At 53.0% G+C, this 70,005-nt stretch overlaps 1 protein-coding gene across 2 annotated transcripts; it reads left to right on the top strand.

Annotated features, from left to right (window-relative positions):
• Positions 1-17,254: 17,254 nt before the first annotated feature.
• ATOH8 (atonal bHLH transcription factor 8) lies at positions 17,255-46,676 on the top strand. 2 transcript variants are annotated; one of them, XM_053664692.1, is made up of 3 exons: positions 17,255-18,134; positions 25,301-25,511; positions 45,678-46,676. In XM_053664692.1, exons 1-3 carry the CDS (start codon positions 17,379-17,381, stop codon positions 45,749-45,751), a joined length of 1,041 nt encoding a protein of 346 aa, XP_053520667.1. In that variant the 5' UTR covers positions 17,255-17,378; the 3' UTR covers positions 45,752-46,676. The 2 variants fall into 2 exon arrangements, with proteins under 2 accessions (XP_053520667.1, XP_037015630.2); XM_037159735.2 differs by having other exon boundaries at positions 25,301-25,492; positions 45,678-46,675.
• Positions 46,677-70,005: the final 23,329 nt, after the last annotated feature.

Here is a 70,005-nt window from a genome sequence, read left to right as displayed (position 1 = left end):
TGGTTCCGTTTTTCAGAAGTCCTCATAGCTTTTCCTTTTGGTTGTAAGATGGTAGCTGGTCCTCCTAAAGTTGCCTAAAGGAAGGAAGTCATCTTGTCACCAGTGCCATTTACCTGGGAGGAAAACCTTTCCCAGAACCTGTCCCTCAGAATTCCTTTTCTCTTGGCTAGACTGGGTTGTGGCTCCATCTCTCAACCAACCACAGGCAAGGAGGAATGGGACTGCCCCTCCTTGGGGTGGCTGGTCTGAGCCAATGATGATTCATCATCTGGGACCACCTTCTCTGAGCACACTGCAGCTGCATCCCGAACAAAGACAAATTCTGTTTGTAGATAAACGGAGCCCTGGCTGTGGTTTGGGCTAGGACAGACATCAATAATCAGTTATAGCTCTCTTTCTCACAGGGTCTTCACTAACCAAACAATGTTGGCACAGGACATGAAGCATGTGTTATCTTGGCCTTGGATAATGGGAAGTAAGAAGTCATAATTCAGGGCACCTTTAGTGACCCAGTCATCTTGTCATTGCTTCATGTGGTGCCTTTAAATATGTCTACAAATTCTTTGACAATCCTTCCTTTAAGCATCGCAGCTAATTCTTCTCCCTTGCAGTACGGTCCAGACCTAGCGATTCCTTTCTGGTTAATAGAAAATGTCAGGGATGATGGTGAGCAAACTTTGAGACTCGGTTATAAATGGCAGTGTCGATTTGCCTTGTTCTCTCCTGGATCATTTGCTCTGGGGGAGTCCAGCCCCAGCAGCCCTGCAAAGACGTCCCATGTGAGGAGGAGCTGAGATCTTCTGCCAACAGCCCCGTGAGGGAGCCACTTCTAAAGTGGACCTTTCAGCCCCAGCCACGCCTTTGGATGACTGCAGTCCTGGCCGACACCTTGGCTGCTGCCCCGTGAGAGACCCCAAGCCAGAACCCCCCAGCTAAGCCACTTTCAGATTCCTGACTCACAGAAATCATGACTTAATAAATGTTTATTTTTGGTAGCCACCAGGGTGGTTTGTTATGCAGCCAGGGCCGGGACTAGGGTGGGACAAGAGAGGAACCTGGGGCACGACATTTGAGGCCCACCCCTGAGAGTGGGCACCTCCTTACGTTATGAGCCCTGGGTTCCTCACTTGCCTCACGCCAGTCCCAGCCCTGTGTCTAGCAGCTCATAGTCTCTGTCCACTCTCTGTCCCCCAACGCACTCTAGTTCACACGTAGGGATCTGTGGGGCTCTGGGGAAGCTGGCTCCATCTCTGGTTCCAAGGGGGGAATGTATGACAAAGCCTGTCAGCACATTCCAGTACCCTTAAGTCACAGTGATGGGATCAGCTGTGGCATGTGGCTCCGTCCTGTCCAATCAGGGTAGATGTCAAGCCTTTTGCTAGGGATGCTGGTTGAACAAGGTAAGTGTAACTCCGAGGACTTCTGGCAGCATTTGGGGCCCTCTGAGGGGAGCCAGTCTGGGGATGAAGGCGCCTGCAGGGTACAAAGAAACTGGGTGCTTGGTGATACTGCTCAGCTGCTAGATTAACGCCTACTCGAAGCCAGCCTCATCTCTGGACTTTTCAGCCTGGTGAGCTAAGAATTTCCCTTTTAAGCATTTAAACCAGTTTGAGTCTGGTTTTCTGTTACAGGCAAAGCACAACTGTGATGTTAAACACACAGAGGAGACCCCACATCGCTGACTCACACAGATGCTGCCAAGGGTCCAGCTGCTTCACACTGTGCAGAGTATCCAGATGTTTCCATTAAAGCGTTCTTGTTTCAGCCAGATGTTGAGTACCTTGTACGTGGAAGGTTAACATGATTTAAGGTTGAAAAGCAAACATCCTTCTCTCCCCCTCCTCCTGTCTGGTGCCTGCCCACTTCCAGGTGGCCATGTACCACCTGAGTCCTTGGGCAAGTGCCATGATTCCTATTAAGATACCATGTTCTCCGCCCCCTTCACCAACTCCCACTTGCCCCCTTCCTTCACTGTTTGGGACGAGGATTGGCATCTATCTTAGAGAGCCAGTCTAGAGGCTGGGCAGCAACCCGTGAGTGGCCTGGGCCGAAGAGAAGATCTGGGACAAGCAGAGCCTGTCTTTGTCTTTCTGAACTAAGACATCCCAAAGGAAGCAGTTAGAGACAGAGCCACAAAGCAGAGATAGGGCCATGGGAGAATGTTAAGCCAGCAAAAGTTACGTAGGAACAGAAATGAGGAACAGGCGAAGCTACAAGGAAAGAACCATCCGAGAGTCCAGGGAAAGAATAAGCTGGTTGCTAGTGAGAAGGGATGGAGTTGATTCATAGAACAGGCTTCCTGAGATGGGGAGAGCACCAATGAGGAGATGGAGATCAGTTGGTCAGGATAGGCCAGATTTTGCTGTGGAAAACACCGACCCTTGAATCTTAGTGGCTGAACCCAACAAGTTTACTCTTGACCACCCAGGACCTGTCCGATGGAGGCTCCTCCTAGACACGTGCCTCCACAATCACAGAGCAGGGGAAGGAAATTCAGCTAATGCTCATCAGCTCTTAAGGCTTCTGTCCACAGGTGACACACGCCTCTTCTGTATGCAGTTTACTGGCAAAAGTAAGCCTTATGGCCATGCCTAATTTTAAAGGGAGGAAAGTCGTGTGAGACTACTGTGTGCACAAAGAGGAGAAGCACGAATACTTGTGACCGCCTTGCTGATGTCCACGGAGAGCGGAGCTAGTCCTGAGAGCTGCTGCAGGTGCTGCAAGTCCAGATTTCATGAGGCCCTGCCACACTGTGGCCCTGGTTTACATGCACACAACGTCTTCATCACCCTCATTGCTCCGTGCAGGCCTTGCGAGGCCCATCACCCTCTACACACACACTTGCTTATTTCTTGCAACTTAAGACGTCCCTCCATGGTCTCTTATGTCCTCTGAATCCCAAAGCTAGCACAAATCATCTGAGTGTCTCTCTTTTACAGCAAGGTGGGGATCAGCAGGCCCTCCTGCCTTGGGAATCTCAGAGAAGGCTGCTGGGAACTCTGTTTGTACACACTGAGACTCACCTGCCAGGTGAGAATCAAGTCCATAAAGTTTTTTAGTGCATTCGGATTTTATTTGACCCAATGCTGTGCTAAGAGTTTTGTCTGAAGTCCCCCATTTAAAATACTTACAACCTGCCCTGGCCGAGCGGCACAGTTGGTTGGAGTGTCGTCAGGTTGTGGGTTCTATTCCCAGTCAGGGCACAGACCTGGGTTGCAGGTTCAGTCCCTGGTCAGGATGCGTACAGGAAGCAACGGATGGATGTTTCTCTCTCACATGGGTGTCCCCGTCTTCCTCTCCCTTCCTCTCTCACTAAAATCAGTAAGAACATATTCTCGGGTGAGGATTAAAAAATAACAAAATACAATAAAATCTCTGAACCTCACTTCGCAGATGAAGAAACTATGGCACAGAGAGGTAAGCAGCTCCCTCGGGGTCCGATCTCACGTCTGTGCTCTCGCATGGCAGTGTCTGCCAAGAGAGGTGGCGAGGGGGGCTGGGGGTGGAGGGGCCTTCCCCAGCGGAGGGTGGTTGATTTGGGGCGAGGAGAGAGGAAGGGTGGAGGTCGCCTCAGGCCCGTAGGGAGTTTTCCTCCAGGGAGGAAGTGGCCTGGGATCCAGGAGCAACACAGTTAAGGGGGCAGGGTGCGGCATCCTTCGTTCAGATGGTCTTGGGCCCAGACTCGAGCTCTTTTTGGAGAAGACTGAGAAATTGAAAGAAAATAAGCTGTCTTTGCTTGAGCACACGTAATGACCAAACTGTGGTCTCTAAACATCTTTTCTCACTGAAAGGAACCAAGGCTTCTTGGAAACTTGGCTCTTTCCAGTTTCAGAGCACAAATGTACAAGATGGGCCCAGAGCATCTTACCTCAGGAGGCAAGAAAGCTCCCAACCGCCCAGGGGTCATGATGAAAGGACTTGGGAGCCAACCTGAAGGAGCTCGTGCTGGACCAAAAGGGGTCATTTGTGCATCCAAAACAAAACTAAACAAACAAACATGCTGCAGGGTATTGAGACACATCAAATACTTTAAAAATACATAGGTTCAAATGATAATAACAATGGAAAGACATTTGGAGAGTACTCTAAGTAGAATACATGTACCCCCATGTTCCTAGCAGCATTATTTACAATAGCCGAGATCTGGAAACAGGCCAAGTGCCCATCAGTAGTTGAGTGGATAAAAAGCTGAGATACATTTACACAGAGAAATACTACGCGGCCATTACAAGAAGGAAATCTTGCCTTTTTCAACAGTATGGATGGACCTGGACATCATTATGCTAAATGAAATAGGCCAGTCAGAGAGACAAATACCATATGATCTCACTTATATGTGGAATCTAGTGAACACAATAAACTGACGAGCTAAACAGAAACAGAGGCATGGACACAGGGAGCAGACTGACAGCTGTCAGAGGGGAAGGGGGACCAGATGAAAGAAGGTGAAGGGATTAGCCAAAGAACCTGCATGCACGACCCAAAAACGCGGGGATGGCCAGAGGGAAGGGGGTGGGGCTGGGTAGAGGGGCCCAAAGGGGGGAAATGGGGACATCTGTAAGAGTGTCAACAATAAAAAAGTTTAAATAAATAAAAGCAAGAAGTTTTTTAAAAGCTAACTTTGGGGTCTTCCAATGATACAGTGAATTTGAGGGATTCCCATGTACTCCCCAAACTCTCTTTCTGGCTTTGTTTAGGCTTCAATTCCACCATTATGGACTCATTTCTCTGGGTTAAGAAAGGTTCTGAACCAAAGTAAAAATACCCTTGGGAAAGACTTGTTAATTACTTTTCTCCTGAATTGTGACAGAGGAAAATCGGAAAGTCCTATGGTTCCTGGGGTCTGGACAGACAGGGGTGCAGCCGGAGAAGATGGGTGCAGAGAGGCAAACAGCGTGACAGCGTCTCGGAGGGCAGGCCACCTGGAGTTCAGGTCTCCATCGTCCAGTCAGATGGAGTCTGATCCAGCAGGTGGAATGAACGACAGAAGTGTGTGTTTTGTTACAGCTGGGGGGATTCAGACACATGTTGTCCTGCCACTGTCTTCTGGGGGGCATTGGATGGGGCTCCTGGACCTCTCTATTGGCCTGCGTGACTTTCTGTTCCAGCAGAGCGGCGCCGTCACAGCCAAGCCCTTCCAGCCTCTGCAAACTCCACCAGGCTCTTCATCCTGGGACCTTTAAAGCTACCAGGCCCTTTTAAAATACCGGCTCTTCCCTGCATGGAGAAGCTGGCGCCATGGAGAAGGGACCCGCCACGGGTCCCAGGGTGAGCTCTGAGCTGCCCGCCCTCCCCTCTCTCACGGCTCCCCACACTGTCCTGACACATCCAGGTTCTCGAGTGACAGCCCGCTCACTCCTGGCTCCTGATGTTTGACTGCACTTCAGGCTCCTTGAAGCCTGGGACCCTCCATCTCAGCCCAGGCCCTGAGGTGTCCTCGGTCCTGGAATCCTTTTTTCTTTGCTGGTCCCCTCAGGGGACCCTTGTCCCCCCAGGCTGGAGGTTCTTTGCAGCCCTGTTGGTTGGCTCTGTGGCTCAACCAGATTTGTGGCAGGTCTGCCTTCACTCTGGGGTCTGCTAACTGCCCTCACTGTCCTTTCCCACCCTACCACCTCACTTAGCCCGTTCTGTCCCTTAGGCCTTTCTGTCCCTGTCACTCCCTTCCTGCCTCAAGGCCTTCTTCTGCCTAGAAGAGCACCCGTATTCCAGGTCTGAGCCCGGGCTCGGGGCTGACCCTTGGAGCCCCATCCCCACTCTCTCAACCCGTGACTAAGAGCCCTGGCTGAGCTCCCCTGGCCTGAGACCTGGCCTTTGCCTGACCCCATGGGCAGGCCTGGGCACCAGCCTTGGCCCTCCCCAGCTGACCTGTCCCCGCTGCCGCCCGAGCTTGGGTTATGACATCTTTCCACTGTGCGACTCTAATTTTGAGAAGGCAAACACAGCGGCGCCCACAGGCATCTGCACACGCTAGCACACACACACACATACACACGCACCCCTCTTTGCCCCGACGCCTCACACCCTGGCGTGAAAATCCGGCTGGCCGTGTTTGTTTTCCTTCCTCTCGTTTCCCCTCTAGAACAAACAGCAGGGCTGTAACCCCGACCACCCTCTCCCCTGTCCTCCCCGGCAGCTGTGAATGAGAACAGAGTGTGTTTTTTAGCAGGAGGCAGCAGCCCGCCTGAATCGATTGGAGCCTCAGCGCCGGCGTGAGCATGTGCGTTTGCTTCTTAGAAACTCATCGCATATCCCGGAGCTATTTTTCCATGTGCCTTGGAGCGAATGCCTCCCCACCTCACCCCCTCCTTTCAAATTTTATTTTAGTTCATTTTTGGTCCCAAGCATTTTGTTTTCTGTTTTCTAAAAGGGAGCCCGAGTCTGGGCCTCAGAAAAACAAGGCCAAGCTGCCAACTGGAAATGTTTGCTCTGGGGGCGAGTTCGGAGGCTGGCGTCAGGCGGGGCAAGATCCGTGCCAGTGGAATGCGATTTGGGGGGGAAGCTGCAGGTCACTCAATCGCTGGCAGCCTGCCCGGGAGCAACTGGATGCTTTCTGGGCTGTGTGTGTGTGTGCAGGCTTTTTTCCCTCATGCAAACAGAGCTCCGGAGACGTGGAGACAGAAGCATTAGGAAGAAACTAGACAGGGGGTTGGAAAATCAGGGGAACTGGTGAGATTACGTGGGCGGGGGTGAGGAGAGGGTGCCAGGATCAGAGCAGCCACTTCATCCAGCATCCATTGTGTTCTCTGTCCAGAGCTGGGGGCTCCTGGGAGCGAGGAAAGATGCAAACCACCTGGGCCCCCAGAGGAACAAGGCCCCCAGTACAGAATGCGGGCAGGCCAGCCTGGAAGTTCTCCAGAGCTGCATAAATGGCTGAGGGTGTTCAGGGAAGGCTTCCTGGAAGAGGTTCAGGGTCCGAACCCTGAAGCATGAAGTGCTGTCTTGAAAGGAGTTGTTCCGGATACTGTTGGTAGCTACTATGTGCCAAGCCCTGTGCTAAGCCCTTTATACTGACGAGCCCCTTTAATCCTCCCAATAACCCTACAAGGGTCAATAACCTTTCTATCTTTTGAAACTGAAAATGAGGAAACTGAGGTCCAGGCAGCTGAGGAGATTTGGCCAAGTTCCCAGCTCGTAAGTGGTAAACCCGGGGTTCAGCTCAGGTTGGGCCACTCTAACCCCGACTTTTCTGACCACACTGAGGGTCCTCTTCCATTTAGCCAAGTCCCCTGGATAAAGGCCTGTTTTGGCTTTTTAGGTTTTTTTTTTTTTTAGTTTTTTGTCCCTGGGAAGAGAACTGTTCAAGGTGGGCTCTGAGATTTGAGGGTTGCTGCCCACAGGGCCGTGTGGAAAGTGCTTGGAGATCAGAGAGGAGCCGTTCCGCACCCAGCCAGGCCCTGCTACAGCCTGGCTCGCCTCACCCTCACGGGGGTCCACGTCGCCTCCCGCACTCCCTGGCATACGCCCTTCACACGCAGAGTTCTTTCCCACCCCAGATGTTCACTCTGGGACTGCCCGTTTTGGGGGTCCTCAGAAGTTGTCTGTGCCACTCTGAGTAATGCCCAGAAGCCGGGTGAGCCGGACAGAGCGGGTTTATTCAGGGCAGCCAGCATGGCCCCAGATTCAGTCAGGAGACCGAGAGCCGCCACTGCCTCCCAGTGATGATGAGTGAATTGTTTCCCTGGTCAGGTTCCCATTTCCTCAGTGTGCTATGATGAGGAGTAGCCGGGTGACCTTTGAGCTGCCACAGGTGGAGGGGAAGAGCCACGATGGCAGAACTGATATGCAGGTGTGGGCGGGCAGTCAGAGGAACTTGTCTAAGGTGTCCAGACCGTTGCAGGAGGGCCCTTGGCCCTGGGAAGCACGGTCTGTTGCCAGCCCAGGAGACGAGAGGGAAACTAGCCGGGAGAAGATGGGAGCAGGGCGAGGGAGTGACAGCCAGGACAGCCAGAGCCGGACTTGTTTGGCAGGGATCAGACGGATAGCGGTCTGTCTGATTAGAACAACTGCATGGGCCACTTGGGGTTTTGTTGTCCTGAGGCTGAATCGTTGGTCATCCTCCCCCACGGATGCTTTTTTTACCTAACTGACCACTAGTGTCAGGTAAACACTGGCTTGGGTCACCTGCTGGATCATCTGCTTTGGTTGAACTGACTCATCGATTCCATGAGACCACCGATTTCTACCAATTATTTCCAGGAAACAGGGAGTTTACTGAAATGAAACAAACCCAATAATGGTTTTGGTTTTTGCTTTTCAGAGAGAGACTCTGGATCTGACGCCTTTGGTTCTCAAGAAACAGGCCACCTGCCACTTACCCATCACAGCCAGATCCCCCAGAAGTCTGGGAAAAGCCCCTCGAGCGATGGGATTTGGGACTCAGTCTCCCCCTCAGTAAAATGGGGAAGTTGGACGAGACCCGCAGTAGCAAACACGTGGCGTGAACACCTCAGCCCTTACTCTTCCCTCTGTAGCAGACATCGCTAATCAATTACAGCACTCACCCCCTGGGGACCCAGTCACTGCCTCAGAATTCTTTTCAACACCCGGCTTCAGACAGCCCCTACCAATCAATTAGATTTGGCCTGTGTGATAAAAAGCGTTTGTCCTCTCAGCACTAGATGATCCCCAAGCCTCCCTCCAGCTGTGCTGATCTAGCATTGCAGCTGATTAGGTGTCTGAGGCCTCAGCCTGGAGACCACCAGATCGCCAGCTGTCCCTGAGGCTCCCCAGGTCTGCGGAGCTGCCCTTGAGCGAGGCCATGGCTGAGCTGGTGCCTTATTAATTTTCCTCACTGCTAATAAATGTGCATTGCGTCAGCTCCGTCCTGCCCCCTCCTGTTCTCCGGCTGCCGCCATCAGCAGGGACTTTTTCAAGGGCTGTAAAAATAGTTTTTTTTGAAGAGTCTGCACAGAAGAAGCAGCCAAGCCTTTTTGTTTCCTTTCTTTTCGGAGGGAATGGGGGAGATGGGTAGGGAATACTTCACAGTGAAGGAATGTGCTCCTTGGAGATTTTAAAGTTGTTTTTCTTAAAATAAGAAAAAGGAGTTATCACTCTCTGGTTTCACATCGAGCCGCAGAGCGCGTCTGTGGGGATTGGTAACAGCTCCCAGGAGACCGCCGGCTTAAGCCGGGCCTCGTCAGGCTGTTGGTGGACCACTGGGTCCTGATGAACAAAGCCCTGATGAGCCTCCTGCTCCCCGCCTGCCCCTGGCCGTTCAGCTTCCGTGGTCCAGTGGGCCGGGTGGCTCCCTGAGAGGGCTTGTCTTGCCTGCAGTGGAGGTTAGACGTAGAGGAGAGCTTCCTTTCTAACAAGCGAATGCTTCACTTTCCCCATCGGTGCTCTGGATTATGAAGAAACTCGAGACCGATGCTAAAACGCCAGGGATGAGAGGGCCCTGAGGTATGTGGGCTTCGCTTCCACCCTACGCTCCCCATTTTACAGATGAGGAAACAGGCTTGCAGGGGACTGGGGACAGGGCAGCAGATGCCAGAGGAAGGGCACATGACTGATCCCGGAAGAAGATGCATCTCTTGACTCCCAGACCAGCAAGTCAGCGCTGCAGAAGAACCCTGGCAGCGTTATAACCCAGAGCTTCTCAAACCAGAGTGATATGGACCCCAGTCTTAAAGGGCAACTCATTATTATCACAGAGCCCTGGGAGATAATTATGCTCTTATGCTTTACACTTTTAAATTTTATGTTACTACAAACCCAAACAAATCATTAAATGAATAAACAAAACCACAAAGATGATAAAATTCACATTAACCACGTTAAGTTAATATTATGGATAATAATGGTTTTGCTGAAACAGAACCTGTAGGGCGCAGAAGAGGATAGGAGAGCAATAGGAGACTCGGGGCCTTCCCATCAGAAGCACTACAGCGAAGGCTCCTGGGGGAAAGTCAGTGTCGGGAGAGAAGGTGGGCCAGGTCAGAGGCTGGTCAGAGGGAGCTGAGAGACGCAGCTGCTTCTGGGCAGCCTGCACGTCTTCTTAGGGGATTATGTGCCAAGCACAACCTGGCTGGCAGTGTTCCTTCCACGGGCACTTCTCCCTGAAGCCCAGATCATCCCATGACTTCTTAGCAAATCCTTCACAGTGAGGGCGGTGCAATGTGATCATCCCCTCTCTCCTCTGCCCTCTTACCTGCCAGTGGGAAGAACCCTCACTGGGCTTCGTGAAGGCGCGGATGCCCCCTCCACTCCCCACCTCCTCCGGGGGACAGCACAGACCAAAAGCACTACGTGTGAGTAGATCATGCAGCATGGTTGTAAATGCCTGTGGAGGGGAGGTCTCAGGGAGGAGGTGACACACAGCACAGGCTTGGAGGAGGTGAGGGGACAAGCCATGGCATTTGTCAGGCGGGTGGTCTGCCTGTCCTCCTAGCCTGGTTCACGTGCCCCGTCTTCCAGGAGGTCTCCCACACTTCGGCTTCCCACAGCTTCTCCTGTGGCGCGTGTCACTTTGCACCGTGCCTCACAGCTCTCTTCAGACTTGGACTCTCTTTCTCCTGGACCTGGAGCCAGAGCACCACGTCTCCTCCACCTGCAGGGCAGCTCCTGAGGGCAGGGGCTTCTGCACACTCTCTGCTGTGCCCCCAGCCTCAGCAGGGGGTCCGTAGATGCACAGACTCGTTGGAGGTGGACCGGGTTGGGATGGGAACCGTCTGTCCTCAGCACTTGAGCTTCTGACAGCAGACACCTCATTTTTCTGCCTCGGGGCCACCTTAGGCTCAGCATAAGATTCACTGAGTGAATGAATGGCTATTGATTAGGACTTATTGCCCCTCACTCAACTGATCAGACCACAAGTCAGAGATAAGAGAGCGAGTTCAGCTCTACCACCAGTTCTCAGCAGTCAGCAGCTGTTCTTGTGACACGATTGACTGTCTCTGGATCCCCTGGTTTCTCCTGTCGGAGTGGCTGGTTGCACCGCTGAGCAAGCCCTGGTCTAAGCTGAGCTGTGAGTGGGCTTTCCTTCATTCAGTAAGTATTTACTGAGTGCCTACTGTGTACCAGGAACTGCTCTAGAGGCTAGGGCCCAGCAAGGAAGAAGGCAGGCAAAAATCCCCGCTCTTACAGAACTAACCTTCTAGTGGAGGAGACAAGCAAATAAAACACCCACATGTACAGTGTCAGATGACAGTGGTAAGTGCTTGAACAATTAATGCAGGGAAGAGGTAGAAATACTAAACAGGGAGGGTACACATTTTATATGGGGTGCTCAGGGACAGCCTCACCGAGGTGACATAAAAATGCCAGAAATGGGTGAGGGAATGAGTCATCGGGCTACCTGGTGCTAAGCATTCCAGGCAAAGAGAACTGCCAGTGCAAAGGTCCTGAGGCAGGAGGAGTTGCTGGATAGGTGTGAGGAGTGAAAAGGAGCCCAGCGTGGTTGGAGCGGAGTGACGGGTGCAGGTGGGGGTCGGAAAGGGTAGAGGGGATGGGGTTAGAGAAGAATGCAGAAACAGATGGGCTCCTATTCTATTTTTTTTATTTATTCGTTTTAGTTAGAAAGGGAGAGAAACATTGATTTGTTGTCCCACTTTTTTATGCATTCATTGGTTGATTCTTGTATATATGTGCTCTGACTGGGGATCAAACCTGCAACCTTGGCATATCAGGACAATGCTCTAACCAACTGAACTATCCACCCAGGGCTTGGCTCCTATTCTAACGTTCCAGTTTGCCACTGCTGCATAACAAACTGCTGCATCACAAACTACCCCATACTACAATGGCTTAACACACAATGTAGTATTTTGTTCCCATGATTCTGTGGGTTGACTGGCCTCAGCTCGGTGGTTCTTGCTCTAGTTCTCCCGTGTGGTTGCAGCCAGAATAGAGAGGCTGGCGCTGCAGGCACCTGAAGACTCCACTCACAGGTCTGGCACGTGGAGCTCTCCAGGTGGCCTCTCTTTTCAGCACAATAACTTGGACTTCTCATAGTGTAACTAAGGGCTCCAATCGGCAGGACTCAGAAATAGCAGGTCCCCTTAAAGGACAGCATCACTTCCACTTTCACAGGGCTCCATTAACCAAAGCAGTTGCTAGCTAGCCCAGATTCACAGGGGTGGAGAATTAAGTGACACCTCTTCATGCATGCAGAGAGAGAAGAAATTCATGGCACCCCTAACACATCTGAGAAAAAGTAGGAAGTCACTGGGAGCCTGGGAGCAGAGGAAAGACATGACATGTCCTATGTTTTAACAGGATAACTGTGTGGAAACCTGACACCTGCCTGCCCATCATGCCAGGCTCCTCCTGTTGCCTATTGAGCACCTTCTTTCCCCCTGACCCACTGCAGCCATGCCCTCTGCAGGGGAACCTGCTTCATTCACAGAAGAGCACAGCTCACTGCTGAGAAGCTGCGCCCTAGCTAGGTCTCAGAGGAGTGCTGAAGGCCCCCTTCTCTCCCTCCTGCAGTACCCTCATCTGGCCCATGTCCTGGACCCAAAGACTCCCAATGTTCCATAATTGGAATGGTCACACAGAGAGAGAGGGGTAGAGAGAGAGAAGACTGGAGAGTAAGTCCCGAAGAGCTACCTGCCTGGCTGTCTCTTTGCTGACGCCTGGATCCAACGTCCTGATGTTTAATGGTGGCAGCGTGGGCACTATCACTTGCGGGCCACCAGGCCGACAGTGTTCCACTTTCTGCTCATGGCTGTGGGTGGTCCCATCCATAGCTGCTGTGAGTACGACTCCAGGGGGCACCAAATCACCTGCGTTCTGCTTCCTCCTGGCAGTTGAATTTCCATTCTTTCCCCCTTTCTCTAATGGGTGACACACCCACTTTGGAACAATACAAACATTCAGAAACGAGGACTCTAGATTCAGAAACACAGGGCTTTGTGGAACAAGTATCCAAGGTTCCATCTCACCTGCCCAAGAAGATAGCAATCACTGGCTGCCACCCCGCACAGCTGTCCTGTCCTCACCCGTGGAATGGCACCAGAGTCTAGATACCAAGACATGGGATCCATTTGCCTGAGACTCTTGAATGTCCAAAGGTGGTGCCCCTGCCATCTGACCCCTACCTGGAAGGAGCTGGAAGGGCACTGGGCTGGTCCAAGGGAGGCCAGCAGCTCCTACTGAGAGGTGGAAATCAGGAAGCTCACCCAGGCTGGCAGCACATGCAAGGACACCCAGGCTGCCAAACTAGCCAGGCCTGCAGGTGGCCCAGTTACTCACCTCCCACCCCCATGCTGGTCACGGGACTCTTTGGGGGCAGGAAAGCACGTGGTTCAAAGCTTGGGTTTTGGGGTCAGCTGGCCTGGGTTCAAGTCCCACTTCTGCTATTTCCAGTGTGTTGGCAAGTCTTTTCCTCCAGGAGCCTCATTTCCTACCTGCAGAGTGGCCTTGCCTCCTTGGGCTGCTATAAGGATTTAGTGAAATCACTCCCTGTGTGGCAATAATTATTACTGCATGGCTTTCTAGCATTTGTTCCCAGTGCTTTAGCCATAAGCTCTTGCCTTCCCTTCCTGTTCTAGTTTCCTTTTTGTCTTCTGGGCCAGTGGTCCAGGGGATGTGGGACCTCGCAGTGGCACCACTACGCTAGCCTCAGACAGTTGATTTAGTGGAGGGTGATTTAAAGAATGCAGGGTATAAGTTTTCTTGGGGATGTCTGCATTGTCCCGTCCAAGGTAAGCAGTGAGACTGCCTGGAGCCTCGAGTGTCTTTCATCCTGGCGACTCTATGAATTCATGAAATCCACGTACTGTCATTGCAGGGCCAGGAACCTAGCTGCACCATCAGCGAGAAGTTTCTTGCGGGAGAGTGATGCTGTGTGCAAGCCAGGCAGTGTTACACCACCAGGGGGCGCTCCTGGCTGGGATCTCTTCCCACTTCTCAAGGAGGCAGAATCCAAGTCCTAGGTTTGAAGCTTAGGCTGGAGGTTGTAGACAGGCAGGTAGATGGACAATGAAAGTCTGCCACTTGACGGGCTGGAAATGACAACAGGGAACCTTCACATCACTTGGGCCCATTACAGTTGGCCTGCTGTTCCTCTAAAGACCATTCCATCTTATGACTCAGGGGACAATGCCCAGATAACAAGCTGGGACTCAGAGAGGTAAAAGGGTGTTGAAGGCCACACAACAGGCTTGCCTGATGTCAACCCTGGGGTTCTGCCATTTGACCAGCGGGAGAGGCTGAGTGGTGAGGGGTAGGGAGTGTGTCGTGGGAGACTGGAGGCAGGTCGCCATCCCATTCCACCTCCACCCAGTACAGTATCCACTCCCTTGCCCTGCTGAGGTGCCATGGACGGGATCTCAGGGAGCTTCTCTATTTGGGGGAGTTGGTGAGGGACTCAGGATCAACATGAGTGACAACCTCCATGCTTGACCAAGACATGTGATTTTCCTGGCTCACAGCCTAGCCTCTTTAGGAATGATTTTCAGTCATGCCAGAGACTTCCACATACCCCAACTAGCCATGGACACCCAGTTTGCAATTGCAGCCCCAGTCTGGGGCAGGAGCTGGGCTAGGTGGAGCCTGGGCATCTGTGTTGACCCACGGTGCTGAAGGCAGCCATCCACTCTGTGTTGTGCCCATGCTGAACGCTGTACGTGCAGCCTCATTTAATCCTCATGCCAGCCCTGTGAGGCACACACTTATGATCCACACTTTACAGAGGGGAAACTGAGGCCCAGAGCATACTTTAGCAGCTGTGGAGAGGAGGCTTTCCCCCATTTCTGTCACTGACTGGCTAGATGCATGGAGAGCGGGCAAGTTGGGGTCTTAGGGTCTGGCCAGGATCTGGAGAATGAGAAGGGCATGTGGGCTGGCTGTTCTTCAGCAGAGGTTTCCCGGGCATGGACCCTTGGAGACAGAGAAGAAGGAAACAGCAGCCTTCCAGGAGCTCACAAGCCCAAGAGCTCAGACAGGTCCCCAGTGGAGGACGAGTGGTGGCAATACCTCTGAGTGAGCATGTGCAGAGGCCACCAAGGGTGACAGGGGGCTGTGGTGGTCAACCATGGCTGACAGGAAAAGGAGAGGATGGAAACAGCCACCAAAGGGTAAGGAAAACAGTACTCTGCAGAGGAGAGCTGCAGGAGACCTTTGAGCAAAGGCCGGCACTTTAGGGTCTCTGGCTGGGTGGGGAAACAGCAAGAGGATGAGGGCTCCTTGCTGAGGCACTCCCTTGGCCTTCAGGGCATAGCTAAACTGCAGGAAGACATCCGGTGTCCAGGGAAGGGTGGGGGGCCTTGAGAAGTAAATGTGCTGTGACTCTGGAACCCATCTCAGTGGAAAAAATGAGGTTTTGCATTTACTATAATCAGAAAACTGCATGCCTCCTCCATGTGTGTCCCCGTGGGACAGTGGACGTGTGAGTGTATGTTTGAAGCCTTATGCCAAAGTCCTTTTACATCATGATTTCTTTTTACTTGTCCAACTACTCTGAGAGGTTAGCTGAACAGAAATATCCTCAAGGACAGGTGAGAAAACAGAGCCCCAGTGGGATAAACTGTCTTTCCCAGGGTCATGGGACTCAACAGTTGAAAAGCCAAGATTAATCTCAGGCCCAGCTCTACGCTCCTGCCCCGGAATCGTCTGCCCAGACCCCATCTTACCTCCAGGATTTGGGATGCCATAGGCCACCCCCACTCCCAGGGCATTCTCCCCTGGACTCTGGACTGTGTGTGAGCCCTGCATTTTCCCAGGAAAGGCCCCAGCAGGCCTGGTGGGTCTGGGGGCGAGAGTGCAGGACTGAAACCACAAAGAGGAAGATCCCAGCGGCTGCAGAGGCCAGAGCCCAAGGCCAGGTCAAGGGTCCATCTCCTCTTTCCAAACTGCTTGGAGCAACCACCACTTTAGAAGGAGCTGCCACAGAAGGAACCTGCGAGGAGTGCAGTCCTGTGTTGGTCTTCCAGGGCAGCCTTGGGATGTGGGGCTTGGATGAGGGCCTGCTTTCCAGAGTCTCCAGAGGCATGGTAGAGAACTGAGGGCCTGTGGAGCTGGGCTCCGACCCAATAACGCGGGCACTGCAAAGATCTCGCTTTATACCAGGCACTGCTCTGTGTGGTTTGCACACATGTGTACAATGAATCTTCACAAGCCCCTTGGGAGGAAGGTACCCTTTATTACCTCCATTTTCAGACAAGAGGGAGGCACAGAGGTTCAGTAACTTAATGCAAGGTCACTCACTTTGTAAGTGGCAGAGCTGCGGTTTAAACCCAGAGAACCTGCCTCTGAGGGCTATTCTGCCTCTGTTATTAGTAATAATAACCAAAGCTACCATTCGGCTCCTGCCTGCTATGTGCCTGGTACTTCCTCACAGCAAGGCAGTGACTGAGGCGTTGATGTTCTCGGCATTTCACAGGTGAGCAAATCTGGGCTTAGCGGGCAGCCTGGGGTGAGGTGTCTTGGAATTCTCACAGTTGCTAAGTCTGGCTAAATCGGAAGCGTGCACCCCACTCGACCTCTTGAGGGCCCATTTGACTTGCTGTGTGACTATGGAAAAGCACACTCCTTTCAGAGCCTCAGTTTCCCTGTCACTGAGGTCTTCTGCCCCTGTCCTCTTCGCTTCCCCAAGTGGCAGAAAGGGGCTGCGGTACCAGACACTCCAGAGCCTTTCTCTCTTCCCGTTGAACCGCCCCGCCCCCGAAGTTGCTGCTCCGTTTTTTCCCCTCCATCGCTTCGAGGTAGTTAGGGTGGAGGGGTGAACCGTGAGTCGCTCGGTGCGGACTGTCCACGCTGCATCCCGGGAGGTCAGCAAGGCCCCGCTCGGCTGTGGGGAAGGGCCCCGGAGCCACGTGCTCGGGCAGTCCCGCGCAGAGCTGACAGTCCTCGGGAACAGAGCAGCGCTCCCAGCTGGAGGAGGGGCTGGGGAGGGAGAGCCCGCGGAGGCCGATTCTGGGCAGGAGGGGTGGGGGTGGGGGGAAGGTAGCGAGGACGCGGACAAAGAAGGCGGCCGGCAGCCCAGCTGTTTTGAAAAATGCTTCCTGTTTCTTTAAAGGCGCTCGCGGCTCGGGCGGCCGGGCTGGGAGGCGGTGGCGGCGGGAGCTGCTTGCTCTCCGGGCGGCGGCGCTGACTGATCTCGCGAACTGGGCTTCTGTGTAAACTGAGGCTAAACAAACACAGATGGAGCGCAGCGGGCGTGCTCCAGAAATGCTGGCACGGCGGCCGTGACTTCAGATGACACTCTGAGCGCTCGGGAAGGGATTGCCCCGCGGCTTCGCGGAGCCCGCGGCACAGCTGCCCGGGGCGCGGGGGAGAGAGGGAGGGAGGGCGGGCGGGGGAGAGCAGGCGAGAGCTCGAGCCTCCGAGGCGCCGACTGCGACGGCCACCGGGCAGAACGCGGCGCCGCGTGCAGAGCGAGCGCGGTGGGCGCGCGTTCCGGGCAGCCCCACGCCCCTGCCTCGCGCGCTGCCCGCGCCATGAAGCACATCCCAGTTCTCGAGGACGGGCCGTGGAAGACCGTGTGCGTGAAGGAGCTGAACGGCCTCAAGAAGCTCAAGAGGAAAGGCAAGGAGCCGGCGCGGCGTGCGAATGGTTATAAAACTTTCCGATTGGACTTGGAAGGGCCGGAGCAAGGCGCCAGTGCCACCAACGGGCTGCGGGACAGGACCCAGCGGCTGCAGCCGGTCTCGGCCCCGGTGCCAGTCCCCGTGGCCCCGGCCATTCCCTCAGGTGCGGGCCCGGACACCGCTGGGGATCGCGGGGGCACCCGGGCGCCGGAGGTCTTGGAGGCGCGGAAACGCGGCTTCGCCCTGAGCGCTGTGGGACCCGGACTCTCCACGCCGCCGCCGCCGGCGGCACCCCAGGGCCAGGTACCTGGAGGTCCCGAGGTGCAGCCTTTCCGGGAACCCGGCCTGCGTCCCCGCATCTTGCTGTGCGCACCGCCTGCCCGCCCCGTGCCTTCCGCGCCCCCAGCGCCGCCGGAGACCTCGGTGCGCCCTGCGCCCCCTGCGCCCCCCACGCGCCCCGGGGAAAGTTCCTACTCATCAATTTCACACGTAATTTACAATAACCACCCGGATTCCTCCGCGTCGCCTAGGAAACGGCCGGGCGAAGCGACCGCCGCCTCCTCCGAGATCAAAGCCCTGCAGCAGACCCGGAGGCTCCTGGCTAACGCCCGGGAGCGGACGCGGGTGCACACCATCAGCGCAGCCTTTGAGGCGCTGAGGAAGCAGGTACCGGCTCCCCGCCGCACACGCTCACTGCGCCCTGGGGAAAATTGCCAGAGTGGGTGGTGAGTGCCCCGGGGAATTTAGGGAGACTGAGAGTGTGTGCCAGAGGCAAGCTGTCCCCGCCCGGTGGACCCCAGGACCTGACAGGTTTGGGGCCTCCTGGAGTAGTGACCGTTGCCTAGCGTTGGTAAGTATCTTAGTTTGTAAAGTGAGGGTGAAGGTTCCCCCAAGGCATGCCCCGGTCCGCCCCGCCCCTCACCACGGGGTGACCCTGTCTGTGTCCGACTTGAGCTCTCCTAGTTAACTTTCATGGCATTGAGTATTTGTCTCCTGGTGTGCCTTGGGAGCGGCGGGGGATAGAAAGGGAGAATGTGGAGATCTGTCTCTAGCGAGGAAGGGGAGAAGACTTTCCCTTCAGGCATTTGGCACGGTCCGGGTTCTGGGGTTGCCAGAACATAAGGGTCCCGCATCCCCTCTTTAGCCCCCAGCTCCCAGTAGGGATGCCACACACTCAGGGTCCTTCTGTGCTCTACGCCCCTTCCCTTGGTGTCCTGAATGACCCGGGCTGCAAGCCTACTGCTCCTCCCCAGGGATGGCCTCAGGAATTGGCTGGTGAGAGCCCTCCCAGGAGATCCCTTCACCGCTGCCCTTCTTTTCGTGGTGAAGCAGGCAGGTCTGCTGAGGGCACTGGTTAGTTGGGGGATCTTTCAGAATCTAGCTCTGGGGTGGGTCAGGAACTACTCAGTTTGGGGCACAGTGTCTTGGGCAGAGGAGGGGGGGAATGGGTGGGGAGGGGCAATTTTACAATACCACTTTAGATAAGATTGCCCTGGGGTTCTAGGCTTCTCATTTTCTCAGAGGGAGGGGAGATCTAAGAAGGGCTGGTAAGTGTCCCTTGCTCCCACCCACACGGGGAATGGAGAATGACAGGGGGTGGATGCTACTGTAGTGAGATTTTTTTTTTGCTCAGCCTCTGACTTCCTGTGTGACTCTGGGGAAGTTACTCACCCTCTCTGGGCTTTAGCCAGCAACAAAACAGTTCAGAAAACATGATCTTCTTTTTGGATCACGCTCTGCTCTTCCTGTGGGTGGGGTGGGCAGCAGTGCCTGTGTCCATCCATGGGAAGGGAATCGAACTGGGGAAAAGAACTCCTATGACTTTTGAGCCAGTGTCTTGCTTGGGTTTTGGTAAGATGTTTGCTCAGTGAGTTGGAGTGGAGGGGTCAAGTAGCTGATCCAGACCAGGCTGGGCACTGACCTTAGCAATGCCAGTTGGGACAGTGGGCCGTGGGCCCAGTGGAGCACTCAGCGTCTCGATGCCTGCAGAGGGCGACAGCCTATGGAGTGGGCTGCAACCCACCCCTCAGGAAAGGAGGATCGCAGAAGGCCTGTCCACCTGCTCGCTCTGCAGCTAGGGAGACTCTTGCCGAACTGGGGAGGCCACATACTCAGGGCATCACAGCTGACGAATAGCAGGGCGAGGCTGGCACCCAGGTCCTCCGAGTGCCAGTTCAAGACCTTTTTGACCCCTCTGGCTTCCTCTTCCAGTGTGGAGAAAATACTTCACAGGTGGTGAGACAGGTTCAGAGAGCTTATGTCAGGTGATCGAAGCCTTGCAGCTTTTGCACCACACACCTCCTTGGCATGCTACTCACTAGTCTCCAGGGTACTGGTGCCTTCTTGGCATGGTGCAGGCACAGCCTGCATGGCTGTGTACCACTGTCATTGCCCAGCCCAGCTTTGAATCGGTGTCAGTGAGTCACTTCAATGCCCAGGCTCTCGATAGCTCTGTTACTTGGCCTGTTGAACACCCCAGAGCTGCCCACCCTCAGCGTTAAGGAAGCTGGGCAGCCTCCGGTGTTGTGCATCCTACTATCCCCTCAAGCAGGGAGGGAGTTTGTGGGGAGGGGCTGCTTAGCCACAGAGATGCATATCGGGGACAGGCCATCTGGGCTGGGGTGCGTGATAGTAAGGCCAGGTTGGTGGGTGTGTGGGGCAGATGGTCAGGCCTCAGCACATGCCACCAGCCCAGCTGCATGGGGCCGTCCCCGCCCCCTCATGTGAAGGCCATGTGTGCACAGCTGGGCCTGGCCCATGTGCGAGGCTGCTCCAGGACCAGGTGGGAGGGGTTTGAGGGGGAAGCCTGGCCTTGCTGGGTGGGTGAGGGGGGGGGCCAGAGAGCTCTGGGCCTCGGGCTTCTGGCAGAACCTTCTGGCTCCCAGACCGTGCTCACTCTTGGGGCATCTGTTGTATATGCAGATTGCCTTTCTACCCTGAAAGTGGGAAGCCCCTTAGCCTTGATGAAGGAATGGCAACCTTGCAGGCAGAGGCTGGAGGGATCAGTGGGGAGCACTCAGGATCTGCTGAGGTGCCTCTTCATGAAGGAGGTGCCAAGTAGGTGAGGCCTGGGTACCTCCTCAGCTGTCCCTGGAATCTCCCAGGGGATCTTCACCACAGGGGCAAACGGTGGCCCAGGATGGCTGCGGGGGTAGTGCCACTACCCTCTCTCCTCTCTCAGTCTCAGACTCCTCTATCCTGCTCCCTCATGTCCACAGTCACCAGGGAGGCTGCTAAGGAGCTGCCCTGAGCAGGCCTATAGTCTGCCTCCCGTGTTACAGGTGAGGGCACTCACAGAGAGATTAAGCAAGTGACCAGGATTTGTACCCAGGCCTATCCGACCCGGGTGCATGGCTCCTACTTATTAAAACTCAGGTTCTCAGGGTCTAGCCTGTTGCTGTGTAGAACTTGACAAGGACCTTGAACAGCTCTGCACAGAGTCTTTGTCTCAGGAAATCTGTGCTCGCTGACATAGTAATTTTAACAGTCATTTCAAGTGGAATCAAGTGCTGAGCTGTGTTTCATGGGAAGTGTTGGAGCTCTGGGGGTGCAGGAGTCTCAGTGGGCTTCAAGGAGGGTGCCTTGGGCTCGGTGTGAAGGGTGGGTAGGAGCTGGTACAGAGGCCAGAGGGGAGGGGGCTTCCAGGCTTCTCCTGCATTGGCTGGTAGGTTCTTGGCTTGGTTTCTCTGTAGCACCTTTTTGTATTTTCCCACAGTGATCCCATTCTGAGGTAGCAGGTATTCTGATGCCCATTTTATCGGTGAGAAAACTGAGGCCCCCTAAGGTTATGAACCTCCCTGGGTCATGTGGATGGCCAGGGGTAGAGCCAGGTCCTCGGGCTCCCAGGCCAGTGCCTTTTTTTTTTATTTTCCTGCTTCCTGGAGCCTGGAGAGGGTCCAACTTTGGGTGGATGGGATGGATATTCTGGGGGCATATGGGACCTCATGGCAATCCCCAAATTTGCTCTTCTGAAGCTGAAAAATCTTCATGGGGTGAGCACAAGGCAGGTCCTTTTACTTTCCCAGAAGGTGGGCAGTGTCTCAGGAGTTGGAGCCAAGTGACCCTGCTGCCTCCTTGGGCCTGTGTCCTCTGACCAGGGTGAGCAGACAGCTGCTGCGGGGTCTGGTGCGGGCAGTGCAGTGGCCGGGCTCGGGGTCTCCCTATGCACGCTCAAAGAGGTAATGCACAAAAGCTGGGATCCCATGGGACCAGTCTAGAACTCTCCGTCTGCAGTTTGGAAGGGTAGCCTGTCCACCTCCTCCTCTTAGGCGATACAGGCCCATGTGAATCCCCAAGCAGTTGCTTTTGGCTAACTGGGAAAAGCCCAGCTAAGGTGAGAGTTCAAAACCCCAAACATCTCCCACCAGCTGAGAGTCATGGGAAGTTCTTACACACCCACTATCAGATGTTCCTGTCAAGTACAAGTGATGCTTTCTGCCTCTTGGAGCTGTTTGAGGGTGAAGGCAGGCACAGTGTGCAAAATACTCAGCGCCCTGCCTGCCTGGGCAGACCACAATAAACAGTAAGGGGGGGCCTGGCCCAAGTGGTCGTGGAGGGTGGTCAGGGATTGTTGGCCCCATTCTCCGGATGAGGAAACTGAGGCTCAGAGGTGAAAGGCACTTGCCCAAAGTTGCACTGCTGGTAAGTGGCTGGGATTCAGACCAGCTCTTTCCTCCACCCCTTGGCCTCCCAGAATTAGAACCTGCCATTGGAGTCTAACTTTGCAGTAGTGGCCCAGGCTGGGATGCCTCTTAGCTGGGCTGTGGAGGCCCAGGTGCTCCATCCTGCAGCTTGGGGACCAGGAGGATCTGGAGTCAGCCAGGTGGGCTGAGGAGCACCCCCCCTGCGGGGCTGGGGTGAGGAGGAAGAGTGATATGATCAAAAGTTGCCCTCGGTGTCCCATATATGGCCACTTCTGGTGGTGGGAGCGGGGAGAGTCCAGTGGCCGCGTGCCTTCCTTGGGCACTAGACAAACTTCTGGTCCCAGACAGGTCTTAGCCGTGTGACCTGGGGCCCAGTGTGTCACCTCTCTGTTTCCGTATGTACAGATGGGGTGATAATCTTTTTGGGGGGAAGATTTTTATGGGATAAAACTAATTGAAATACCTTGTACACACAGCACTCAATAGAGAGTGTTCCTGTGAGACCTGGACTTTGACAGGAGCAGTGACACAGTGACAAATCTGGGGCAGAACTGGCCCAGAACCTGGCCCAGGAGCCCCTGGGTTGGCCTTGACCTCATCTGTTCCTGTGTATTCCTGCAGCCATCCTGGCTCCCCAGGAGCCGCACCCTCCTGAGAGCCCAGCTCCCCACGGCAGGGCAGCCAGCTGTTCAGGGGCCAAGGGCTCCCAGAGCTGAGCCTCCCAGCGTGGCCTCTGGATGAAAACAACACTAGGGCCCGTGTCACAGAGCTGTGTCCCGTGTCCAGGGCCTTCACCAGGCAGGCGCTCCCTTCCTGGGACCCTCTGTCCTGGGATTCTCAGGAGCCTTTTGGTCCCACAGACCTTGTTTATTTGTTCGTGCTGATAAAGCAGGCTCCTCTGGCCTCTGGTTGGAAACAGGCAAAGTGCATTGTTCTGCCGGCTTTTCTTGGATGGGTCTGGAGCGGTGGCCAGGCTGGGAGTGGGAGGTAGGAAGGGGAAATGCACTGAAGGTTGGCGTTCTCTCCGTCGTCTCCCTGCCCCTCCCTGGGTTTCCTAGCCTGGTGAGGGACAACTCCTTGGCTCCTGGCGCATTTTAAAAAGTGACAGCAAACCTTGCTGCTGGTGTGGGTGTGTCTCAGGAACCCCTTGGGGTAGGGGCTCAGCAGTCACTGTCTGGGCTCCAGATTTCCCGCTCTCGCCCTCTCTGGACCTGCCCCTCGGAGATCTGCAGCACCAGCTGTACCCTTTTGCTGACTTGTGTAGGCCTCACTCCGAGCAGGGCCTATGTCATCTCATTTAATCCTTACCACGCCGTGAGGTCAGTCCTGTTAGCAATGTGACGAGACCGCCAAAGCTCAAAAAAATGATGTCACTTGCCCAAGGTGTCGTAGCTAGGAAAGGCTAGAGCCAGGTAACGGTCGAACCAGGTAACCAAAAGGTTTGTGTGCTTACGTTCCAGGCCAAATAGCTAAATCTTCATCCTTAGGAGGAGGAGAGGTTTTGAACCCAGTTCTAAACATTCTGGAGTCACGCAGTGAATGTGGAGGGAGAGCATTCATCTTATTCTACAAACCCTTTTAAGTGCCTGTTACGAGCAGGACCTGTGCTGGGCTCTGCAGACAGGGGCCTCTCCCTGCAGCGCACAGGGAGACTGGCCATGAAATGAGTCTCAGCAGGAGTTAAGGTCCGATGGGTGGGTGCTGATGGAGCACCACCAAGCACAGGCACTTCCCACCTTTCCTTCAGCCTCCTGGTCTAGGGTTGGGGCGGGGCAGTCAGAGAAAGCTTATGGGCAAAGTGAGGTTCAAAGTGAGATCAAAGTGGCCGTTACATTTAGGGTCCTGGTCTGAGATGATCACGCTGTTCGCGCTTTATTTCCAGGGCCTAGAATAGCTCTTCTTAACCTCAGCATCTTTGACATTTTGCGGTGGGGGCATCGTAGGATCCTGCTCGTGGTAGGATATTCAGCAGCGTCCTTGGTCTCTACCTACAACAGGCATGCCCGCCCCCTGCTCTCAGCAGTGACAATCAAGAATGTCTGAGGACATTGCTAACTGTCCCCAGAGCAACAAAATTGTCCCTGGTAGAGAGTCACTGACCTAGAATAGTACCTGGCATATGGGCGGGGGGAGGGCGGTTATTGCTCATTAGATACTTGTTGAACGGATGCACCCTGGGGGTCCCACCCTGTGGGATGAGGGTAATTAGTACCAGCTACTGGCGGCAGATCTGCTGTGTATAGATCCTGGGAAGCCAGAGAGAGGAAGCAACCTGGAGCCTCGGTGGCTGGTGGAGCGCGCTTCGGCCATGTGGTTGAAGGATGCCTCGTGGCGGCAACGGCTCTGGCCATGAGCCCCTCTCAGAGGGACCTGGTGGCGTCCTCTCCACGTCACAACACATAACTGTGCCACAGGCTTTTTAGGCTTTTGCTTGTGCGGCGCCAACATTGGTGGACAAGGTTCAAAAATTAGAGCCTCCATCTCTTTGCCTGGTACAAATCCTGGTGCAGTTAGCGAGTGCAAGTTGGTGACGAACCACCGACAGATGTGTTAGGTCTGCTTGGGGCTGTAAACATTTGGAATGCATGCGTTGTCTGCCCGGCAGCAGCCCAGGTTCAGAAGGAGCATAAAGAAAAGGAGGAAAAGAAAGGAAAACCAACCATGTGTGTGCCCTGCCCGCTGAGCGCTGGCACCTTTCCTTCTGCTATGCTCCCAGGGTCCCTGACTCTGTTATGAGGGTAAGAATCACATTATTCATTGTCAGAACCTCAAGGGCCCAGCAAAACCAGCCTTACTGAATGAATGAGTGAATGAATAGAGTATCAGAGCTGCTAAAATTGTTTGCAGGGCAGGTTGGGGAGAGGATGGGGGCTCACCGTGCTCTGTTCAGACCAACTTGCAGGCATGAACTGAGTCTTGGCTTCTTCCTCTACCATGTGGAAATTTGTATAGCTCCCCGGGTTTGTGAGTGCATGAGCCGAGATGTGTGTGAGGAAACAGCGGGTGTCTAGAACAGACAATAAAATTTGGTCATGGGCTTAGACAGGCCACCTCTGCTGCCCAGCAGCCCCTCTCAGGTGGTGCGATGTCACCGTGAGCAGCTCCATACCTGCCTGGCCAGGGCACCCGTAGGGTCATGCTCGGCACAGAGACCCCGGCAGCTCCTCCTGACGCCTTCTCACCCACCAGGTGCCGTGTTACTCCTATGGGCAGAAGCTATCCAAATTGGCCATCCTGAGGATTGCCTGCAACTACATCCTGTCCCTGGCGCGGCTGGCTGACCTCGACTACAGCGCCGACCGCAGCAACCTCAGCTTCTCCGAGTGCGTGCAGCGCTGCACCCGCACCCTGCAGGCCGAGGGACGTGCCAAGAAGCGCAAGGTATGTGCCAGCGTCTCAGGTAGCAGCCTCTGGGAGAGGATGGGGAGGTGGGGACAGGAACTTGGGGTGTCCTACACTCACCCAGGCTTCCAAAGGGCCAGCAAAGTCAGCCTCTTGGAGCTTTGCTGGGGTGGTCCCAGCTTGAGAGCCCCTCACAGTTCTGGGATCATGGATGTAACCCTACATCTGGTGATGGGGCTGCTGGTCACCTTCGACAGTCACCCAGGGCCTCTGGACCTGGGTTTGCTTATCACTGGAATGAGAACAGCTTGTCTCTGAAGCTCTTTCCAGTCTTCCGGTGCTCTGGTGCTGAATTCCCCATGTGGGCCCTCATACATGACATATCAGGATGGGATCCCCTGAGCAGATGAAAGCCCAGAGAACCCTTGGGCAAGTTTTGGGAGTGTGACTTGGCCTGTGGGTTGTCTGAGGCCGTGCATTAAGGTGGATGATATTCATTCATTCACTCACTCATTCATTCTGGGAGGGATTTGCTGACCCCCAACCTGAGCAGGCTGGGCAGGACTATCGGGATGATAAACATAGGGTCCCAGACCCCACGCACCGTACAGATGGTTAGAGAGACCCTCTCGCCAGTATGTAAGGGCAGAACAGTGAGGTGAGGGTGTCCCTGAGGCCTGTGCTAGGGGCTGTGGAAGGCCAGGCAGAGGAGGGACAGATACCTTTCCTACCCAGGCGAGTTTAAAAGGGCATCTTAGTATAAGTGGTAGTTGAGTTGGGATCAGCAGGACAACCAAGAGATTGCCAGGCAGATGAGCCAGAAGGAACAGCCTGTGGAAGCCTGATGTGTTCAGAGAAATACGTGCAAGAGGAAAGATGTTGAGCATAACTACAGCTCCCAGATGGCCTGTGCCTCAGCATTTCCAGCTGGGGACCAGTGTCACGCAGTGCTAAGCAAGGCCTGTGGCAACCCTCTGGATCTCGGTTCCCACAGCTTGAGGGACAGTGACAGAGGCGGGACCCAGTCTGTATCTGTGAGGAGGGTGGCTGGCTCCCCTGGGTGTTCAGACATGGGGAGGGCAGGGAGCCAGCTAACCTGCACTCCCCATGGGTTTCTTCCTTCCTGGCCTGCCCCTCCCCCTCCCCTGACTCTCACTCCCCCTCCCTCCTTCCCAGCAGGCCCTTAGGGTTCTCTAGGTTTCCCAGGGGCCCCTGGGCCCCTGCCAGAAAGGCTGTCCGTGGCTTCTCCCGCCTGTACCAGGGAGGGCCCTGGCGTGTCCTCACAGCCAGCCAGCTGCTGCTGCTGTGATAATTGCACATTGCGTTCCTGGGAGTGATTAACATGGACCAGTTAGATGAGATCTTCATCAAGTGGGTGAAAGGAAGCACCAGTGACTGCTCGCAGGGCGGCTTCCCACTGGAAAGTGACATAAGTAAATTAAGGGCGTGATTGATGGCTCCATGCGGCACTCTATGACAAAGGGGGTTTGTAAACTCTCTGTGAACTTCCCCTGGCACTCGGGTGGTCTGGAGGACCGGATGGGCAAAGAGGGCAGGCACCATTTTCTCCATCTCTGCACCGTGGTGCCCCTCTTTCTGATTCTCCCCTCACTCACCACAGACAGCAGTCCATGGTCCTTGATTGGCACATACAGTGTCCTGGGCTGGGGAGGAGGCCGACACTCGTGAGGCGAAGAGAGAAGGGACAGTAGAGTGAAGATGCCCAGGGGAGATGAGGTTTTGGTTTCCCCTGAAGTCACTAACTCTAAGACACTTTAGAGACCATCTGGACCAACTCCTGCTGTCCAGATCGGGAGGTTGAGTGGAAGATTGTGGTGAAGAGCATCAGACAGCCCTGACTTCAAAGTCCTGGCCTGCGACCTATGTCGTCTTAGACCTGTTTTTCAACCTCTTTGAGCCTCAGTTTTCTTGTCAATAAACAGGGATGGTGACAGTAAATCGTTAGTGATTTCTAAGGTCCCTTCCACTCTGACTCTCCACGAGGAGGTCCTGATACCTTGGAAGGGCACTGAGCAGCTTGTATTCTGTGTCACCCTCCTACCAAGCAGGCTGCCCTGTGACCGCCATCTCCCAAGTGCTAGTCCTGAGCAGTCACCGCTGCCAAGGGGACCTAGATAGAGGGACGGGACAAGGTCCTTGGAGCTTCTGGGACCTCTGAGGGCTTCCCTGGGCCCAGCATTCTACCCTGGCAGGTTGGGAGCTCATAGGACTACCCCTCTTCTGCTGCTGTGCCTCCCTGCATTTCTGTCACTGTGCAGGTGTGAGAGTTCCAAAGTGTCCTCAGGGGTGGTCTCCAGTGACCTGCCCAGCAAACCTGAGTGGCTGAGGTAGGCCTCTGTTTTGTTACCTAGAACCAAGGGGTATGGTGTCTCTAGAGATTCATTCATTCGTTCATTCATTCATTCAATGTTTCTTGAGCACCTAAAGCAAGTTACACAATGGGGAACTCTATGCTGAGCACATGGGCACTGTGATGGGATGTTAATGGTGGGGCGGACTTGACCCTCCATACTCCCTGTAGACAGAGGGTATGGATTTGGGGCCCAGGTCAAGCCCCCATGACCCCTCCCTTGCAGCCACTGAGCACAGCCTAAGGGTTAAGGCGACAGAAAGCAAAAAAAGGAAAAAACTAGAAGACAAGGAAGACCTCGATAAATAGCATCTGGGATGGTAATGGACGTGACTGAGGATGGTTTGAGCTGTTCCACTTGAAGATGGCTCCCTCACAGTTACTATGCCCCAAAAGGGTGGGCGACCCTTTTTCAGGTCGCCTCCTTAAGAGGCTGCCTCAGGTCCCCCGAGATCCCTTGCAGCTCTGCCGAGTTGCCTGCCCAGTTGCCATGTCTCTCTAGACCTGTGTGAGGCATGGGATTTAAAGTGGACCCTGCTGGCCCCCAAGGCCCCTGGCGCATCCTCTTCCCCATTTCAGATCTTCCCTATAGGGGGTGGGCCACCCGCATCCCTTGAGCAGTGAGTTTTCCCTCTTTGGACCTTGCAGGTTGTGGCTTCGGCAATCCGGAGCCCCATTTGGAAGTCCCAGTAGTGCAGAGGCCGTGTCAGAGGCCTCCCAGCAGAGAGACAGGCGGGAGGAGTTGAGCGGCTCTGGAGAGCTCGGCTCCGACTTCTGCTGCAGCCGGAGATAATGCACGTTAAGCACCTGGCTCTGGGCCATGTTTCCGCAGCTCCTGTTTTTAAAGCAGCAACTCCTGAAAGCTAAGGAGGAGGAGGAGGAGGAGGAGGAGAATGAGGAGGTGGAGGAAGAAGAGGAGGAGAAGGGGAGAAGGAAGAGAAGGAGGATGAAGAGGAGGAGGGGCGAGGGGACAGGAGTAGGAGGGGGAGGAGGAGGAAGAAGAGAAGGAAGAAAAGGAGGAGGGGGAGGGCGAGAAGGATGAAGAGAGGCAGAACTATTTCACACCTGCACTGGGCGGGCCTTGCCAGACCTGAGAAGTAGTAGGGAAGGACCGATTTCCCACCACCTGGGGCAGCCCCCTCTAGGGGCTTTAAGCCATTGAGTATTAATGACATCAACAACAGCAACTACTACTACTACTACTACTAAGAGGGATGGTGTACTTTAAGCCCTGGTGGTAAACGGCCAGTCAGTTCCTGCACTCGTGTGACTGCAGCGCGCTGGTGTAGTCGGGGAAGGCTGGCTCTGCAAGGTCAGGGGCTGCTCCTCAAGCTGTGGGGCTGTGGGCACTGGGGCCAGAGCAGGCATAATGCTGGTGCAGCTCCCTCCGACCTATGTCTTCCTCTTCCTGCTGATGTCTGGGCAGGGGAAGTTTCCTTGGTGATGGCAAATCTGAGGGTGGCCCTACTCCTTTTTGGAAGAATGTTTCGGGTGCCGATGTCTGTAGCTTCGGTGCTGGCGGCAAGCTGAGGAGGCATGTTGGTTTTGGGTCAGGGGTCAGTGGGAGCTGAGGGTTCCGAAGGGCTCCTCACTGGCCGAGTGGCTGAGCCCAGGCCTCCAACGGGACCCGGCGGCAGCTGCTCTTTCCGTGGACTGTTCCCCAGCCCAAGTGCATGAGGCAGAGTCTGGAGAGCTCTTGCTCTGGCAGGATCCAGCCGCGGGGTGCAGAGCCTCTTGTGCCCCCAGAGTGCCCACTGTCCTGGCATTGTCCACACCTGCCGTGTTCTTAGTCGCCCTCATGAGGGCCTCCTCAGTCTCCACTTCTGTAAAGTGAGTTGTTGATGGAAGTGATTTCTAAGGCCCTTTTCCATTAGACTTCTGAGCTCAGGTCACCTGGGCCCCTTTTTCTGTCTAACTCATGAAATGCGTTACCCTCGGTGGCCCCTCCGGCCATCGCAGCACTTCCCACAGATATGAAAGTCACTCACGGAGAGCCTCGAGACCCCAGCGCGGTGCGCCCTGAGGTCACTGGTAACACCTGACGTTCTCAGAGCCTGGATTACATGCCAGGCGTGGTGCTCCGTGTTTCTGACACATCACCCCATCCACCGCTCCCGCCACCCCTGCAAGGTAAGCGCTGGTGTTGTCCTGCCGCACAAACAGTGAAAGCGAGGCTGAGGGCCCGAGGACCTTGCCCAGGGACACTCAGCCAGGAAGAGAGGTGCATCTGGGCTCCTACCGCTTCCTGTCCTGCCGCCCCAGCGGGAGTGCGCTGGGCGAGAGGAGGTGCTGTTTCTAAGTCTGCTGGCCAAGCAGTTGAGTTAAACTCCATTTGCTTTCAAAGCCCACAGAGGGGTTGAGTTAAATACCATTTGCTGGGGAGAAAAAGGAGTGTGGGTGGGAAATCACCATCAAATTTCCTTCTTGTCATAAAAATGGATGCAATTTATTTTTTTCTGGCATTCCAATTACATAGACGTTTGTCACCAGCTGTTTGTTCTAACATGGAGTGTTCTCTCAGCTGCTGCTTCTCCTCTTCACTTGACACCGTTGGTCCAGGAGTCTGGCAGGGACGGGGCTGGAGGGGGCGCTGGCTGGGGAGCCTCACAGGTGAGCTCAGAGCCGCCTTCCTGCTGCCCTCTGACGGCCCCGGGTGGTCCGGAGGCTGGATGGCTGCTTTCCTCTCCTCTGTCACGTTCATTCACTCCCCACCCCGGCTCCTTTTTCACATTGCCCCCTGCCCCACATGTACTCACAGATCCCACTCTTCTCCTAACATGTTGTGCATGAATGAAAACAGGGGTCTCGGGCATGGTGAACCAGAAGTAACCACTCAGGAGACCTGGGAGGCCCCCCACATTGCTCCAGCTGACCACCCCTTGGAATGCAGAGACCGTTCAGAGCACCCTGGAGGGGTCCTTCCTCCAGCTAAGGTGCCCCTCTGGAAAGCGCTGCAGGGGCTGTGTGCCGTCCCTCCTGGAACCTGGAGAAAGTGCGTGTAGTTGGGGTTAAGTTGAGAGAACACTGCAGTTCTTTTCAGTTCCCCGTGGTGCTGTCGTTTAACTTGAAGGCACGCAAAAATACAACAGGGAGACCCTTGGCGAGACCATGAAGTAGGCAAAGTGCAGGGCTCTGGGGCTGGAGACCTGCGTTGGACTCCTGGTTTTGGCACTTCCTAGCTGCATGTGTGACCTTGGGCACGTTACCCAACCTCTGTGATCCCCAGTTCTCTCACCCCTAAAGTGCATACTTTCCCTGCCACCTTGCTGGAAGGATTAAACAAGATTCCTCGCTTATGAGAAAGGGCTGGCATTTTTCTCAGTGAGTGCCAGAAAGGAAATCTCATGAATTTACATCTGAGACAACAACTTCATACTGAATCCCAGAAAGGAATCCCTCAGAAAAGGGCGGTCCCCAGGGCTGGGTGAATGACTGGCCGGCCACAGTGAAGGTGAGGGCAAATAGCTCTCTTTAGCACTTCAGGGCAAAACCTTGCTCCTATACCCTTGAAGGGGGCAAGTACGCAACCAAACCAGAAACCCGTTGGCTTCTAAAGTTCATGGACTCACACCAAAACACATGCACGGCGTTGGCCACGTGCAGTAATAATGCCAGTAAACAGATTACCACCAACAATCACACTGGCTGCATGCCAGGCACCTCACACACATTATCCTTATGCCTTACAACACGGACCCCTTCCCCCACAGCACAGAAGGGGCACTGAGGCTAAGGGAAAGGCACTTGACCAAGGCTGTGAGACTAGAAGTGGTGCAGCTGCTTCCAGTCTGTGTCTCTGGGTCTGAAGTCTGAGCTGGTCAACTCCTGAGGCCTGTCTGGCCCTGGAGCTACCGCACTGCTCCGCAGGGTGGCCTGCGCCCAGGAGGCACCCTGCAAATGCTCGGTGCCGGGGCCTTGCTCAGAGCGACAGCTCCTCTGTGAGCATCCGGGCTGCAGCACGTGGAGGCTTCATTAAGCTGCGGGGAGCCAATAGCCCGCTGGGGGTGACCCTGGGGGTGGTAAGGGTGGGGTGGGCTAGGGGGTGCCACCAGCGAGGTCTGACACCGGGTTAAGTCGCCTGGCGGCCTCTGGCTGCAGCTGGGAGCACGCCTGGTTCCCATTCGGGCGCTGTGGTTTTGATTAGCTGTTCTGTGAGGCGGGCCTGGTGGTGAGTCCATGGGAGCTGCGCAGGAACAGAGGGTCCCCCGCCCGCCGCCGCCACTGCGGCCCCCCCTCCTGGCAGCCCCAGACTCCAGATGTTCCGAGCTCTCGCTGGGAAGGCCTGCTGGCGCCACTGAGGGCAGAGGGCAGGGAAAGCACGCGAGCTGGAAGCCCAGGCACTCAGTCACCGCAGGCCTTGGCAGCCCGCCCAGCCCTCTGCTGGCACATTCCCCAGCTCTCCCCTGGCCATCTGTTCCCAAAAAACCCTTTCAGAGCCTCATCATCACTCAGGATACAACAGCGCGAGCAGCTGGTTTGGAGGCAGCAGGGAAAACCGTGCAAAAGGTCCTTTGTGAGAGAGGAAACTCGCTTATGAATAACAGGGCTGGACGCCGTAAAAGTTGGCGGCTGGAATTCTTGTTTCTCAGGCGCCGCTGTTTTCTCTTGACTTTTTATCTCTGGTTTTTATTTTGTTCCCCCTTGTTTTCTTTTAATGTTGTTTCTTCCTCTTACACCAGTTGTGACTTTTCTTCTTCCTCTAAGGTGCCTGAAGGCCACCTAATTAGTTCCCCTGGATACTGCCTAACTTTTATTTGTCAAAGCTGTTAAAATTGGGAATGGTTGGCAGCGACTGTTTTCAGAACACCTTGGCTTGAGGGGACAGGGGAGAAGGAGGTACCTGGGAGGACACCGTGTGGGCAGGGCCCAGGTCCACCGGCGGTCAGCAGAGAGTGAATGCAGTCCTCCACTGAGCAGAAAGATGTGCCCAGTGTCCGTGCAGAGGGAGGGTGGGGGCAGGGAGAGCAGGGAGAGCAGGACCATCCGCTCCTCAGAGAGCAACACAGGATGCTTTGGGAGAACCGTGGTATTAATACACACCCCGGGACCTGGGCCCCGCAGCTGATTGCCGTATGACATGAAGCCTTTTTAAAGAACTGGCTGCTGCCACTGCCAGAAACTTTTGCGAGACTTTTGCCTGCAATCTGGGCACCTTTTGGGAGCAGTGGCTTATTGGGGGCCCATGAGGTGCTGGGGCAGGGCTGGCAGCTGGAAGGCCAGCACTGCCAAAGAAAGGGAGAGGGCAAGGCCTGGCTGCCTTCCTCACACCCCCTGGCCCCCGAGGAGGAGCTGGGAGTCAGCCCGGGCTGCCAGGTGGAAGTCAGGAGTTGCCTTCCACGTGTCAGACTGTGGTGATGTGATACGGTGGGGGCACAGGCCAGGGGTAGGGGACTGAGGGTTTCCCCTTTACTTTCTGCATTCCCTGTACCCTTGTTACACTGCCTGCATCCCCCTACCCCCACTGTTCTCGGAGACCCAGGAGTTCCAGCAGCCCCTCACCCCGGCAGTGGGAAAAGCCTGTCATCCATGCTGCCGTAGGTGACCAGGTTTTCATACGCAGCAGTTCTGGGCTTTGCAGGGTATCTGTGCATTTCATGTACATTTTTCTGAGGCCTCTGCTCTTCTTTTCCTTTGCAACTCTCTCTCCTCCAGTTTCAGTTGGAGAGATGGCAGCTCCAGCAGGACCAAATATTTATGTTTATTGCGGTTTCAGGGCCACCACTCTGAAGGGCTTGGTGCGGGCCGGTGAGACCATCCCCCCCCACTGCGGCCTTGCTGGGCAGGTGTCTGGGCTCTGCAGCAGGTCTCAGCTTCGCCCCAGGGGCTGTATGACTGGGCGGCCTTACTCTAGTGTGTTATCTGGGAGATGCCCACCCTGCCTCTCAGATCTATGGGGGGGATCAATGGCACAAAAGGATACGGAATTGTTTTGTGAGTTCCACCTTCCTTCCCAAGTCTGCTCGAGAGATTGGTCTTCATGGTGAGGAAGACCTGGGGAAGGAGGAGTGTTTACTGGCCCAGCCCCTGGCGATGATGTGGAGTTGGCCCAGGGACCAGAGAGTGAGAAGGGGGATGGCAGGGAGACAGGGCTGCCCGGGCCTGCCCTGCCCATTGCCCAGCCCATTGCCCAGCCGTAAGCCCCTGTGCTCAGCACTGCGGGAGGCCTGGAACAGAGGGGCACCACAGGATCAGGTTCCCCACCTGTCCTGGATCAGACTGTCCCCTTTCTACCTGCTCCAGTGACCTAGAAAGCTGGTTCCAGAGGAAATACAAATTCTTACCTTCCCTGAGCTCCCAGTACAAATATTTTAGAAGGCAGAATAGGAACCAGACCCTCCTTCAAGGCCCTGCACTCTCTGCCCAGAATTCATAGCCACCTGGGGCCTGGTCTGGCCCAGCCCCCAGTTGCTCCCCTGCTCAGTGTGTCCCCACCTGAGCCCCTGCCAGTGGCTCTGCTAAAAGCCAGACCTCACCACCTGACTTCCCTGCTCAGGACCCTCTGGGACTCCCCACAAGCCGTGGGTAATGCTGGCCTCCCTTACAGGACACCTGACCCTCCCCCACAAGTGACCTGGCTCCAGCCGGTCACTCCCTGTGTCCCAATTTACACTTCAACAACATGGAACTCCTCTCCCAAAGGGGCTATTTGTGACCTCTGTGCTCATGCCATCCCTGCTGTCTGGCACGCCCTCCCCCCTCCGTCTGCCTACCTCCTGCTCATTCTGGAAGGCTCGGCTCCTCCTGGAAGCCCTCTCTGACCCCTGCTCCAGCCTCCTGTCCGGACCCGCGGCATGACCACCTCACTTCCCTCACCACGGGGGTGTGTGCAGTCTAATTCAGGAAAGCAACATATGATATGCTGTGAAGTAATGATAGAAAATGCCCTATTATGAGTTACTCCATTATGTGATATATTAGAGTTCATTTCATAGCATTGCATTACATTATGTTTGTGGGTGACATGTTACACAGTATATTACGGGATACAGCCGATGCAGTTTGTCTGTTAGACAGTGTTTGTTTGGTGCTTACCTCGAGCTAGACCGTGAGCCTTGTCACGTGTGTGTCCCAGCTCCTGTCACTTAGCAGCCGAGTAATTACATAGTTCCTTCCACTGAAATTCATACTGTGGGGCTGGATATTCCTGAGCTGAAGGCAAAAGCTCCAGGGAAGGATAAACTAGGGGCTTTAGGACACAGCTAGAAAAAGGTCAGGTCTCCCCCCAGACCTCTGGGGGGCTTGTGCTTTCCCTCCTGAATCTGCGATGAAAGCTATGTCGGGCCAAACAAAACCCTCAAGCTCCAGGAGCCCCCATTTCTCACCATTCGGAAGGCCCTGGTGACACGGGGCTGCAGGCTTCTTTTGGTCTTTGCCTCACGGCTGCACAGTGGCTGCCTTAGCGCTGAACTCGTCTTCCTCACGCTGCCTCCAAAGGTGGGTCGGGGCCTCACCCCAAAGGACACTACTCTTCACCGGCTCAGTTAGTCCTGCCCAGACACCCCCCTACCGGGTGTTCCTCCTCAGCTGAGAAAGACAGGAGGGTCTCTCCGCTGGGAAGGCTGCAGGGTGAACAGTCACGTGGCCCATCCGTGGAGCGTTGATCCTGATGTGTGACCAGTGGGGCTAACCAGCGTCTTAACCTTCAGCACCATGGCGGAAGCTCGGTCTCCTGAGCTTGGCCACTTCTCACTGCAGCCCTGCCAAGTGGGGGCCAGTAGCCCCATTTTCTGTTCACTGGGGCTCAGGGAGCCCAGCAGCCGGCTGCCTCGGCACAGCGCTTTACAGTTTGTGGAACCTCTCGTGCCCGCTATTCTCCCGAGCCTCGTGAGGGCCGCAGCATTAACCATGGGGCTAGGGAAAGAGGCTGGGACCCAGAGAGGTGTGAAGTCACTCAGAGCCACAAAGCTGGCAGGGCTGGAGGGGGCCCAGGCAGGCTCGTCTGGCCCATGAAGTGAGTGCTCCGAACCCAGACTGTCACTGTCCTCTGCTCTGGGCAAGGGGAAGGGCTGAGCTGCAGGGGGCGTCTGGCAGTGCGGGGCCTGGAGCAGGGAGAAGCAGGCTGCTTCCCAGCCCAGCCACTCCTGAACTTTGTAACTTCCGTCACTTGCTTTTGCCAAGGCCCACTTTCCTCATAAAACACGAGTAAAAATGTTCGTGGGTGAGTAGCGTTCGTGGAAACAATGGCCGTAAAAGGGTTTGTCAGCTAGAAGCGCAGCACGGTCCAGGGCTTCCTGGAGGACACCGCTTCCTGGTTCATCAGGAAGGTGGGCAGAGGGGCTCTGAGTGTCCCCTCCCTACCCTGTGACTTAGAGAATGGGTACCAGCTTGGTTGCCCACCGGGACTTGATTCCATTGCCAGGCAGAGGACACCAGGTCTGTCTCTGCGGCCCACCGTGACTGTGTGGTGTGCATGCATGCCCCCGCACAGGTGAGCTGGTGCACCTGTGGGTGCCGCCTGCCGGGATCTGAGGGAGGGCCTCCCCTGTGGGGGGCCAAGTCCCTGCCCAGGTGGGAAGGGGGTGCCCACTGGGAGACAACTGAGGGTCTTGGAGAGTTTCAGAACTTGCCTCTCTCCCCCAGGGGTCAGGAGCCCTTAGGGATGGTCCTTTGGTAGCATGCAGGGCAGAGCCAGGCAGCTGGGCCCATGGGGGCAACCCCATGAGCGCCTCCAGAAGAGGTAGAACAGCCACAAAGTGTTGCTGAGAATCACCCTCCTCCTCCATGACAGTCACGCGCTCCTGCCACCCTGTCCCTACCACCATGCACACACAGGACGTGGGTGTGCAGCCTGTGTGGTTATTTGCAAGTCGACTCCCTGTACACGGACACACAGGGATTCTTCGCTTGTTTAGTCTCTTCAGTTACATGAGCAGAAAAGGAGGAAGGAAGCATGAGGGTCCTGCGCATTTATTTAAGAGGAAATAGTTTTGAGTGTTTACTATGCGCCTGGCATGGCTCTGGGTGCTGGGTCCTTTGGAGAATGAGACAAAGACCCTGCCCTTTGGAGCACAGAGCTGAATGGCACAGAGGCCATGCATAGAAGCTCACAGGAGAGTCCAGTCTGGACCTTCTTTGGAGTCTTCTACTTACAGTCTGTTCTTATAAGCTTGACCCCCTGGGGGTCTCAAATCAGAGTAGCTGAACAGAAGCGACCTATTGACGTGGGAGGCCAGCTCCTGGAGCAGGTGCAGTGACAGACCCAGAATCACAGCCAGCGGCCTAATCGTCTGGGAAGAAACAGGAAAACAAAAGGAGCAACGCCAGAGGCTGGGAAGCGCCAAGAGGCTTGGGGCCATCGGGGCAAAGGGCCCCAGAAGTCTCCAGAACCAGGGTGGGCTTGACCTAAGTTGTCCAGCGGAAGCTAAAGTACATCCAGTAACATCTGGCTGAGGATGTGAGGAAGTGCACCAGTTGTGGGGAAGGGACCTGCCCAAGCTGTTTGGCACAGAGAGCAGGGCCTTCCTTTCGTTAGGAACACTTGCTTCTGCGTAGGGGCTGCTCCTCCCAGGATGTCAGCGTGCGGAGCTCAGGGCTCCCTGCATGTTTTGCTCACTCTAGGATCCCCGGTGAACCTTTGGTGAAGCCTGGCTTGGTCTAAACACTCAGAAAATATTTGCCAAATGAATGGAAGAATGGAAGCATGAGGAAATACAGTGTTTGCAGTTGTCTTCCACCGTAGTTAGTGGGCATCTCCTCTGTGCCAGTACTGAGCCGGCCCTGGCAATCGGAACTGGAGACACAGTTCCTGCCTTGGACCGATGGACGAATGGGGGGAGACACATGTAAACATAGGCCTACGCGTGTGTGCTCTGACATGTGACCGCCTAATGCTGAGTGCTTGGCTTTGTAGCCATTGTGTTCCTTAAACCTTTCTGCTACCTCATGTAGCAGATTATTGTTATTACCACCTTATAGATGAAGGAACCGAGGCACAGAGAGCTTAAGTAATTTCCTTAAAGTCACACAGCTGGTAGAATGGGGGAATCAGGATTCTGACAGAGGCTGTCTGATGCCTAGCTTATGCATTTAACCACCATGCTGCATTGCATGTCAGTGGGTGTGCATGCGGGAGTACGTGTGTGTACGCTTGCATGTTGGTATATAACATGAGTGTGGGTGTACACACATGAGTGTGGGCAAAAGCCCTTCCCAGTCTTGGCCTCTCCCTTAGGCAGCTGGGAGCTACTTCAGCATTGTCACTAATGGTCGGGGTAGTGAGTAAACAGTCCTGATCAGAGATGTCTGATTCCTCCCTGAATCCATCTACGAAGGGCTTATGGATGCTGGGAAGGGCCGGAGGAGGGGTTTTTCTCATCTCAGAACTGCATTTTCGCGCTGTTTTTTAAGAAATCATTTGATGTTTGGGCTGTTCAGGGGCCTCGTGGCCTCTCCCGGGTGGGGTCTCCTCGTGACCCCACCCCATCGTTGCTGCCACTGGTCTTGAAATACCCAGCTAGGCTCCTTCCCCAGGGAGACACGCTGTGGTCTGCACACAGGCTGGCCAGCCAGCACTGTGGCATGAATTGGCTTGTCTGCCTGGCGCCCCATCACTCCTGCTGTCACTCTGTGGTGAGGACTGGGGAGGGGAGGGCTGAGAGAGGCAGAGAGTGATGGGGAGCAGTCCCCAGCCCTGCGGAGGCAGGCCTGACACGGGGTCCCCGCACACGGTGGTTGGTTGCGTGCACGTGTGTGCAGTGTGAGGGTTACGGGGCAGGGCCTGCTGGGAAGCTGCGCTGGGGCAGGCCCCTCCTCGCCTGGCTGGTCTATCTGCCCAGCCGTCTGATCCCCTCCATCCTGGGTGCCTCCTCTGGCGGTGGGGCAAGGTCATGAGTTTCTCGAGCTTCTGGGTCTGGAAGAGCAGCACTGAAGCCAAGTGGAATTGGCCGGACAGCATCACAGGATGGGAAGCAGATGGGAAGCTGCAGCAGCTGGGCCTCAGACACCACCGGGCCAGTTCGACCCTCGCGGTGCCCTGCACTGCGGCTGGGGTAGGGGCCAAGAAAGACAGATAGGCTGACGGACGTGGAGAGATAAACACAGGAGAGGCCAAGAGAGAGTTGGCACAGAGACATACAGGCAGAGCGTGGGGAGAGAAACAGAGAGATTGGCAGCCAGAGAGGGTGGCCTGCAGCCCAAGAAGGAGTCAGCACGGCGGTGGCCTCGGGTCTCCCTGGCCCTCCCTTAAAGGCCCAGTGGACTCCTTATGAGCTTGGGCCCTGGCTCCAGGAGTGCCAGGACGTCTAGGTCTACGGCTATCCACCTTCCCTCAGGCTGCAATTGTCTTAGAACTAAGGAAGGTGGTGGATGGTTTGGGGACTTGCTGGTCCCGTTTGCCAGTGAAGAAGCTGAACTCCCCGAGGGTCAGGGGTTTGCCTTGCCCTGCTGCATCCTAGCAGTGTGACCTAGGGCAAGCGAGGAGACTGCTCAGGGTCCCGTCTCCTGAGCTGGACAAGGAAAGCAGCGGTGGCCCCACTCGAGGGACTGTGTGAGATGGCACGTGTGGAGGAGTGCAGGGAGGTGCCTGGCCCGGCCGCCTGAAGATGACACCCCTGCGAGCTGAGCCACTCTGCTCTCCCCAGGCCTGGGAGGATGGAGGTGTGGAGGAGGATGGAGGTGTGGAGGAGGATGGAGGTGTGGAGGAGGATGGAGGTGTGGAGGAGGATGGAGGTGTGGAGGAGGATGGAGGTGTGGAAGAGGATGTGGCCCCTTCCCTCAGGAGCTCTGGTGAAGATGTGTGGGGCGAGCAAGGAAATGACGGCACTCACACCAACACTGATTCATGGCACGGAGGGAGGTAGGAGGAGCTGGCATGAAGCACTTCAGGAGTTCAGAGTGCAACCACGTTCCCCAGCCTGCAGTGGAGGTGGGAGCCAGGGCGTTGAGAGGCTGGACTGGAGCTGGCCCTCACTGTCCTGGACTGGGGGGCGAGCGGTGGGGGCAGCAGGGTCACAGCCAACAAAACTCCTCCCTGAGCTTTTGTTCCAGGGGGCAGGAGTAACTCCATTTAAGGCTCTAGGACAGTGTGGGGCCTGTGGACATGCGTAGACAGGAAACCCAAGACCCAGCTCCATCCTGGTGCCTTAACACCGGAGGGGTCCCCGGGGTTACCTGCTGTCATCCTCGCCATTGATGCTGCGGTTGTTTCTCACTGGTCAGAAAGTTCTTCTGCGTGTCATTGGCTGACTCCGAGGTTTGAACACACCTATTGGCCACAGTAAATGAGGGGTTTGGCCTGCCGAACCCACCCATGCCCCAGCTTGGGGATCTGGGGCCTGTGCGGCAGGGCGGCCTCCGAGTGGGGCAGGCGGCTCTGGGCACAGGCCGCTGCTCGCTCGCCGTAGCCGGGGTCCCAGCCAGCTCAGCGCTGTGCTGGTCAGCAGCCTGAGGAACACAACAGGGAGTGGGCGGGACCAACAGCAGGGTCAGGACAGCAGTGGTTTTCAGCTTTACCCTGGGTTCATTGGGACAGTAAACTGCCCTGGGACAGGGACTATAACCCCAGTGTCTGTCAAAGAGCTGGCACCCAGGAGGAACTCAATAACTCTTTTTTAAGTAAATGAATTTTTCTCGCAATTCATGGTCCCCAGGGAGTTTCTTCTGGCTCATGAGGGGCTCTGGCCATAACTTCTCAACTCTTAAATGCCTGAGACCTCTGAGGGCCCTCCCAGCCTGGACACAGTGTGATCCTTGATTCACGCCACGTTCCTGCCCTCGGCAAATAGCAGCCAACTCCAGCTGCTCATAAATTTCCTGCCTGTCACCCATGGCGCCCAGGCCAGGCGGGGCGGGAGGCACTGGGGGTGGCCTGGTCGTACCTGCTTCCAGTTCCCTGGGAAGTTCGGAGGCTGGAAGGCCAAGCCTGCGCTTGTGCCCAGAATAGCCTCAGCAAAGCCTGGTCCTAACGAGAAGATGTGGAAGCAGATCTGCCAAATGCAAAGATGTACTGGCTGTTAGAGAAAATACAAACAGCAGCTAACGGCGCGGTTTGTACAACATAACTCTACTTTCATAAAATACCGTGTAGGTGTACTTAAGCAGAGGGAAATGGTCACCCAGAGTTGTTAGAGGTTTTCTCTAGGTGGGGAAGTTGAAGTGATTTAAATTTTTTTCTGTTCTCTCTTCTGTATTTTATAATTTTTTCTACAATTAACACGCACTACTTATGTCTTCACACATATGTGCAACTGTAGCCACAGTCAATTTCCGAACATTTTCCTCAGTCTACAAAGAAATCCCATGCATGTGCTGTAGATGTTGCTTCCTACCCCGTCCCCTCCTCCTCAGCCCTAGGCAACCACTAATGTTTAGATTTCCTTCTCTAGACATTTCATGTGAATGGAATCGGATGATACGTGGTCTCTTGTGTCTGGCTTCTTTCACTTAGCGTACTTTCCAGATTTATCCATGTTTTATCATGTATGTTGGTACTTCATTTCTTTTTATGGCTGAATAATATTCCATTGTGTAGATACACCATCCTTTGGTTATCCATTCATCAGATTGATAGACATATGTAATTTTTAAAATTGTGTTTATTTTTTTTTAAAAAGCATTGAAATCCAGTCGGTTAAGATCACAGTTAGTTCGAAGTGACCGTTTCTGGTTACTTGTGTTGAGACTTTTTAGCCTGTTATTCTGTGTTTTCAAATCCCAGTTAGTGAAACTGAGGACCCAGCCCTTTGTGGGAACGTCAGCCCACACGTTCCAGCGCTTCCACGTGCTCCGGGCTGAGGGGGGCCCGGCTCCATCGTCTCACCGATTCTTTGTAAATGATCTAGAAGGTGGGCACCGTTACTCTGCTCGTTTTAACAGTGAGGAAGCCGAGGCCCGGAAAGGTTAACCGGCCTTCCCAGGGCCCCACAGCCCACTGACGTGTGGCCGAGATGAACGCACCCCAGTGTTCCGAGTTCAGGATGGGACATGAAACCCCCTTTGTAGCCCAGGTCTTGGTGTATTTCAAAGTGAAAGGTAAAATAATGCTTAATAGTGTGGCTCTTGAGAAATACTTCTGTGCTCTCCTTGTGTGTCTTTCTTATTTTAGTTTTCAAATAACATTTGAAATCTGACTTTGCTTTTTAGGACAAAGCAATTTAAAAATCTGTAGAATTTAAATCCTATTAGATAACTTTCTCTGCAGGTAGAAAGCTATATCCGAATTGCTTAAATGTAATAAAATGTCTAATTTGGAAGTGGCGGAAAATGGTTAAGTACGGAAAATGGACGTCAGCAACTGAAAATGAATTGAAAGGGTACAGTAATTTGGAAGGCAGATGATTTTTTTAGACGTCCGCAGTGCGGCGAAGTTGCTTTGTGGCACCATGAAGTGATCGAGAGAGGAACCCGGTCCACTTAAAGCCAGAGGCCAACTTAGTAAGCAGAGGGTGTATAGCTAGGAATAAAATACTGAAAGTGAACAAAAGCAAAAAAGATGCAAAATTGTCCCAGAGTTCACAATAAATACTAAACGTTCCCCTAGAGCACAGGCACATTTACAAAAATGCTCAAATGCTACATTTGAAATAGGAAACATATCCTGTGGCATCTAAAAGTTCCAGTAACTAAAAACCCCGAAACTAGAAATATTTGTTCAATAATTCAACAAACACTTGTTGAGATACTGCTGTGTGCCCAGCACTGTGCTAGCCACCAGGACTACAGCAGTGAACAACATGGGCCACGTCCAAGTTCTTGTGGAGCAGATGTTCAGACTACAAATGAGTGAACAGAGACAGAGATGATGTCTGCACGCGATAAACTCAACCATGTTGCCACACTGACCAAATCGTCCCTATCAGACTCAGCACGTCAGACCAGCTGAGAGGGGCTGGAGGGCTGTCTCGTCCAGGTGTTTCTGAGTTTGTGTTTGCAGCAGGATGTGCGGTGAAAGGGCATCTTCTGAGGTGAGGGGCTGTGATGCACGGGGCTCCTTAGGACAATGAGCCAAGACCTCACCCAGCTGTACCCAGAGCCTTGGCCGCCAGCAGAAATAATACCCACAAAAGGCCAGAGTGGGAGGGACGCCTGAGACCCTCCCACGTTGTGCCTCCCACACAGAGGTGATGTTGCCAGGTATCTGTGGTATCGTTGTGATAGCGGGGAGTACTTGTCAGCCTCACCCCCGTATTTTCAATTGTGCACACACACTGACCACCCCCTCCAGGCCCCCACACACCCTCACACCCTCATCTCCTTCTGAAGAGATGGCACAGACGGGTTGGTCTCCCATTCCTCAGTCACAGCTGATGGGTTCAGGGGAAGAACTATGGCTGAGGCTGCACCAGTCAGGGTCTCCACTAGGCGTCTGGGGTTGGGATGCTGAGAGACTGGGCCAGCTGGTAGTCAGGCAGGAAAGAAGCAGGTTCCTGAAAGTGGCCTCCTGCTGCTTTTGGTTGGCACCTAGGGGGAAGGGCCACAGATGGCCCCCACTGAGGTTTGCAAGCCCTTTGCTGCCTTCCCTGTGACTCCCCCCTGGCCCTTGTGTTGCCTTAGATAAGCTCCATTGTACCAGAAGGTTGAGTGAGTTTCTGCTCACGAGGTTGCAATCACGTCCTCAATCACATGGGTTCAGAGAATACCAGGGAACTAAAGCCACAGGAGTTTCTTCACTGCAGGACTTTATGGACCCTTTAATAGCTAGTGGACATAGTGACTTTGCAGGATGGGACCAAGGTCTGCAGTATTTCCCACACTTATGAGATATGTCTCATCTGACTGGTGTCTGCAGGGTACCTTTTGGGGAGTCCACATACAACCCCCTTGCTGTACAAGTGAAGGGATTAAAGCACAGAGAGAGAGAGGGAGTTCCCCACGGTCACACAGGTGGCTCATCGTAGAGAAGGTCCTGGCTCCGAAGACCTCCTAGTGTTCTTCCCACTGAGCTCTAATGGATTTAAGGCTCCTCAGGCGGATGATGCGTGTGCCAGGTCCAGGTGGGTGGTGGGAACACAGGTCCAGTGTGGACTTGAGAGGAAAGGGGGGGGGTCAAGAATTGGAGGTCATTCCCTGGCAAGAGAAACCTCATCTCCCTGGCTCGTGGGTGGTAGCTGTGGCTTCAGTAGGGTTTGAGAGCTGACAGAGGTCTTGTAGCTGGGCCTCGGCTGCCCGGGGCACTCCAGCCGACCCGTTTACACCTTCCCGCGGACCACAGGCAGGCTAAACCAGAGGGAGCTCAGCTGTCCTCATCAGGGCCCGCCCAGGCATCCAGCGCCAGGATGACGTGGGCTGTAAATCACCCCGTGGACCACAGACCCAGTGCCATCCCCACGGGTTTCCTTTCCTGCTTCTTAATCCGCCTCCTCAGACTCGGTAACAAAAAGCAGATTCCTGCTAGGGCCAGCCTTGCACCACAGCGGGCTGGGAGAATGAGTCTGGTCTCACCACATCAAGGTGCTCCCTCCTTCCCCTTTTCCCTTTTTGCTTCTTAGCCTCTATGAGCTGGAGGACACGCCCTCCTCCTGGCCCAGCTCCCTTGCCCTCTTTGGACCCCTCTTTCAGCCTTGCCCCCGGCCGCGCACCTTGGCTGCCTGCTGAGCGGACCGCTCCAGGTCTATGGCTCATAGGCCCTCCAACCTCGTGGTTTGGCTCCATCCCGGCTCTCAAGCCTCTGTTTCAGCAGGATCAGCCCTGCTGATTTGGATTCAAACCCCAATGCTGCCAACTTCTAGTGCTTCTTTCTCTGAGCCCAAGCCCGGGATGGCTCACCTCGAAGGTGGAGGTGTGAGGCAGCTCTCTGGCATGTGGGAGATGCCTGACAGATGTGTTTTTTCAAAAGTAAGTGCTTGGCTGTTTGTTCAGGGTTGTTACAAGCGTCAGGAGCTGCTTTATTAGGGGCATGTGAGCCGGCGCGAGGGACTGCTGCTACTCATTCGCGTGTTGACTTGCAGCTCTCGCAGAGCCTCCCCACCAGCTCTGGCCTCCCCCTAAAGCTCACACCCCAGCAGCCCCCATGACCTTCCCCATCTGATGGTCCTTCCTGGTAGCAGGTCACACCCTGTGGTCAGTTTTCTCACTAGCAGCACCACGTTCAGCGGCCAGAGTGAGGTTTCTGAAGGTCACAGCTGCGAGGAACCTAAGGGTGGTCTACGCAGGGATTTTCCAGTCGTGCTTAGAGCCCTGGGTTCTCAAGATGCCCCAGGGAATGTGGCGTTGGAGGGAACGTAACCCAGCGCTGGGTCTCCCTCTCCGTGTGCCCCCCCTCACCCCGGCTCCGATGCTCCAAGTAGACCAGAACCATGTTTTCTGTGTTAGGTTCACAACTCAAACTTCATTTCCAATGCTTGAAAGAAAGTCTGGACATTATCAACTTGCTCCATTTGTGTCATTTTACAGATGGGGACACTGAGGTGCGGAAGGTTAAGTGGATTGTCTCAGGTCATGTAGCTGTAGGGGGACCGGCTGCAAGTAGCTGGCCTCTTGACACCTGGTGTGGCGCTCCTGTCCGACAGCACAGGGGAGGGAGCTGTGACGGAGGTTCCTGTGGGGTCACAGCCCTCAGAGGCGTGCCGGGGCATTTCAGTCCCAGGACCAGTCCCTGAGCTCCCTCTACCCCCTGCAGCCCTGCCCATTCCCAGAAACCAACACATGGGCAGTGGCTCTGAAATGCTGAAGGGGGATGGTAAGGGGACAGTGTAGGCCCTGGAGGCAGCTGGTCCTGGGTCCAAATGCTGGCTCGACCACCCTCTGAAGCCTTCCAGACACAGTGTCCTGCCTGAGCAGGATGGGTCCCCCGCCCCCAGGGCAGCTGTGGTGATTGAGAGGAAGCGTGAGGGTGCTGGTGCCTGGTACCTGTCAACCTCCGGAAACAACAGTCAGGATGAGTAGGGGCAGCTTCTGACGCCTGGTTGTTTCTTTCAGGAGTGACCGGCCCTGGCCCAGACCTGGGACACATCTGTGTGTCCTCCTTTCAGCAGAACCTGAGGAGAAGGTGAGCTCACCGAGTCCAGCCTCCTCTTCTTCAAGATGCCGCCAGAAACTCAGACCACTGTCTCTCAGGGCAGACAGAGGCACACCGCCTCCCTCACACCCTCCGCCCTCCCCAGCCGCTCCACAGGACTTTGCACTTTGCCCTCTGCCTGGTGGGAAGGAGAGAGCTCAGCCTTCCTCTTGCCTGGGGCCCTAGGCCCAGCCTCCGGCTGCAGAAATTCATTGCCAAAGACACCACAGAGACACTGAACGAAATGGGTGAGAAAACCCCACAGTGTTGCCCTAAGACTTTTGCTCTTCCTGTTGCCTGAGTTCCATCTCAAGCCAAAGACGAGTCAGCAGTTCCACCAGAAACTCACAGAAAGGATGAACGTTGGTGACCATTGCAAGCACCTGACCTTCCAACCTGGACCTCTCTCTACACTGGACCCTGAGCTGCTTGGGTTCAAGATAAGCCTCCTGGGGGCTGTGAGAGGCAGGCTGGGAGAGCCTGTAGGGAGTGGGGCCTGAGACCCCAGCCCCCTTTTCTCCCTCCCATTGGCTGCCCAGGCCTCTCACCCTGATTCTCGATTTTCCCTGGGCCCAGGCTTCTTCTTGGGCCCTGAGCATCATGGGAAGGGGTAAAGCAACCTCCCTAAGGGTCTGTGCTCCCCACCAGCCTCTCCTTGCCCATGGCCCACCCTTCTGACTGGGCAAACAGGCTGGCACCCTGCTTGGAGGCCAGTGTTCTCTTACTAGTTATGCAGGGGGCGGAAGGGAGGAAGGGACCAGGGGAATGGGCCAGTTTGTGGGGGAGTGGGGCATGTTCAAAGCCAAGGCCTGCTCCTTTCTTTGCTCAAAAGGCCAAAGCTGTTCACATCTGTGCTCAACCATCTGCTTCAAATTGAAGTAAAAGTCCCAACATGTAAAGAAAATGCTTGTGTTGAGTGTACTCTGTGGGTGACCAGAACTTTGGCTGCTCAGTTGTGGGGGGGACTCCAGGGGAGGAGAGAGAGTGGTCTCTTCCTAGAGGTTGGGGGCCCTTCAGGAAGCGGGCAGTGTGTAAGTGTGTCCGTGTGTGTAAGGGCTAGAGGGGGCCCTCGCCATGACCTCAGCTGGAGGCCTGGTCAGGAGCTCTGTACCTCACCTGATCCATACCACACATTTATGCGATAGGGGGCAGGAGCTGTATTTTCAATCTCATTTTATAGATGAGGAAACTGAGGCCCCAGAGGAGACACGGCCGGTCCGTGACAGCTGGTTCTGAAATCGGGGTGACCTCACTCTAAATCTTGTGCTCCTCTTTCCAGCCCCCAGTCCGTCCCATCTCAAAGACCTTGAGTAGCCTTGACACATAGGCATGCTTAAGACAGGGACAACAAGGACCCATAGCGGATGGGAGCAGGTTAATGGAACCAGGAGAGGACTGCGTGGAAGGGCTGTGGGAGGGAGGCAGGGCAGCCCCAGCAGAGGGAGGTGGTGCGGAAAGAAGGCTGTACTCGTGCAGGATGCTCCTCTGTCTCTCGTTCCTCCCAATGTCATCCTCTCCTGTCTGCTCCGGAGGCTTTTGGGCTGGGGTGTCTGCGGGCGGGACTGGCAGGGAGAAGTCTCCTCTTGTGCTCACGTTTCCCCTGCATGGCCCTTTGCCGAGGACCAAGCTCTGGACCAGAACCAGGGGGACAAGATTGCTCAGGGCGCTCCTCAGAGTGCGCGCGCGCACACACACACACACACACACACACACCCCTTCTTGTGCACACATGCACCCCCAGACACAGTGCTTTCCCAGGTAAGGGAATTCCATTTCAGATAGATTCCAATTTCATAAGCTCCTGGAAGCCAACCAGACAGTGTGGACTTGGAATGGGAGTTGAGAGGGGACAGTTAAGAAGGGTCAGTCATCCTGGGATGACTGGCCAACAGCCCCACTCAATCGTCCCTCTGAACCTCTGAGTCATGCTTGTGGCACTTCTAGGGAAGTGGAAATGTGGACCAGTTGGCATCAAACCTGTTGGCACTGGAGGACCCCTTCTGTTACTAAAGGGTGAGTGGGGAGTACTCCATCCCCCGCTCAGGGGACCAGACCCATGTCCTCACCTCCCAGAGACAGTCCGGGCCTCCACTCCCCTCTCCTCTCCTGTTGATGGCCTCCATTGCACACCTCCCTTTCATTCAAAGCACCCACTGATCGTCAGCTGCCCGTCACACTAAGTTGGGTGCTGGCCACGCAGAAATGGATCCCATATTGCCCTGGCTGGTGTAGCTCAGTGGACTGAGTGCAGGCCTGCAAACCAGAGTATTGTGGTTCGATTCCCAATCAGGGCACATGCCTGGGTTGCAGGCCAGTTTCCAGCAGGGGACTCACGAGAGGCAACCACACATTGATATTTCTCTCCTTCTTTCCTTCTCTTCTTCTCTAAAGATAAATAAATAAAATCTTCAAAAAAAAAAAAAAAAGAAAAGAAATGGATCCCATGTAGTCCCTGTCTTCCCAGAACTCAAAGATCTGCATAGGCAGACAGATAAGAAAATAACTATGATACAGTCATGTGGGTAAAATAGTGTTGGGACCTTCAAGAAAGAAAAAACTAACTCTCCCTGGGGAGGTATCGAGAAGGCCTTTTCCTAGGAAAGGGCCGGGGAGCTGGGTCTTGAAGGATGAATTGAAGTTTTCTGTGCAGAGGAATACTAAGCCTTTGCAGGACATTGGAATCACCCGAGGAGATTATTAAAGTTGATATTAAGTGTTAACGCTGAAGTCCCATCTCCAGAAATTCTGATGTATTGGTCTGCGGTGTGGCTGGGCACGGGAATGTGTAAAAGCTCCCCAAGTGATTCTAACGTGCAGGCAGGTTGAGAGCCACTGGCTTGAGCAGGCTTAGTTCTGACAAAAAAGTGATCTAGAATCACGGACATGGGATACGGGCTGTGCCAAAGACGAGGGGGCGTGTGTGCACGTGCACATGTAGGTGTATGATGGGTTCATTGTTCATGCCATTCTTTTCTCTTCCCCAGTACAGCAGCTCGTGTTCTTGTGCACACACACACCCCTTCTTATGTTCACACGCACTTTGAGGCACACACTTGTGTACGTTCCTGGTAAGGGAATTCCTTTCAGATAGATTCAGATTTCATCGTCAGACTCTACACAGTTTTCTGTAAGCAACCATAAAAGAAGACCCTCACCAAAAAGACATTTTGAAGAGCCGCCCTCCTGGGGCCCTGCGAGGGCCTTCCCAGGTCCCCGGCCATCTGCAGATCTGTTTTCAGAACGCCCTCCTTGCTTTGTCATTTGTCCTGGGTCCTGGCCCTGAATGCCAGTGATGGCTTGTCAGCCACCAGCCACAGAGGAACATGGGGACCCTCTCCAGGGACTGCAGGGACCCGTGTGAGAGGCCCAGGCGTGTACCTCCACGTGTGTGCACACTTTGTTCCTACAGCACAAATGCTTCCTCCTCTCAGCAGGTTGAAACCACAGCGGGCGGCCCCAGAGACAGAGATCTCCCCAGGTCAAAGGCTGAGCCTTCCGAGGCTCTTCAAAAACTGCGTGTAGGCAGCACTGCTTCTTGGTTCTGGTGTCAGGCTGTCCCAGAAGAGAGGCTTAAGTTCTGGGCAGGGGGTTCCACACTTCCCTGGGCCTCTGGTTCTGGCAGGGGCCCCAGCTGGATTTCATCTGCCCACACTGTACTCCTTCCCATCCCCATGGACCACCTCTCTGTCCTGGGATCTCCTCCTTCCCTCCCTCCACCTCACCACGTCCTCCTCCAAGGCCCTGTGATGCCCTATTTCTTTTTCTGATTACTACCTCTTCCTCTCCCCTTTCTCACAAGTCACATGTCAGTGAGACAGGAGTGGGCAGGTCCCAGGGGCTGAGAAATGGGCAGCCCAACCATGTACAGAGACTGTGCTGGGAGCTGGAGGAACAGACAGCACCCACCCCCTGCCCCCCACCCATGCCTGTGATAAGGGCACAGACGTGGGCTGACCGGGCTGAGGCAGGTGCTGCACTGAGGTCAGCCACGGTAAGCCTTCTAGGGGGCTGGGGCTGGCAATGCACTTGCCTTCCCCCTTCCATGCTGTCTCCTGAGCTACACAATGGTCACTGCCACCAGCCAGAGCGACAAACAGCCTGGCCTTTTCAGAGTGAGACTCAGATAAGGGGATCCCTATAAGGGGATCTGTACTGCCATTCTCACTTGGACCTCTTGCAGCCACCCACCTGCATAGCTGTGTTCTGTTCTGTTCTGGGGCTCCAGGGGTCACGAGGGCAGGGAGGGGGCCCTGCCTGGGGCAGTAGCAACTGACCTCACCCTTTGCCCCATGGTTTGTGCACCTCCTCCTTGGTCCCCCGGAATGGGACACAGACCTTTTCCAAGGCCTCAAAGAAGCTTGGGGGGAGAAGGTCCAGAGCAGAGAGGAGTCTGGGCTTGGGGCTTTTTTCTCTTTCTGTGGCTGAGCCTTTGAGAACTGAGCTCCTGCAAAGAAAACGGCTTCATAGCACTTGTCCCTGGTACACAGTAGGTGCTGAATAAACACTGAATGTGTATGTATGGATGAAAAAATGCTGCCACACTTCCTCCCTCCCCACCTCAGACATCACTAATCAGTGGCGGCTCTTTTTCTTGGATGGGGTGGGAGGCGGTCCTGAAGCCACCTGAGCCCCTGGCGGCTCCAGGCAGTCACTATTAATCAATTGAAGAGTTGTGTTCTCTTTGACATCCTGGTCTCAGGTCTGTCCTGGAGTAAGTTACAGCAGGGGTACCCTCAGGTTGGCCTCCTGTGATGTCCCCTTCATTATAGCTCATGGGGGCTGTGGGGCTGCCTGCTCCCCATCCCTGACGAGTTCCTGGCTGCCCCTCCTCTGCTGTGGCTGATGGAGGGGCTTCTTTCTAAACTCCCTCCCCTGGGCACAGCACCTCCAGGTCAAAGTGCAGGCTCCATAGCTGCCCATTGGACTTGTCACTGATAGTCCCATCCTCTTCTCAGTGTCTTCCACAGCTTCCCAGTCTCCGTGACCCTCAGTTTGACCACCTGGGGGCACTGGCTGAACTTGACCTGACACCCTAAGGGCCCCTCTTTCTCAGTCATGTCCCAGTTTCCACTGCTCTGGCTGCCCACGAAGCAAGATTCTTTCTGAATCCTATTGTTTGCTGCAGTGAAACAGTTCTCTTTTCTCCTCTTTTCTTTTTTTTTAAAAAAAGGCCTGTTCACATTTTTTTGTTACTCTTAGAAAATCTCCTTACTAACCAGACTTAGAAGTAGAGGCTCTCAGAGATACATTGGCTCTCACAATATATTGGTGGACATCATCTTATTTAGAGAGATTGAAAAATTTGTGGAGTCTGCTAGCTCTTCTGCGCCCCCAGTGATGAGTATTATCGGTGAGACCAGGAATATCTTTCTCTCCTGTTTTACAACGAGCAAGTTGAGAACACTGAGGTTGGCATCCACAGTGCAACCCCGAACAGATTTGCATTTTCTCCCTCCAGTCCTCCTTGGCCTGTGACAGGAGTGCCCCTTACTCAGCAGCAGGCAGACACGGCCGTCAGTCAAGGCACCCTGTTTCATGGGGAACCTTGTTGGTGGTTCCCACCACCGATCCAAACCACATAACCTCTCCATCCTCCACCCACAGCGTCAGCAGCTACTACTGTGGCCATACGTTTCTCACAAAGGGCACAAAGTTTGCGTGTATCATCCACTTCACTGAGTTTATGGCAGCCAGCAGCCGGGAAAGAGATGTTCAGCTTCATCCTGAAGCAGCTGACCACCTCCAATGTGCCACAAAAAAAGAGGAAAGGGCCCCTTTTCTATCTAATGTTCCTCAGCAGCACATCCACCCAGGCTGTTTGGTGTCCCTGGAACTCTATCTAGTTCTCTCAATCACAGGACCTGGGCAGACAGTGAGACCCTACTTTCCCCAATGGCAGTGGCCATGGTGCCTGTCCCCCCAGCTTAAATGCTCTTGTACATATGTAAATATAAACAGCTCCCCCTCTGCCCATCCTCAGTGGGAAGCCCAGCATTGCCCCTGGTCTCAGGATTCTCAGGGGCGTGTATCCCTGTGGCTTTCCCGGGCTTCAATAGCTTGGGTCCTCTGAATTCATCATCTCTCTCTCCCCACGGCCTCCTCTGGCTGCTGACTTCTCTCCACCCTGCTTCAGCTGAATGGGACACAGCCACCTTTCCTTGATTCCCCTAAAATATCACTCACACAGGCAGTTCTGTATACAGGAATTATATTTCTCTTTATTAATGATTTTTTTAAAAAATGTTTACACTCGCACACACAAAAAATAAACAAGACCTTGCTGTTTTCCCCCCTAATTTATTTAGCTGATTTCATTTATTTTTGACAGGTTCATCGCGTTTCAAGCAGTTAAAAATATTTTCCCCTCTGGCTTCACTTCCTGACACTACATTTCTGGGCGGTGACTCACATGAAGTTGTCCCACAGCTGGGGCTTCAGTCCAGTCTCTTTCCTTCAGTCTAACCCGCCCCCCTCAACTCCAGGTCACCATCAAACCCAGGCCTGAAAACAGGAGATATGAAATATGGTGCCCAATGGAAAGGTCATGAGCAACGGCTGGGCGCGCCCCACCCCCAGCCGGACAGTCGTGCAGGATCTCCCCTTTGCAGGGCGAGACTCAGGCCCTGGACCAGTCACCTCTCCCGACCCCCACAGAGCCCTGAGCTCAGCCTGTTCCAAGCCCATACCCCAAGAAACCTTCAAAGCTGTCTGGCCCACAGACAGCTTGCATTTGTCCTCTGGGGTTTCATTCCCACCTCCTCATCCAGAAGTTTCTAGGGCATTTCCCTTTGCACACACACATGCTTCTGAAAAAAGAAAATAAGGAACTCAAAATGTTTCCAAGTCCCAGGAAAGAAATCTTCATTTTTTTGGAGGATAAAATAGAATAAAAAAGCAAGTTTTGGGTACTTCGGAAAAGCTGGGCTAACCTCTATTTTCTAAATAAAAATCAGGGCAATCTTTGACAAAGATTTTCATGCCTCTTCCATGTCTGAGGCGCAGGCTTGGAAGCCAGATAGTGAGCTCTGATGAAGCTCTAAAGATGAACAGGACTAGCTTTCAAAAAACAAAGGGTCAGGGAGCCTCTCCACCGGAGTCACAGTATAATGTATCCCTTTTGTAAAGGCTCTGAAAAGTCCTGCAGTAAAAAAAAGAGAAAGAAAGAGAGAGAAAGAAAGAAAGAAAGAAGAAAGAAGAAGGAGGAAGGAAGGAAGGAAGGAAGGAAGGAAGGAAGGAAGGAAGGAAAGAAAGAAAGAAAGAAAGAAAGAAAGAAAGAAAGAAAGAAAGAAAGAAAGAAAGAAAGAAAGAAAGAAAGAAAGAAAGACTTAAGTTTGAGTCTCCCAAACTTATTTGAGCACTTAATGCTTAAAACATTTTTTCAATATATTTTGTTGATTATGCTATGACAGTTGTCTCATTTATTTTCTCCTCTTTATTCCCTTGTGCCCTGTACCCACCCTCCCACCAGCATTCCCCCCACTTCCCTTAGTTCATGTCCTGGGTGGTACAAATAAGATCTTTGGCTTCTCCATTTCCCATACAATTCTTAGCCTCCCCCTGTCTATTTTGTACCTACCATTCATGCTTCTCATAACCTGTACCTTTGCCCCATTCTCCCCCTTCCTCGCTCCCTCCCCACTGGTAACCCTCCATGTGATCTCTGTTTCTGTGAATCTGTTCCTGTTCTAGTTGTTTGCTTAGTTCATGCTTGTTTTTGCTTTTTAGGTTCAGTTGTTGTGAATTTGTTGTCATTTTGCTGCTCCTGTTTTTTATTTTCTTTTTCTTAGATAAGTCCCTTTAACATTTCATGTAATAAGGGCTTGGTGATGATGAACTCCTTTAACTTGTCCTTATCTGGGAAGCATTTTGTCTGCCCTTCTATTCTAAATGAAAGCTTTGCTGGATAGAGCAATCTTGGATGTAGGTCCTTGCCTTTCAGGACTTGGAACACTTCTTTCCAACCCCTTCTTGCCTATAAGGCCTCTTTTGAGAAATCAGCTAACAGTCTGATGGGAACTCCTTTGGAGGTAAGTGTCTCCTTTTGTCTTGCTGCTCTTAAGATTCTCTCCTTATCTTTCATCTTGGGAAATGTAAATATAATATGCCTTGGTGTGTCCCTCCTTGGGCCCAACTTCTTTGGGACTCTCTCAGCTTCCTGGACTTCCCGGAAGTCTGTTTCCTTTGCCAGATTGGGGAAGTTCTCCTTCATTATTTTTTCAAATAAATTTTTCATTTCTTGTTCTTCCTGTTCTCTTTCTGGCACCCCTATGATTCAGATGTTGGAACATTTAAAGTTGTCCCAGAGGTTTCTAAGCCTCTCCTCATTTTTTTGAATTCTTGTTTCTTCATTCTGTTCTGGTTGAATGTTTCTTTCTTCCTTCCAAACCATTGATTCGAGTCCTGGTTTCCTTCCTGTCACTGTTGGTTCCCTGTATATTTTCCTTTATTTCACTTTTCATAGCCTTCACTTCTTCCTCTATTTTGCAACCATACTCAAGCATTTCTGTGAGTATCCTGATCACCAGTGTTTTGAACTGTGCATCTGACAGGTTGACTATCTCTTCCTCGCTCAGTTTTATTTTTGGAGCTTTGATCTGTTTTTTCATTTAATCTGTTCATTCCATATTTCTTTGTCTCAGCATGCATGTTGCATAGTAAGAGGCAGAGCTTTAGGTATTCCCCAGGGCGGGGCAACCCACGTTGCTGCACTGTGGGTTCTCTGCATATGTGGGGGAAGGGTCCAACAGGTAACAGTGCCCCTTGCTGGGCTCTTGGTGGCTTTCAGTCACTTCTTCCACTACCCACAGCAAATTGAGCCCTTCTGGAACTGATTCCTGGGTCAGCGGGTTTGTGTACATTCTAGGACCCTGTGGGTCTCTCCAGTGACTTCTCCTGTGAGGCTGGAAGTTTCTCCTGCTGCCAGAACCCCCACAAGTTTTTTCAGGCAGCAGTTGTGAGGCTTTATTTCCCCATATGCTGGAACACTGGGTTGCTTGGTCTGTCTCGCTCCCTAGTTGTTCCTCCTGGCTAATCTGCACACGAATGTGGGACCACCCTGTCCACCAGTCGCTACCTCGCCTGCCCTGGTCTGCCAGCCGTCACCTTGCCTAGAGTCCTCTCCAGCAGCTGTCCATCTCCACCCCTCTTACCGGTCTGGATGAATGTTTCTTCTTTAACTCCTTGGTTGTCAGTCTTCCATACAGTTAGATTTTCTGGGAGTTCTGGTTATTTTTTGTTTTTAAATTTGTTGTTGTCCTTCTTTTGGCTGTATAAGGAGGCAAAGTATATCCACCTACGCCTTCATCTTGGCCAGAAGTCCTGCTTTGTCTGAAATCTTTTTATTGTGGTAAAATATACCTAGTATAACACTTATAATTTCATCCATTTTTAAGTATACAGTTTAGTGGCATTAAATACATTCACAATGTTGTGCAGTCCTCAGGACCATATCCCAAACTTTTTCATCATCCCCAATAAAAACTCTGTGCCCAGTAAACAATAACTCCCCCCTCTTCATCCAGCCCCTGGCAGCCTCTTGTCCACTTTCTGTCTTTATGAATCTGCCTGTTCTCCACACCTCATGTAAATGGACTCATACAATATTTGTCCTTCTCTTTTGAATTTTTTCACTAGGCATGTTTTCAGGGTCTATGCATGTTGTAGCATGTATCAGAATTTTGTGCATTTTTGTGACTGAATAATGTTTCATTGCATGGGTAAACATTTGGTTTACTCATCTGTTGATGGAAAGCACTTATTCTTTATTTCGTGCCCCGATCTCTCTCATGGGACACCAAGGAGGGTCCCTGGAACACAGTCAGGGGACCACTGGTGCGTGGAGCCCCTAGAATGTTTGGGTTTGGGATAGGCCAGGATTTTCTTATGCACACAGTTGCCCTCGACACTGCCAAAGGGGCTCTGGTCTGCTTGGTCTCCAAACTCAAGGCAGAGGTTAAAGCCCTAAGGGGTGAAGCCAGATCAAAAGCACCTAGGAGGGGTGGTCATTGTGGGGAGGAGAAAGGGAGAGCCTGTCCTCTAACCCTCACAGGACACATGACCCTGTGAGGACACATGCTGTGCTGTGGGGACCCGCTGGGATGACTGACAGCTCAGGCAACCCTGACATCTGTCGGGGATGCCTTCCTTGGCTTTGATGACGGGACTGGACAGCAGCCAAGCTTGAGGGGGGCAGTTGCCTGAGAGGCCCTTGGCCCCCTTTTGGCAGCTCCACAGGTGCGCCCTGTCCTGCCCCTCCAGGACGCTGGACGGGCTGTCCCGAGGCACTGCCCCCTCCCTGCCCTTCCCTGTCAGCACTTCCCACAGACACCCCTTTCGAGCAGGCAGACTGGAGCCCCTCGGTCTCAACCCCCCTTTCAGAGAGCCTCTGCCACAGCCTTCCTCTCCCACGGGGAGGGACCTGGAGCAGCAAGTGAGGAAATTCCCAGAGTCCTGTGACTGGGGCGGGGGAGGGGGGAGGGGACGGGCCCCTCTGGGAACCTGGAGGCCTGGGCCAGCTTGGCCTGACCTTCAACTCTGTGTGTGACCCCTCCTGACAGTGGCTCTGTGACCTCCAAGACCCCTCACAGCGAGTTCCAAGCCAGGCCCCAAACTGCCTTGTCCTGCCTGCTGGCTGGGCTCGGGGCTCAGATTACAGGTCCCCACAGGAGCGCTGCCACCATGTGGAGCCTGGACCTTGCTCTTGCTAGAACAGCTTATTTCTCCTCCCGAGGGATTATCTTTGGAGCCAGATAATTATCTGAGGGTGCAAAAACCTTCTGAAGTTGTTAAACAAAACAAAAACAACAGAGCATCTTCAGAGAACTTACAAATAAATGAGTGTCCATCCTTCTAATGTGGGTACAGATGTGCCTTTCAACTAAAGGGCCTTTAACCTTTGTCCAAACGCATACACCTTGGGCCTCCCAGGACACCCCTTCTCATCTCATGGCAGTATTGCCTTCTTCTCCATTCACCTTCCTGCCTCGGCCGTGCACTCCTGGAGGCTGGTGTGCATGGCTGGCTATTGCCCAGTGTAGCAATAGCCCCTGGGACCTGAGGCACAGTGCTGCTGGCCTGGGCCAGGAGGGCACCTGGGGATTCTCCGCCCTGGTGAGGAGCTGCAGGGCGAGTTCCCTGCCCATCCCACTCCAGCCCAGAGGTGGTCCCGCAGGGCCCAGTAGAGATTCAGGTGAGGGAGGAAAGTATTAAGTAGATGAGTGGTCACTGTCTATGAAATGAATCAGGAACGGGAGCCAGATGGAACACTCAGAGGGAACCCCGTGAGTGCTGAGTTTCTCTGGCCCAAAGCTGTGCCCAGGACTGAAGTGGAATTGCCTCACCCCCAGGACAAGGTGCAGGTGCCTGTCCCTGCCAGGCCTGTCTGCACCTCTCTCCCAGATGCTGAGCCCACCTTGAGACCTGCCTTCTCACAGAGCCCCCTGTCCCTCTTCTACCTGGCCAGGCCTCTTCTCAGGAACTCTCTTCCCTCCTCGCAGACCCCACTACTGCTCCCAGCCAGGCCCCTCTCTGCTCCTCTCTTTCCTCTTTCTGAGCCCATTTTGCTTCTCCTGGGTCCTGCTTCCTCTCCCCAGCCTGTGTCCTCAGGGTATGGGTTCAGGTGGCAGCAACATTCCCCAAGCATCCCCTGGCATGCAGGTCGTCACAGGTGCCGGGGGCCTGGATGCTGTTTCTCAGCCTGGGTTCTCGCTGGCTGTGTGACCCAGGCTAAATCACTCCCCTCTCTGAGCCTCAATGTCTCCATTTGTAAAATATGTAGTTGGGGGAGGTGATGACTAAAGCCTCTCCCAGCTACATAACTCTCTCTCCAGAAAATATTACTCAACACCAGGCTGAGTGAAAAATCCGTTTAACTTCTACTCTTGATTTACCATTTTAAGCCTGCCCTGCCCCACTAGGCATCACCCACAGTGGGAAGTAAGAGGCATTTCATTCCATCTGCTTTTCCACTCAGGACCAGCCTCGGCCAGCCTGTCCTATCCCCAGGCCCTTGGGGCCCCTCCCAGGGCTGTGGCCTTCCTCTGGCCTGGCGTGTGGTCAGGGACTCATTTCCTCCTCCGGGCCTGAGCACTTTCCCAAGGAGCCAGCGCCTGTTCCTGCTGCCTGGATGCTTCCTCAGAGGCAGGGCCTGGATCAGCTTGGCAAGAGCCTACTTGCTGTTGATGAGACTTAATTAAGGTAGGAATCTGCTTTCCTTCTGGCCCTGGTGAGAGGCCCCTCCTCAGAGCTCAAGGACACAGGGTACTCTATTGTTCTCCGGGGAAACCCAGCTGCCCGCTGCAACTGCTCCTCAGGGTCTGTCAGCTGCTGCCCTCCTGCTCCTCCTCACTCTCAGTGGTCTTTGCACTTCCCTCCCTGTGGGCTTGTCCAAGTACCCACCTTCACTGATGGAAGTCCTTCCCAGGGCTGGCATCTTTCAGTCATTCTTCTTCGGGAGGTCTATGATGCCAAGTCCACGGTCATCATGGTTCTCATCAGACTTAACCTATCGGCACATTTGGCACAGCCCATCCCCCTCCCTGAATTACAGTTCAATCTCTCTGGGTTGCTCCTACAGAGGGCAGCTCTGCCACAGACTCCTTTGCTTGCTGGCATGCCCTGGGACTCAGCCCTCAGGGCTCCGTTCTGTCTCCTTCCTCACTCAGGGTGTCATGCTCTTTGTAGGCTGTTGATTTACAAATGCATATCTGTAGCTGAGAGATGGCTAGATCCCACTCAGCGTAAAGCCGGGTCCTTACAACGCCCTTCAAGGCCTGCACGCCTTACCCCTGTTACCTCTCTGACCTCGCTGCCTCCTACTGTCCTCTTCGTGGTTCATTGACACCCAGACCCAGGCTGCCCCTAGGCCTTTGCATTGCCTGTTCGCTCTGTCTGCCCATACACACCCCATGGCTGGTTCCTGCACTGTATTCAGTTCTTTGATCAAGTGCCACTTTCTCAGGGAGGCTTTGCCTGAGGACTCTCCTTTAAAGTGCAACCCGCACCCTACCCCACTGCCTCAGCATTCTCTCTTTCTTACTTTATTTTTCTCCATGGTATTCATTGCCCACTTACATGCTATGTCTTTTAAATATATTTGTTTATTCATTATATTCTTCCTCTGGAAGGTAAGCTGCATGGGATCAAAGGATTTTGTTTGTATTTTTTACTGTCTCTCGGGTGCCTGGAACAGTGCCTGGCTTAGTAGTTGATCAACAAATATTTGTTGAACAAATGAGTGGGTTCTTCAGTAGATGTCCTCGGACATATATTTTCATGTTCTGGTGTTTTTACTTTTGTAGAGTAGGTTCTGGAAGTCAGGTCGTCTGTCAAATGTTCATATAAAGTGTTTTTAACTTTAATAAACAACTCTAGATTATTTTCCAAGGTTATTTTTCCAGAGGTTGTACTAATTTATGCCCATTTCCCACTTGTGCTGGATGTTATCACCCATGGAGTCTTGCCAGTGTGCTGAGGGAAGGGGAAGGCATCTCATTGTTTTAATTTTCATTTTCCTGACTAATTAGAGAAGAACATGCTTCTTGTTTATCGACCACTTGAATTTTTCTATTTCTGTGAATTTGTTTTGGTCGTTCTTTTGGGGGGGTGGGTGGGACAGCTGACCTTTTCTTACAAGTGTGCGCAGGGCACCTACTTTTCCTCAACAAAAATCCCAGATAATTCTCATAGTTATGATGGTCTGGAGCTCTTGCTCCAGAGTGAGCACACTCTTGGTTTGCTACTGCCTGACATGCCCTGGGGTCCCCCGTGTGTTTCGGAACTAGAGATATTTTAATGTTTTTTTCCACTTTGGTTCTCTATATTTTCTACAACAAACTGGTGTTACTTAAAAAAAAAAAGGAGGTATTAAAAAACAATCATAAGAAAATCTTTGTGCTGTAATGACAAATGGAAAAAGCATTTACAATTAGGATGTACTTTTGATGACAGCTATGTAAAAGGCTCTCTGTACCTAGAAACTCTAGCAGTGAATCAACCAAAACATGGGGAGGGGATTCTGGGTAATTTTTTTCTTACTATGGGAGGTAGGCAAGGAAGGTGACGGTGAAGCCCTAATGGGAAAGGATGAGCTGTTGGAATAATGGCACTCAAGTTACCAGCCTTGCCTCTGTGCCTTGGCAGACATCACTGATCCATCACACCAGAGCCCAGACTCAGCCTTTCTCAACCAGGTAGTCCAGGGAGCTACTAGTCACAGATCAGAGCTGGCTGGCAAGATCACCCATCCTCCATGGGCAGAAAGCAGTGCGTCAGCATGGGTCCTGCAGAGGCCTTTCTCGCTGGGGCAGTGACATGCTTCCCAGCTGCATTGTGGCGGCATTGCAGCTGCAGGCCCAAGCTTGGCTCCTGCTGCCTAGCAGTGCGCCCTGGCTGGGCACCTGGGGCCTTTCAACCTGCACTGGCTCTCACCACTTTCTGGAATCTCTCTTCCTCCTGGACCTTGGGGCTTGTTGGCACCAGGAACATGGTCCTCAGCCCAGGTGTGACTGTGTTCAGACCCTGGCACATCCCCTCAGGCACAGCCCCTGGCTACTTACTCTTGGCCTGACTCTCCAGCCTCTGACATTGGCTCTCATGATTCCTGGCACGATCCTCCCCACACCCATGGTCCCCACTGTGACTTCGGGCTGGGATGTTGTACCCACCAGCACCTCCTGACTGCCTGACCAGGCCCCTCACCCTGCCCTTCCCACCTGCCTTGTCCTTGGCTTGTCTCAGAGCTGACAGACTCACCAGCAAGACTCACTGTAGGATGCTCAGGAATTCCTCACACACCCACTTGCTCTAGAAAAGCTTGGGGGAGGTGCATTGATTAGAAAGAATATAAAGAGATATTTTTATAGCTTTTTACACTTTTGGAAAAACTGTAGATGATATAGGAAAATGATGTAGAAATGTATGAAAATATTGTCATTAATTCAACCACCTGGAGATAACCACAATTACTGTGCTGATGAACATTTTTCCGCACCCCGCCTCCACACCCATTGAGATACATGTATTATAAATGGTCTTAAATGTGGTCATGCTGTTATTCAACCTGAGTTGTTCACTCACCCATATGTCATGAGCATCTTAAATAATGCCAATGATGAAAAACATGTTTTTCCTCTCCTAGGATGTAAATTATATTGCACAGGATATCTTTCCTCCTAGTATATCTTTGTTTTTACTTCTTCTGAGGCAGGAACTTCATTCTGTCTCCTAGTAATAGATCAACAATTTTTAGTTGGGTGCACAGCCACTACAATAAAGACAATATATCTCAGGTCTCCATGGACTAAGTGGTCATGTGACTGAGTTCTAGCCAATGGGGTGTGAGCAGAAGAGATAAGTGTTCAACTTCCTGGGTGTATATGCACTGTGGTGTTTAATGTCTTTGACACAGAGACACAGAGTCTTTGACACTCCTTTCATTAAAGGCGAAGCCTAATTCCCCTCCTCTTAAGTGTGCATAGTATTTAGTGACTTGCTTCTCATGGATAGAATTATGTCATTGTGTGTGACATCTGAAATTAGGGCAGAAGAAAGAGCTGGCTTCCTCCTCTCTCTCTCTTCCAACCTGTCATCCAGTCTGGGAAAGCCAGCTGCCATGCATGAGGACAATGAAGAAGTCCTATGGAGAAGCCCAGGTGGCAAGGAACGGAGGCGTTCTGCCAACAGCCATGGGAGTGTCATTTTGGAAGCAAATTCTTAAGGCCCAGTCTAGCCTTCCAATGACTGCAGCCCCAACTGACATCTTGACAGCAGCCTCTGAATTCCTGACTCATAGAAACTGAGATAATGAATGTTTCTTATTTTAAGAAACTAAGTTTGGGGGTGATTTGTTATGCAGCAATAGACAATTAATACATGCCCGTAACAGGATGAAGGGGCCCTCCCTTCCCCTTTGCACCCCGCCTGGATGGCAGGTGTATGTGTGGTGCGCCGTTGTGGATCTTGCAGATGAGGGCAAAATGCTAGAGACAGAGGAGCAACCAGCTAGGTGGGGTCTGGGCCCCTGATGGCTTCATGGGGCAGAGCCAGCTACCAACTCAATCTTCTACAATATATGAGAGGAAAATACACATCTGTATTAATTAAAGCAAAATGCCCCAGCCAATGCTAGGCCTCCCTGGTGTGTGTAAATGGGTTACAGGTATGTGAAGCTACTGGTCACCTCCAACCCTGGGCCAGTGGCCTCTGCACACAAGTGGTCTTTTGCTTTCGCTCCAGTGAGCTATATAATTGTTGTCATTTTCTCTGTGTGCCATAATGAGAATAACATTCGGGAAGCTTTGGATCTCTGTCACAACAGCCAAGTTTTATCCTAACAAATATCCCCTGCAAAATGAAATTTATTACGATTTAACACATGCTACTCTCCTTAATACAGTACCTGGGTAGTTATGCCCAGAAGGAGTCGGTCAGAACTTGGCGGGATGAGGCTAGCGCGTGTTGCAGGTGGTCAGGGTTTTCCCACATCCAGGAGGCTCCGCCTTGCTGGTCCTCACTCACCCAGCTGCACAGCAGGCAGACTGCAGACTGCAGGGATGAGCTCTTTACTCCAGCACCAGAGAAACAGAGCTGATTTCAATCTAGATGCCCTTGACTCCTGCTCTTCTCCCTGTGAGCTGCATCCAGACCCGAACTTCCCTTTCTTCTCTGCCCACCTCAGGAACAGAAGTGGCAACGGAGCTGAGATGAATGCACCTCATCTTCTCCTATGCTGTTTAAATGTGTCATTTCTCCCCGACGATGGCCATAGTCACACATCCAGACAGAACCAAGTCTTGTTTGGACAGAAGGCTATTCAGAGGAATGGGACTGGGGCTTTCCTGTTTTTGCCCACTCAGAACAGCAGCATCTCAATTTTAATAGCTTGGTAAGGTTCACCTGACTCGGGTAGTTGGTTGAAGAGGTCCTCTGATGAAGCGGCACCAATGATATGCACAAAAAGCCTTCTCCTTGGTGATGTGCAGAAGCACTCACTGTTCCACTCCATTCCCACATTCTGTAAGCCTGGGTAACATCATTCTTTGTTTTTTTTTAAAATGTGGTTTTAGGTTTATTTTTGTTTTTCAGTTACAGCTGGCATTCAATACATTTGTTTCAGGTGCACAGCCTAATGTTTAGGCATTCATGTAACTTACAGTGATGCCTCAATAAGTCTAGTGCCCACATGACACCATACATAGTTATTACAACATTATTGACTGTATCCTCTATGCTGTACTTTACATACCCATGACTGCTTTGTAATTGCCAATTTGTACTTTTCAATGCCTATCTTTTCACCCAGCCCCCATCCCCATCCCCTTGGGCAACCATCGGTTTGTTCTCTGTACCTATGAGTCTAGTTCTGTTTTCGTTGTTTATTTTGTCCTTTAGATTCCACATACAAGAGAAATCATATGGTAGTTCTCTTTCTCTGTATGACTGACTTATTTCACTGAGCATAATATCATCTAGTCCATCCATTTTGTTGCAAATGGTAAGATTTCATTCTTTTTATGGCTGAGTAATATTCTGTCGAATACATGCACCTCATCTTCTTTACTCATTTGTCTGTCAGTGGCCACTTAGGTTGCTACTGTACCTTGGCTATTGTAAATAATGCTGCAATAAACATAGAGATGCATATATCTTTTCAAATTAGTATTTTAGATTTCTTCAAATTAGCCCTAGATATTTTTAGATGAGTGCTTTAGATTTCTTCTTTGGGATAAATATCCCAAAGTGGAATGTTAAGGCTGTTAAACTGGGTTATAAGGCAGTTCTATTTTTAGTTTTTGGAGGTAACTCCGTACTGTTCTCTATAGTGGCCGCACTACTTTGCAGTCTCACCCACAGTGCGTGGGACTCTCTTTTCTCCACATCCTCACCAACACTTGTTGTTTGTTGATTTATTGGTGATAACTCTTATGACGGGTGTGAGGTGATACCTCATTGTGGTTTTATCTTGCATTTCTCTGATGATTGGTAGCACTGAGCATTTTTTCACGTGTCTATTGGCAATCTGTATGTCTTTTTTTTTTTTTTTTTGAGAAATGCCTATTCAGGTCCTCTTCCTTTTTAAAAATGGAATTGTTTTTTTGGTGTTAACTTGTATGAATTCTTTATGTAGTTTGGGTATATTAGATGTACCATTGGTGAATATCTTCTCCCATTGGTAGGTTGTCTTGTTGTTTTGTTGATGATGTCCTTTGCTGTGCAAAATCTCTTTAGTTTGATGTAGTCCCATTTGTTTAGTTTAGCTTTAATTTTTTCTACCCTTTGCCCAAATAAACATAGCTAAAAGAAATATAACTAAAAGCAATGTCAAAGGATTTACTGCCTATGTTTTCTTCTAGAAACGTCTAGAAGTTTTATGGTCTTGGGTATTACATTTAAACTCAAACTCCATTTGAGTTTATTCTTGTGTGTGGTATAACAAACTGGTCTTGTTTAATCATTTTGCATGTATCTGTCCAGTTTCCCCAACACCATTTATTGAAGAGACTGTTTTTTATTTCCATCGCATATTCTTGCCCCCTTTGTCACAGATTAATTGACCATATAGGTATGGGTTTATTTTTTTTCTAGTGTCTTTATTTTTTCTAGTCTCTGTTGCATTGATCTGTGTGTCTGTTTTTATGCCAGTACCATGCTGTTTTTATTACTATAGCTTTGTAGTATAGCTTGACATTAGGTAGCACAGTAACTCCCACTTTGGTTCTTCTTTTGCAAGATTGCTGTGGCTATTCAGGGTCTTTTGTGGTTCTGTATAAATTTTAGGATTATTTGCTCTAGTTCTGTGAAAAATACCACTGGTATAATGATAAGGATTGCATTGAATCTATAGATTGCTTTGGGTGGTATGGACATCTTAACAATGTTAATTCTTTTTATCCATGAGCATGGTATATGCTTCATTTATTTGTATCTTCTTCAATTTTTTTTTATGTCTTATAATTTTCTGAGTACAGGTCTTTTACCTCCTTGGTTAAATTTATTCCTAGGTATTTTCTCATGCAATTGTAAATGCAATTATTTTCTTAATTTCTCCTTCTGATAATTTGTTATTGTTATATTAAAATGCAACCAATTTCTGAATACTAATTTTATATCCTGTTATCTTACTGAATTCATCTTTCTGTTCCAATAACTTTTTGGCTGGAATCTTTAGATTTCTCTCTATATAGTATCATGTCATCTAAATAATGATGGTTTTACTTCTTCCTTTCCAATTCAGATGCCTTTTATTTCTTTTTCTTGTCTGATTGCTGTGGCTTAGACTTCCTAAGCACCCATATATTTAAATACCAAAGTCACTCTTACATGTACAAGATGTTCTCAATAGGATGGCCTCCAGGAACTGAGATGGGTGTGTCACTGTTTGGAATGCATCACAGAACCACTGGAATTATTGCTACTGCCATTTCTCTCTCCCTCTGTCTTTTTGGTTTGTGGTTTTCAGTGATCCACAGTTTTTTATCTCAAACCCTTGGGGCTAGAAGTTTTTTAAGTATTTTTTTTAAGGCAGGTTAGAAGAGTAATATAGTGCTGTGGTGTTTATTATGTAACTCCTCACCAGTAGGGTGGGGGCAGTCCCCTGTAATCAAACACATTAACATTAATAGTATTTATTAATGCAATGTATGAATAGTCCCAGCCAAAGGGATAAACACAAATTACGTGTCAGTTCAAGTCACCACATGAGTTCTGTTCACGTCAGATTTAGCCCCCCAAATGACACTGGGACACACGTGGTTGGTCTCTGGAGCACTGGGATTTGCAGAGCAGTGATTGTGTGAAGTGCAGGTTGGATACGCTACCGCCATTCCCCTGTGTGAGGCCCAGGCCCTGTGTGACCTGAGCTGTTTCCGCCGAGGGCCAGGGCGCTGTGCTGGCAGTGTGGGTGACCGTGGGAAGACCCTGACCAGTCTCTTGAGCGTGGGGTTCCCCTGGTCTAGGTCCCTAGCTCTGAAACACTGCTCTCCTTACTGACTGGTGCGGACAGCCGGGCCTCCCTCCCTCCCTCCCTCAGAGAGAACCTTGCCTGCAGCCCTGGCGGCGCAGAGTCTCCTTGGACTCCAAGATGCAAAAGCTGGAGTTGCAGCTGAAGCTGGAGCCAGTGGGGGCCTGAGATGGAGCCCCCGGGGCCCTTAATACAGATGAAGGGACTGAGAACCAAAGACGGTGAGCTGCATAGACTCACACAGCTCGTCAGGGAATCCAGACTGGGTGACTGCAGACAGGGGCGGAGGTGCTGAGGGCATGTTTGAAAGCTCAAAATGGAAAAGCCTCAGGGGTACCGGGAGTGCTCCGCGCGCCCCCACCCCCGCCCCAATAAAGCGATAGAGGTTTTCAGCCCACCCTTTCTTTCTCGGAGCACTGGGGGAGGACAGGGGCAGGCCATCATCGGATTCCACCTCCTACCCAGTTCCCCTGAACTCTGACCTGGGCGCCAGGGCCAGGGGTGGCCCCCACTCCTAGGGCCCCTCCCCCAGCGCCCCCGCGGGCGCCTGGCCCTGTGTGGGCCGCTCTGACTGCTCTGGAGCCGAGCTCAGGCAAACCACGCCGCACTGGACGCCATTCAAGCTTTTACAGGCCCTCAAATTGGGGCTGGAGCCGGAGAGGAAACACTAAAATCCTGTGTACACAACTTCTGTCTGTGCGCGGGCGCCTGCCAGAGAGTCGGCGAGGGACACGTTTGTACTGTTAAGGGTTCCACTCCTTTCGCCTGGCTCTGTTTTAAACAGGCAGCATTGATGTGTCGCCCAAAACTAGTGTGCAGGGTGTGGGGAACAGACAACCCCTCCCAGGCACAAAAAGCTGGGGCAGGGCCCCCCGATGCTCCACAAAGCACACACTCCCCAGGCCTGGTCTTCTCCTCCCGGCAGAAAGCTGCGGCTGAGGATCTCCGGTGACTTAGGGGTTAGTATCCGCCGGCCTTTGGGGTGGGACCCCACTCACTCTTTGCAGCTCTGTGACTGTGGGCATCTGTAAAATGGGAGTAATAATGGAAAGCCACTTCAGAGGTTTTCTGTGAACATTAAAGAGATGATGTAGGGAGGGAACCAGCGCTGAATCTGGCACATCAGAGGTGCTCTCTAAATGACAGCTGTTCTCATTATTCCAACTCTTGGATCTTGGGCCATTCTGGCCTGTGCATGTGTTTGTCCTGCTCATTCTGCTCCCTCATCAAGATCCCGGAAGGTCTGGCCCAGTCTCTTGTGCAGGACAGGATCCCCAACTTGGGGGAAATGAATTTTCACTGATGACAAAACTAGGGTGTTGGGTGACATCCCTGTGTGAAGGAGGCAGAGGAGGGGCTCCTGTCACCTTGCTTTAAGGGGTTGGGAGACAAGGTGGGCATCGGCCCCGTGTTCCTGGCACCTGCTGCCAGCCCAGGAAAAAGCCAGGGCAGTGAGGTGCTGCCTTGGCTCCCTCACTCGCGTGCGCTTTGGGGCCCTGCCAACCCCTGCCTCCTCCTCCCCCTAATGGTCCCGTCATCGGGGCCTCCCAAGAGCCCTGCTCAGTCTCAGGGAAGGACAGACACCTCACAGGGGTCTGAGCTCCTTCTGGCTGGGCTGCCTCAAACCAGCAGCCTGCGCAGGGTGTCCGTCCTCCAGGCCCATCCAAGCTCTACCTGACACCAACCTCAGCTTGAGCTGTGTCAGCTTGTACCTGTGTGGGGGACCCTCCAAACCTCTGCTGGGTAGTCAGCACCCCCATCCTGCTTCCCCGAAGCAGCTCGAACCCCCAGTGCCCACACCCGAGAGACTTGACAGTGTTGTAGGAGTCACACGGCCTTTGGAAATGGAGGTCTGGGTTTGAGGCCTCACACTGCAGCTCCACGAGGTCTCGGACAAGATGCTTAACTGCTCCTGAGCCCGTTTCCCCACGGGGTGATGCTGTCTATCTCATTTTCTCAAGATCAAGTGACATGGGAGGCACGAGAGGCCCTGGAACGATGTCAGAGCTTAAGCGTTGGTTTGTTAAGTGGGAGTCACACCCTGGGGGTGACCTGGATCCTCGAGATCATCTGAGAGCTGGGCCTGTGGGAATGACCTGGTAACCCAGCCCCAGCTGTGAGCAGGCAGGAATTAATGATGGGGAGGCCAGTGTTTCCTGGTCCAGCCCCTGCAGGACTCAGAGCTGAGTGCTCATCCCTCTCAGAGGGGGAGGGTGCTTTCTGCCCTGACCATTTGTCAACTTTGACCCCGGGGGGAGGGGTCCATGTATATGTAGAAGATGCTTTGAGTCTGGGGTGCCACAGATGCCATACAAAACACCCTACATGCTAGGCAGAGCTGCAGTGGTGTCCTGTAAGTGAAGACTGGTTTGTGACCACATGGGAGATACCCCAGAGACTTCCAAACAGGTCACAGAGCTGAGGGGTTTGAGGGTGTGTGAGTGGGAGCCTCAGGGGACAGGGAACCTGGAGACATGTCACTGTATGCCTACAGGTTGGTGAGACCTGAGAGTCTGGGTTTCTGGACCGGTCCTCTGAAAGGGATGGATGCCACATCGTGCTCCATACAGTCCTGTTTCAGTCTTAGACAAGAGCACTCTGCACAGTGTGGCAGTGCCCTCTGCTGGCCATTCTGGGCCAGCACAGGCTGCTCCTTGGCACAGAGTGAATGACTTGAACACTCCAGTGAGGAGCGCTCCTCCAAGCCCTGGATTCAGACTAGAGAGCTGGGCCCACACTGGGAAGGACCCTGGTAGCTCAATCCTATTTTACAAATGTGAAAGCTGAGGGCCAGAGAGATGAAATTGCTCGGAGTCCCGCAGCTACTGAATGGCTGAGCCAGGCCCATCCTGCAGGGATTTTCCTCCTCCTCCAGACAGAAGCGCTTCGTGCAAATATAACGGAACTCAGGCATACTGGAAATAGCATTCTTCTTTATTTCACTAAAATCAAATTTGATCTGATCCCACCTCTTCCAGGACTGTGGAAAATTTTATTCTTTCTTGCTTTTGGAGGTGGGAGTGGGGGTCTTCTTCCCTGGGTCTGTGCAAGAGCCCCAGAGTCTGACATGATGCAGAAAATTGGGGGAGGAGGAGTTGTGGGGCTGCTTAAATCCTGACTGTGTGAAGGCCATTGTGAGAGCTCCACATCCAAGCGTCAGGGGGCTCTGCTGCAGCCTTGCCAAGATTGGCAGCCCTGGGCCTTGGGCCAGGTCCACTCCCTCCCCTGATGCCCACAGCCCAGCCCTGCACCTGAGGTCTTGTCCCCTCCTTGGTGGGCACTGCTACTCCTGGCCACTGAGTTCTGCCCAAACCACCTCTTTCTCCTCTCCCCAACCCCCGGCCTAATCTCCTTAACTTGCCCAAGATCCTGAAAATAAAAGGAAGAAATTAGGTTAAACAGGGGGAGGAAAATCAGGATCAAACAGCAAATGACTATCTCTGGATAAGTTCTTTCTCCTCTAAACTCTGCACTAGGCACGAGCATGTGGGGAGGGGTTGGGGGTGGGGTGTGAAATGCCATGTCCTTGGAGTGACCTCTATGCTGCAGCTAAAGCCAAAAAGACACAGTGAGCAGATTGGTGACTCTAATTGGAGAAACCTGGGTGAAGAGGGCGGTCATGGGGAACGGGCAGGCTAACTCTCCAACTAAACCAATAAAAGTTGACAAAGAAGTCACAGAAAGTTGAATAAGGGGCTAAATGTTCCCAGAGAATGGGTTGCAAAGCCAGTGCTATCTGAAAGGAATGAAGTTGGGGTCCCATCGTCATCCCAAGTATAACGAAGAAGAACCGGAGGACCCAGCTGTGGCCCTCCGGATTCTGCAGCTCTCAGATCTGCCATCCTGTCTTGAAGCTGTAACCAAAACTGTCCACACGGTGGCCATCGGCTGCCAGCCTCCGTCCCCAGCTCCCTGAGGGTGGTGCCCTTGGCCTACTAGACAGGGTGCATCTGCTTCTTCAAGGGCCCTTCACTAACCCGGGAAAGTTCAGGTTTAAACATGCAGGTGACAAAACAAAGCTCCAAGGATCAAACTTTTATGTTAAAAGTGTAGGAGTAACCTGTGTATATTTGTATTCTTAAAGTATTGTAGTAGTCAAGAGGATCTAACATATTAAAGACTAACAGCTTAGCCTGATGCTTTTAGTTTGAAATGTATAGTAGAATTTAATGTTATGACTTTAAGTTGGACAAAGGAAAAAAATTCGACTCCATTTTTTGTGAATATTAATGGGGCTTTAAAGAAAACTGGTGCTTTAACACATTTTATTTCCTAGGCTAATAAGAATTTAT

Source organism: Artibeus jamaicensis, unplaced genomic scaffold, assembly GCF_021234435.1.
Source record: "Artibeus jamaicensis isolate MK-2021 breed Jamaican fruit bat unplaced genomic scaffold, CSHL_Jam_final contig_384, whole genome shotgun sequence".
In the NCBI taxonomy this organism is placed as follows: domain Eukaryota; kingdom Metazoa; phylum Chordata; class Mammalia; order Chiroptera; family Phyllostomidae; genus Artibeus; species Artibeus jamaicensis.
The sequence above is the reverse complement of the archived record's forward strand: the minus strand, read 5'-3'. Positions and strand labels throughout refer to the sequence as shown.

Excerpts from the sequence above, each read along its gene's own strand:
- ATOH8 (XM_053664692.1), top strand. The coding sequence starts at position 17,379 with ATGAAGCACATCCCAGTTCTCGAGGACGGGCCGTGGAAGACCGTGTGC. Across the intron at positions 18,135-25,300 it reads TTGAGGCGCTGAGGAAGCAG|GTGCCGTGTTACTCCTATGG; the intron begins GTACCGGCTCCC and ends CTCACCCACCAG. Across the intron at positions 25,512-45,677 it reads GGTATGTGCCAGCGTCTCAG|GAGTGACCGGCCCTGGCCCA; the intron begins GTAGCAGCCTCT and ends TGTTTCTTTCAG.